Raw genomic sequence first — 60,948 nt, 5'->3', positions numbered from 1 at the left:
AATGAGAAAAAGAGTGCTACCTGCAAATGTTCCAAAAATGGAACATTGTGGAAATCAAAGACAGAATTTTTTTTTTGTTTTATAGTCTTTATGAGTGTATTCTAATGTGAATTTGATGAATTAGTTGCGTCTTTTATTCCTTGATCATAGTGCAGCAAGTAAAAGGTTAAAAATAAGCAACAAGTAGTGCAAATTCTATTAAAAAGTATGTATAAAATTAAATTTATTGAAAATATATATATACACATTTATGAATGTATTGAACATTATGTATCATCCATATTTTCTTCTTCTTCTGGGTACTGGAAAAAAAAATAAAAATAAAAAAAAATAAATAAAATAAAAAATGAAATTTTAAGAGAAAAAGGGCCTCATAATTTATAAACATTTAAATATTTATGATATACATTTTAACAAATAACATCAAAAATTAAGTTAATAACTGATGCTAATTGCCTTTACATGCACAGATAGAATGCTTGAAAAAAATGAAATATGACACACAAAGGCATATGAAATGCGTTTATAGTACATGAGAAAGTTTGAAATACGTGCCTGTAAAATTTTTGAAAAAAGTAAATACCTTGAATGCAAATGCAGACTTTTTGACATTAATAAGAAATGTGACCCCACTCTAATTTGTGCACATAATGCAATTCTATGCTTTTAATACAGTTTTGATTTTGGGCAAGGAAGTTCTACTATTCCTTGCCCAAAATCAAATCATTTTCAAAATTTCAATGCAAATTGAAGCATTGAAATCTCTTAAGTTTTGCCATGCAATAGTTCTTCCACGAATATTTCATAAGGCATCAACTGATTTCAAATCAACAGATTTTGCTGGCCATTTTATTTGCTCAATGCCTTAAGTGTCAAAAAAAAAAAAAAAAAAAAAAAAAAATCTTTAAAACTTTAGAAAGAGTTGACTTCATCTTAATATATTATATTTGGTACATTTCTGCAATGGCAAGAAACAAACAGGTATCAATCTGTGCATATGCAAGAACCAGCAAGTTAACTATTTGGCTGGGTTTTTTTTAACTTCTATTATGTCAGATTGGCTGTTTTTCATTGTAAAATAATTAATATGCTTACTGTTTTTTAACCTTCCATAAAAAAAAGCTACAACTGATGTTTGAGGCATTATTAGCAGCAAATACTAAATTATGGCCAAACAGAGTCTGTAAAAAATGAGTTTTCTGGAACATTTGTTTTTAAAAACATTTCTAAAAAATTGTATTAAATAAAAGAATAAATAGAAGGCATGCTTAAGTATATTATTTAAAATAAATTACTTATATTAAATAAAATAATTAGTGTATAATATAAAAAATTCCTTTTATATGTATATATTAAATGCTATTTATATTTCTGGACTTGGCAACAGTAAGTGTTGCTAGGTGACTGCAGACGATTCAAATTGAAAGTGTGATATTTTTAACCATAACTTCTTCAGAACATTTTGTCATTTTAGGGTGATTTGTGTTTGAGCCAGTGTGCAAGAGCTCGCAATGTCATAATGAAGAATGATTCGCTTGCCTCTTCTGCTTTTTTTTCAAATTTCTCTGATGACTTTTGGAAACAAATGGTCATGTACCATTCGGAATTGACTGTCCTGCATTGCTCTAATGCAGGGTTTCTTAAAATTTTTTCAATCGTGACCCCTTTTTATCACTGAGATTTTTTCACGACCCCCAGGACCCCGTAAGTATTGTGCAAATCTGACACGTGCGTGAGTGAAACTGTCAATTTTTTTCACTTGTACTGTATTATACTATTGCAGTTTTAGGTCATTAACTTTAATTTCTAATTTTAAGACATAGAACAATGCAAAAATTTTAAATAAGTAACAGACGAAATGACAGTGTCGCGTGCAAAGCAAGTAAAATGAATATTTATATTATAAAAAGAATGCATCGAAACGTTTTTGTATTTTTTTTCTTTCTCTGTATTGTCCTTACCTATATTCAGATACATTGTGTAAAAATATATGATAATTGTAAAATTATTATAATAAGTTAAAGAAATATCAAAACTGCTAAAATTTTTGCCGACCCACAGTTTAAGAAACCCTGCTGTAATGTCACTCTCGCCATGTGACCAGTAACAATCCTTAAATATAAGCCTCCTTACTGAAGGCTCGTAGTTTAGTGATGTCACAAACTGTTGGCCTTCTCAGTGGGGTACGAAAGATCGTCCCTAAACCAAGGCCATTTACATGGCCTTAGCAAGTTAAGGGAATTTCGTCCTTGGTCGTGAGAAGGCGCGTTAGTGAATCAAGTCTTCTTAATTTAATATTTTTTTTCGATTTCTATTATGCCTTTAAAGTGCTGTGTGCCGTTATGCCGAGGAAATTATACTGACGGTCTTAAAGTGTCAGTATATAGATTTCCTAAGCAACAAGATGCATTACATAGATGGTTAAAACCGATACCACAAGAAAATTTTACCATTTCGAAGTATTCTCGGGTAAGTTAAGCCTAACTTGAAATTAAAATTTATTAAGGTACTTGCTTCTGTTGAGATATTTGTAATCGCATTCTTACTGGTTAAAAGGAAGTATACCTTTCTGTCACGTCCGACACATTCATTAGCTTTCAGTCAGGTCCGAATTATTCTGAAACTTAATCCCATTGTTTATGTTACTTTTTATTCGTTATTTATTGTCTCTTGTTTATGATTTGTTAAACCATGATCTGTTCTAAAGTTATATATATGACCTTTATAACCGCTTATCTCTGCTTGCTTGTATTTCTTTGCATGTAACTCTGTGTGTGTCTCTGCGTATCTCAGTAATAAATATTTGTTTTGTGAACCACGGCATTTTCTACGTTTAACAACTTCTCTATTTAAAAGAATGGATTATGTTAATATTAAGGAATTTCATCTCTATAGTATACATTATGTATAATATTGTGTAATAACGTATCAGTAAGTATAATTATGTATCGAATTGTATGGTCCCTTTATCTGAATCCTTTTATTTCTGCATCAGTTGTTATCCATGATGATCTGCAAGTGAAAGCATATTTTAGAGATATTCCATTAACAAAAATTTATTTAATGTTCGTTTGTATGAAAAAATCTACAATTTGAATGTAATAAGAATAAGAACATTTTGAGAATATTACTAAAATACTTAATAAATTGACAGCAGAGGAAAATTTATTTAAAAATTGTGAATTTCATAACGGGAAGAAGGGTGGGATGGAGTGTTAATGCAAGGGACGTCCAGTATCTTATGTCATAGCACTTTTCCTGACATAATTAGGCTCTACCACGTACACTCTGGTAATGAGGATTAGAAACCTCGGCTAACACCTTACACCTTGCTATTTAAGAAAATTCTATTTATGAATAAAAATAAGAAAGAATTGTAATTCAACTTGTGTATATATGTCTATATAGAATCAGTTTCTTTAATGGAAGCTTTTGTGCTTATAAATCTGCCCTGCTAAAATTTAAAAGCTTCTAATATCCTTAAAAAATTTCCATTCGTCCTTCCTATATATTTTTAATGCAATTAAATGACTTGAATATTATTAGTATAGAGCGAGATTCCAACATTTCCTTACTGCTACTTATCAAAAGTCAACCAGTACTTTAAAGCACTATTTTAACTGTAAACATACAATATAAGACCATACAAAAATTAATAATATATAATATACTTTGTGCATATGAATATGTTTTCAATATTATATTATATCCGCAAATGAATTGAAAAATAAATATATTGTGATAATTTCTTAAACAGGAAAGAAGAAAATCAATTATCTAACTAAATCCATTACCTTAATTTTAACATCAAGCTCTTCTCCATACTGTATTGCATTATCAATTGTAAGCAAGATTTCTCCGACACTTTCGTGACTTTTGATATTTAGTGGAAGAAATCGTACCAAACTGAAGTTTTCAATCTAATCAACAGAAATATTAATTAATATTTTGATAAGAAAAAATAAAATTAAATCACTACCAGAGCAACTATAAAGATATCATGTACTTGTTTTAAAATTTTTTAACAGTGAACCATTGTTCACAAACTTAATTCAGTTCTGCCTAAATTTCGTTGCCAAAAATACTGTAAACCAGGACAATTTTCCCCATAGGAATTAATGTAAAATGAATTTCCTGATAACTAATGATTGCTTGGAAAAGAATACTTTGAATGTAAGTTCATAGTTCGTAATACAAAAATGACAGAATTCATTAAATATAAAATATAGACAACACATAACTGAAACATATAATAGCTAACATAGCGTTATGAATTTTGTATATATGTACATAATTTTACTGATATTATATGTAAAAATGTAGTTTATGTCTTGTACAACGTGAAGTGCCTCAGAAATGAGAAGCTTCACTGGAAGAATAAGATTACAGGAGCAGTTCATTTAACACTGATGCAAACGGCTATCTTGCGAAATTAGCGAGATAAGCTGGTGATGGTTTTCACGACACTTTGGTCTGATTCCTATATGTAACTGTAACTGTATATACCTTCCAGCAATTTCGGGAAATCCAAGGCACTGGAATTTTCTTGGCAGCTTGGAGAAAAATATATAACACCAGAAAGAGCATCAGTTCTCAGCTTTTAGTTCAGAGTTGACTTCGAAGTATTGAAAGATTTCCGTGGAAGCTTCACTTTTTAGATATGCTTTACATTGAGTCATGGATGAGGGTCTCAGTAGTTTAAAGTGGTAACTATTGATTGTGCTTTGTCATACTGAAAAGAGCTGTATGAGTGCTTTTATGGAAAGTTCCTCCAGTACTACAATTTTTGTTTCTTTTGAAAAATTAATTTTATCAAGCCATCATCAGTTCCGCGTGCTTTCAATACATTACAAACCCATACGCGCACAACAATTTTTGCCATCAGAAGTAGGACTGAATGCCAGTGACAAGAGTGATGGAGGAGTGACTAAGACAACTGGCAATGGCCTTTACCACATTCCAAGAAGAGATGAAAGGAGCCATCAAATTCATTAAAGAAAAGATGGAAGAGGCCATCAAATCAGTTCAGGGAAAAATTGAAACAGGTCAAAAGAGAAATTACTACCATTATAGAAAACAAATTTGAGGCAATGGAAAGCAGAATAAGACATGGTTGAAAATAAAATCAAAGTAATTTAAGAAAGAATTTCAAATATTGAACAACAAACCAGAAAAAGAGTTTGACAAGTTTTTGTTGCTGTCACCAAAGGAGTTAACAACTTACAGAAATCCATAGTGACAGCAGGAAAACGATTCTAATGGCTATAAATTTCTATACGTCTTCTTGACCCTCTTTAAAGCTTTTAACATATGATGGAAAGACCTCCTGGCAAGCATACAATTTAATTTTTACTTTTTTTTTTTTTTAATTATTTATTTATACTTTTCATGAGAAACAGAGGCTAGACTTCCAAACTCTGTCTCGTGCATTGGACCTATGCTTTGGGAAGACCTTTTTAAAAGAATATATATAGCATGCTTCAGTTAAAATCTTGTCAACAGAAACCCATGGGAACATTCCAAGAGTTTGCCATGGATGTTGAAAGGCTGTGTTATCTTGCTTTTCAGACTTCCCTCCAGGTCCCTACAGTATTGCATCGGTGCAATCTGGCATCTTAAGATACAGAAAGCAAAGCCAATGGCGAATATCAAGGATCTACAAAGTGTTATCAGGGTTCATAGCCACATTTTAGTTAAAAAAATAAGCACCTATAAGCACTTTTCAAGCACATTTTAAGAAAAAAAATAAGCACCTGTCTAATTACATTATACACAACTGCACAACCTTAAAAGAAAAATTAGACTTTTAATTTAAAATATGAGCAATGCAATATTTATTAAGAGAATGAGCATTACCTCAACAATGGAAAACAATTAACTTTTTTTTTTAATTTTAAATGACAGTTAAATTTACAGAATTAGTTTACAATGAGAGGGGAAAAAAATATGCAGAACTAAACTTTATTACAATATTTAATGATGATATTTCAGTTGAAAATATTGAAAATAAATAATAATAAGCTATATTAATTGTATTCGTTCGGCACCTAATAATAAATACAACTTATTTTTCCACTCATATTAACATTTAAATAATTTAATTTACATCAAAATTCTGAACATTTTCTAAATTTTCATTGCATAACAGTTTTCCCTTAACATATATCCCAAGCAAAGTAATTTAAGTAAAAATGAGGCACATTTCTGAAATCAGAAGACGGGAAATTGCTTCATTCAGTCATCCTTTAACAGTAAAAGCTTAACTAGCCAGCATACTCGGAAATTCCCGAATTTTCCGGATAGTAACTGGAAAAAGAGGAGTGGGGGAGATTGTAGCCGTTCTTTAGATTTAAATTTAGGCTAAATAAATGATTTTGACATTTCGATATGTGCATCATACAAAAACCAACGGAACTGAGAAATATTCTGCTTAGAAAGCACAGTAAAACTCTTTTAAGTGTTCATAAACAAATCTCAGGCTGAACATCAAAATTAATTACCAATGCAAAATACCGCAAACGTTTTTGCGCAATACGTGCGGCATAATTCTTCCATATGTGATATTACGCAATCGGAATCAACACCTTCCGGTATTCGCAGGGATAAATAGTCCTGGGTATTCGGAGAAAGAATTAAAGGAAAAGAAAGAGACCTACTAATCTGGGGTGTTTCTGATTCTAATTTTCAACAGACTGGAATAGAATCAATCTTCGCTTGGGTTGGGTAGACCGCAAAAACTTTTGGTCCTATTCAATCCAGATTGGACAGTGACAAAAAAAAAAAAAGTCCGCTGCTTCAATATTAGAAATTTTGCGGAGAAACTCCCAACCTCCGTACTGTATAATGTATTGGCAAAGAAAATGAAATTATTTCGACTATTCGATTACTTTCCTTTTATTTAAGGCATTCCGAATATTATTCCTGAGAAAGCTAATCTGTGTAAAAACACACCCATTTTTGGAAGTTTATCTATACTTCAGCAGTTACTGCAATTATATTATTATAAATATTCACACATATGCTCATAATATAAGTATAACGATCATAATAAACACGAATATGAACTGACCACGCGGAACGAGAATGCAAATTTAATAAAATCTTTATAGAAATTCAAACGTGTGTAGTATTTGGGTGGGAGGAAAAGAATACCGAATGTACCGGAATTTTCTACGTTTTCGCAATTCTTTGGCCAATAGAACGACGTGCACCTGTCTGTACTCTCGCGCGCACCATAGGTTACGTTAATGCAGAGGAAGGGGGAAAGCAATTTTCGGGAGTATGATTCACCATCTGACGTTGCATATAAGGAAGAAAATTTGTTTATTTAGTTTCGGCTTTGGTACGGGGAAAAAATGCGCGTTCATTAAAAACAAAGGATTAAAAAAAAAAAAGCACTAAAAACAAAAAAAATAAGGGCTTTAAAGAAAAAGTAAGCATCTATAAGGGCCTTTATATTTTATTTTCAAATATAAGGACTTATAAGCACTTGTAAGGACCGCTACGAAGCCTGGTTATGAAATTTAAGGCAGCCCAGCAAGCAACCTGTAGAGACAGCCACCCAATCAGAGCTGCTCATGCCCAGGAGCTAATGAAACAATTGATTGTTCGTCTGGATGATTTAACCAGGCAAATCAATTCCTTGATGTGGAACTGCAGTGGGAACAAACCGACCTTAAAGTGTTGGAACTGCGATGGTGAAGCCCAACTACTAAAAAACTCCAGAACACCATAAGGCACAGCATGTTAGACTGCTTCCAACTAATTAGTGGCCATCTCGCAAGGTGGGGGCTGCAAGGTATTGAGAAGCACTATTTTAGAACGCTTCAGCGGCAATTTCTGCAATGAGTGGCAGCAATAATGGACTCTTCATCATGGGATGCATAAATGAAGTTCCTTGAACAATGACTACTACTACTGAGCCAATGTTAGCATCATTTGAAAAGATATGGCTCAATGGATATCGACAGAAAGTCCATTAGCATCACATTTGGAAGTGCCATTTACATTCACACAGCATGTTACAAATATTACAGACCCTTACATACTTGGATTAGACTTTCTAGGAAAATACAATTTTTCCTACAACTTTAAAAATAACAAATTGAATTCTGCCTCTGACACATAACTCTATTCAGAATTAAAGATAAAGGACATAAATCCATCCATCAAATAATAGCTTAACATCACAGTACCAGCAAGAACAGATATGACTCGGATCCAAAGCTGAAAACACAAATTTCTGGTGTGGCATACTGGAATATCCTAAGAACTGTAACAGCCCAAAAGGACTACTAGTAGCCTACGCACTCATCAATCTGTTGGGGAACATCATCTCTGTAAGAGATGCTAACATAAGTGATAAGTCATTAGGAAAGGTGAAGTGGTTGCAGTATGTACTCTAGTGACCTGCATTAAACAAACCAATAGTCTGCTAATATTTGTATCTTCAGACATTGCACTTATTGCAGAATATGAAACTAAGCAATGAAGAGAGGAGTTCTGCAGAAAATGTCATTCAAGAATTTCAAGATTCTTCCTCCCTCCACTCATCTTCTAACAGCGATCGAACCAATTTGGCGCAGCATCGAATTGATACAGGGAATCATCCACCAATCAAGCAGCATCCAAGATATCTACCAATTGCTAAACAGGAAAAGGTAGGAAAACTTCTAAAGGATATGGAAAAAAGTGACGTTATTGAACCTTTAGCAAGTCCTTGAACCTTTCCCATCATCCTAGTCGGAAAGAAAGACAGTACAACTAGATTTTACATTGACTATTGGTGGTCGAACAAGGTTATGAAGAAAGCCTGCTACCCTTTTCCTACAACTGATGACACTCTTTCTGGAAGCCAGTGTTTTTGATGCTTGACTTAAAGAGTGGATATTGGCAGGGAGAGATACACCCTGATGACCAAGGAAACATGACATTTACTAATGGACAATGACATTGGCAGTTCAAGGTAATGCTGTTTGGATTATGTAATGCACAGACAATATTTGAACATTTCATAGAGATCGTGCTGAGAGGTCTTTCTTACATTGACTGTCTGATATACCTGGATAACATCTCATTGTTTGGAGAAGTTTTGAAGAACATTTAGAAACTATTAGGAAGGTGCTTCAGATATTGAAGGAAGTCAATCTAGAGTTAAGTCCTGCAAATTTAAATTGTTCAGACAGGAAATGACTTAACTCAGACAGGTCATATAGCCAATGCCTCCGAAATGTCCAGTTTCCTGAGGCTTTGCACCTACTATAGGAGATCTGTGAAGGACTTTTCTTCTGTCATAAGGCCCCTTCACAAACTGATAAAAAGCAAACAAAAGTTCTTGTAGAGAAAAGAATGTGAGGACATATTTAATAAACTGAAGGAGGCTTTAACATCTGCTACAATCCTGACATACCTTTAGCTTGACAAACATTTTATTTTTGACATTGATGCAAGCAATAAGACTTGGTGCTGTTACGTGCCAAGAAATAAACGATCAAGGAGATGTTGTGGCATACTGGAGCAGGTGTCTATCTCAACAGGAGAGGAATAAATGTGTCACTAGGAAAGAGTTCCTCACCATACTCAAAGCTGTAGAACATTTCTTGCACTACCTCTATGGCAGAAAATTCCTCCTCCACACAGAATCATCCGTCCTTGACCTGGCTCTTAAATTTCAAGAATCCTGAAGACCAAATAACCAGATGTATACAGAGACTGCAGGAATATGACATTACTATCCATCATCAGAAAGGTTCATACCACCTTTTTGAACCACGGAAATGCACACCCTCTATAGAAGATCCCGCTCAGAAAGCTGCTGATACTGTTCCAGGGTCAAAAGGAAAAGCAAGCTGGTTAATCGGATCATTCCTCAAGTAAAAAATTCAGCATCGTCTGACCCAGACATTGTCAGGAAAGACCTCTTAAAAGACAGTGACATTAAACCCATAACTGAGTTAATGCTGTCTTCAAATAAGAAACCTACCTAGCAGAACATTTTGATTTATAGTTCTATAATAAAACAATATTGTGCTCTCTGGGACTCACTCCATATTCAAAACAATATGTCGTACAAAAATTTCGAATCAGATCATGGAAAAACAATCTGATGGCAGTTGACATTTCGAAGATCATGGATCCTGGAGGCCATTAGAGAACTATATAATAGTCCAACAGGACACCACTTAATAATGAAGACTTTGCAGAGATTTCGAGAGTGCTTCAACTGGAGTAATGGAAAGGCTGAGGTGCAAAATTGGTGCTAATCTTGTCATGGCTGTGTGGGCTGTAAAGAACTGAAGAAATGCAGCTGAGGGAAGCTGCAATGTTACAAAGAAATGTTTTAAATGCACTGTCTTCAGCATCCTGTGGCCTCTGCCACAAACTACTGATGGCAATAAATACATCCTTCTTCTCCTTGATTACTTTATAGTCACCTGAAGAATATCCTATTCCTGATCAAGAGGCTGTCTAGGCAGCAGAGGTAATGATACAGCATTGGATTTCCATGTTTGGAGTGTCTCTTTAGTTACATTCTGATCAAGGGAGGAATTTTATCTCAGCTGTAATTAAAGAACTCTGTAGAGTACTCTGCATTAACAAAACTCAAACACCTTTACATACACAGTCAAGCGGCATGGTAAAAAGGTTTAATTGAATTATCTTTAATAACCTCCTGCTGATGGTTTCCAGAAACCAGCAGAACTGAGACCAGAAGTTACCTCTGTTCTTAATGGACTATTGCAGTGCTGTCCATGAGGCTACCAGCTACTCTCCACCCTAGATGCTCTTTGGTCAGAACTTTCACCTGCCTTGTGATCTCTGTTTGGTAATCCTTCAGATGGGCTTTTCATCTGAGGAGTATATTCAAGATCTCCTGGCAGGGTTTGAAGTGATGCTTTATTCTGCACAAGAGAAATCATACTGGATTGTTGTGTGGGCTGTATTGGTTCTCTCTTGTGTTGTACTGGATGTTTTGTGTCTCTACTTCATTAATTAATTCTAATAAAAAGACTGACATCCAATACAACACGACAGCTAAAGAACATCAATATGATGAAGCTGATAAGGTATGGTTATGGAATCCGATTGGATGGAAAGGACCTTTTATACGTGTTTGTTAAAATTTAAATTTGTTTAAATTTAAATTCTAATATATATATATATTCTGACAGATATATATTAGAGTGACTGTGTCCGAATTTCAAAAATACAGAAAAATGTTGTACAGTAAAAATATAATATAATTTCAAATAATTCTGAAATGTGCATTTACATATATTTTCAACCTATTTCACTAGTAAAGCAAAGAACATAATTTTGTTAAATTTATCATAAATTAATTTATGGTTTACTATATTAACTTATTCAGTTGCTATCCATTTGGGTTCTCAAGAATTTTTTTAATTAATACATTGAGCTTGCTTTATTTTTGGGGGATGTGGGGGGTTACTTTCTGGGAACTGCTGTGTTAATATTTATATTTGCTAACAACTAAACTTCCCTATGATCAGCAAAACATTTTGATGTAGACTATGGATTTTAATTAAATACTAAATCAGAACTTGTAAAATATATATCAACAGCTTTTGGAGATGAAGAACTGCTAGAAAGAACAGAATGGTTTCATGAAATGTAAAGAATTTTTGTAAGCTGTCCCGTTATGCAGTATGTTATTCTTAAAACTTTTACCAATAGTCATCAGAAGGACTTTCTGATCCAGAAGATTCATATATAGCTTTGTGTGATGAGAATAAATTTCAGTTTGTGCAGCATCTAAGTTTCTGACTTAATGCCACTTGTATAATTAAATGAATATTCAACAATGACTCACAGAAGCAAGCTAAAACAGATTTATTCAGTTTTGTCAATATTAGATAGTATTTTAGTCTGAGTACTTCAGCCCAATCTTTTATAATATCAGTTTTTTCTGTTTCTGCATAAGATAAACAGTGAAAATAATTTTTTACATTTAAGATGAACTTAGTTTGCTCAGACAAGAAGTTCGACAACTCGCTGAATTTTACATAGTCTAGTTTATGTAAAAGTTGTGGAAGTTTAAATTTATGTAAACATTCAGTGATACATTCTTCTGAAATAAAATTTGAAAAAAGATTTTGATTTTACAGATTTACTGATTATAGGTTTTACAGATTACTGTCTACAATTTTCAAATCTGGAAATTCTTTATTCCAGAAAGTAAAAATTTGGAATTCCGGACCACAATTACCTCTACATCCAGACCACAATTACCTCTGTACCTAAACTAAAGGAATAATTGCACTTTAGCTGTAAAATTATGCTGTAATTACATTAACTACTAAAAGTTTCCAAAATATTACAAAAATGAAAGGGTTAAGAACCAGTAAAAATAAAATTAGAATTTTAGCAAAAGTGAAGTAGTACATTATTAGAAATAGAAAATAGTGAAGAATTAATTAGTGAAGTAGTATTTATTAGAAAATATTAGAAAAATTAGATTGAACTACTTTTTGTCGTCATCAAGGGATGAACAAAAATAATCTAATTGCCCATTCTAATTAATTACAACAACATATCTTTAGAACTCCCCACAGAGTGTAAAGTGTAATCACGCTTTTATTTTATATTCACTATATCATCTTAAAAATAATATATGGCGATAATATTTGGTACAGGGTTGACACTCAAACATGAGAATGAAATTCCTCAGGTTTTCCAGGTGTGTTTCAAGAAAATTTCAGGCTATCTGCATAGTGCACATTGTCTGTGCTGAGGGTAAGTTATTATGGTACCACTTGAAAGCACAAAAATTGCTAATTACATAGCGTATTCGGAAACTAAGTACCGTTTCATACTAGCGCCGTCGCAGCGCTGCGGTAGGCGTCCCGCGCATGCACACTAGTCTTTCTTGTTCACTGACTTTCAATTGTCACCATTTTGGTTGCTCTATGTTGTGTTTTCAGTTTTCTGTGCACATTCAAAATGTTTAAGACAATTAGTTCTCCCGCTGACTGTGAGATTCGTGCCGTGATTAAATTTTTGAATGTGAGGAATGTTAAACCGGCCAAAATTTATCGTCAAGTGACAGAAGTTTACGGTGAATATGCGATAAGTGATGGAATGGTGAGAAAGTGGGTAAGAATGTTTAATGCAGGTCAAACAAATGCCCACGCCGGCCTTCTGTTGTCACCGATGATTTGGTAAAGAAAGTTGATGAAGCAATTCATGAGAACAAACGCTTCACAATGACAACTCTTTCAAAGGCATTTCCACAAATTTCATGTACTGTTTTGTTCAAAATTGTGTCTGACCGCTTGAATTATCGCAAACTGTGTTCCTGATGGGTTCCAAAAATGCTCACTGATATTCACAAAACAAAGCGACTTGGTAGTGCCCTGACATTTCTCACGCGGTACAGTGATGAGGGAGAAAACTTTTTAAACCAAATTGTGACAGGTGATGAAACTTGGGTGTGTCATTTCACACCAGAATCGAAACAACAATCGATAGAGTGGAGACACACTCATTCTCCGAAAAAACAAAAGTTCAAAGTGACAATGTCATCACAAAAAATCATGTGCACTGGGATAGGAAAGGCGTTTTGCTTACTGAATTTCTTTCCAGAGGTGAAACCATTAATGTGGCACGATATTGTGAGACTTTAACAAAACTAAGGCATGCCATTCAAAACAAACGAAAAGGAATGCTCAGTAAAGGAATTGTGTTGCTCCATGACAATGCTCGGCCCCATATTGCTGGTGTCACTCAATCGTTAATTCGACAGTTTCATTGGAAGCAGTTCAATCACCCGCCGTACAGCCCAGACTTGGCGCCGTCCGACTATCACTTGTTCCTGCACATGAAGCGCGAGCTTGGTGGCAAGCGCTTTGGATCTGAAGATGACACGAAAAATGCTGTGGAGTCGTGGTTATCGAAACTGGCGGGAAGTTTCTTTGACGATGGTATACAAAAACTGGTCACCCGCTATGACAAGTGTTTGATCACTGGCGGAAACTATGTTGAAAAATAGTTTAAGACATGTATTTTCATGTAAAAATAAAATTGGATTCGAAAAAATTTTTTTACTTTTTTTTCCCAAAATGGTACTTAGTTTCCGAATACGCCTTGTACTTATGACTTCATGTATATTAGAAAGAAAGAAATTTATTTAATGATAATTTAAAATAAATTCAAGTATTTTATATTTATTTAGCAGAAGACATAAGTAAAAAAATATGTGCATTAAATTTTGTAATAGTATGTCATATTACTGCTAGAATTACTTTCATAAATATGCCACAGAAAACTGCCTGAAATTTGAAAGTATTAACTAATAATAAATAAATTAGAAGGAAGAAGACACATTAAATGACATGAATAATATTAAAAGAAAATTAATTACTTTTAAGGATTAAAAACTAAATTACAAAAATTGACAGTATTTTGGAGAATTAAATGGTTAGCATAAGATTTTTTTTTATACTATAAAATTACAAATAATGCATTTAAGAGAGAAGAAAAGGTTTGATTTTGTTTTATAGGAGAATGAGGGAAATGCTGCAAACTTGCTTTGCCTTTCTAAAAGGCAATATGTTTGGCACTGCGAAAACTGGCTCTATGTTAGCTGTTCGAATGACACTCATGCGATATGTGATTCGCCAAAAAAGTGATCGCTTCCGAAGATGGTGCGAAAATTACTTTTTCACATTACAAATCGCAGTATGAAATTCCCGGATTTTTCCAAATTGTGACTAAAATATATAAATTCTGACTTTTTTGGTCAATTTTCGAATTCCTTGACTTTTCCCGGTTTTTCAGGTAGCGTGGCAACTTTGTTGGTAGTAACATATCTTATAAGGAAGAAAGAAATCTATTTAATGATATATTTAAATTAGGATTGATATTAAATAGCAGATCTGGTGCTAAAAAGTTGTTTGACTGGTATTATTATTTTTTTGATTGACATATCATAAATATTCCCTAATGTCCTGCAATATTACAAATGTATTATTTAGATATGTTTTTAGATCATAATTAGTTTACTTGGATACATAAGAACAATGAGGACAAAAATATATGTTGCATTCTATTTGTATACAAATGACATTTAATGTGTTAAATTATCCCTAACAAGTGACAACAGGGTTATGCCATGTTGCCCTAGGAAATTTCCAGATATTCCAACAATCCAGCTACCTCTTGCTTCTTGAGCTTTCCCATAATCAACTAAACTAGTGATTTCAAATTCAAATTGCATGTGGGCCCAATACTTTATTTGAATATAGCTGATGGACAAGATTTTCTTAAATAAATATGGAAATTTTTATTAAGGAAACATAAATAATAATATCCCAAAGAAAAAAATTCAAATTTATATTTATTTTCTACCTGAAATCTAAAGTTTGGTACCTGCAAGACATTTTTGTAAGTTTCACTTAGTAATTCAACTATATTGACAGGTATAAATTCTTAAACTGAAATTTCTTTCAAATAATTCTATCATCTATCTAATTAATCATTAGATATCTTATTTTAATTTAAACTAAAAATAAACAAATTATGAAAACACTGTACCTTTTCAGTGAAAATTTACAAAGTGGGGCAAATTTACAAAGTAAAACTTGAGAATAATCTCTTCTTTTATTTATTAAATTTTTCTTCCAACACATGAACAAAAATACATATATTTCTATGTAAATAATCATAAACATCTTTATTTCTTACTTGAACTTGATAACCGATTCCATTTCAATTCTGATTAAATTAGTAGCCTTGGAGAAAAATGACTAGAAATTATTTCATCACAGATTGTAGATGCTCATCTGCCAATCAGGCTCTTTTCTCATTAATTCTCAATTATGAGAAAAAGTTGTTCACATGAAAAGTACTCCCAAATAAAGTGATTATTCTCATAAAGTGCAAAATTCAGAACTTAGGGTATTTATCTTCTGACAAGCACGAATAAAAGTTAATAAAATCTGTATTTAGAAAAATGCTTGAATAAGATTTAAATCACACTCTATTATTTAGACCCATTTACAGATTTTCTGGTGTGTTACTCATCTTTGTTTTTTAATGGAAATAAATATTATGCAAATTTGTATCTCAAATAACTAAAATCTTGAAATCTTTGCAACAAATACATAATTGAAATGTCTTCATGGACTGCATGTGGCCCACAAGCTGTTTTCAAGACAACTGAACTAAACAACCCATGTGATCTAACATTAAAATATTATGCTTTATAATGACCTCATTTGCTATCATAAACACTCCAAAGAATTTAAATAACAATGATTACTACTAAACAAAAATCAGCACAATAGAACAAGAAAAGTAAAAGAAGACAAACAAAATGAAATTTGAAAATAAATGTTAGTAATGGAAATAAAGCATGACTGTACTCACTAAACTACAAATTGATTTATTTAACTTTGAAAACTTTTTGCCCCATTTACAAGTGCTTTGTTCATCTTGTAGCAATGAATGAAGATCGGGATCAAGATACCTTAAAATAATAATAATAAATAAATAAATTTTGGAATAAATTATTTTTATGCTTTCCTATCATATTTATATGAGGCGTCAAATACCTTTCTAGTTGCTTCCTGGAATGTTTACTCAGCAAGTCAATTTTTGATAAGACATTCAAATGAGGTATTTCTAATGTCACCATAGCAGACAAAGCACTCATGATTCCAGATATGAATTTGGAAGGCTCTACCATAAATTGCGAATCCACCAAGAAGACACCACATACAGTAAAATCCATTTGATGCAGGTGTGTGATCAACTTAGGCATAACATCTAGGTGGGTGTAAAGTTCAATTTGCCCTGAGAATAAATAAATACACATACATATATAGACATAGTTAGAAAACAGAAAAATGAAACAACAGTATTTTAAAAAGACATATACAGTCAAAAGTCGTTAATCCGGACTCGTCGGGACTTCGGAGATTCCGGATTATAGATCATCAGTTTAAATCTGGTAAGATGGCATGCAGAAATTATAAAATTAAAAATATGAAACCGTAATTTATGAAATAAAGAACAATTATGATCTAAGGGGTATCAAAATTTACAAAAAAAAAAAAAAAAAAAAGAGCTTAATATTTATTTGTTTACTTTATTAAACATTTCTTTCAATGTAAGTTGTTTAAGTTGCTTTGTTTTATGTGATAATACTTTCTCTTTAATTCTACAAACAGACATAATTTCTTGTTCAGTTACAAAGTTCCGCTGTTCAAGTTGTATAATTGCTGTGTCGAGAATACCGACTAATTTGTCAATCGAAATTTGTTCGTTTTCAATAACCTCTGAGTCACTTTCTTCACTATATCATACTTCAGCAAACTAATTTCTATAATCTAAAAGACTGATAATATATACATATATCATACATCAACAAACTATTATCTATAATGTAACAGAATAGGTACACTCTGTCATCCATCATCAGTAAAGCTTTGTGTTGCCACTCTGAAAAGTACAAGATATTTTATATTTCAAATTTAATCAGAAAACTTGATGATGTAAAAGTGCATAAGCATTTATCAAAATAAAATAGTCTTTTGAATTTAATAAATAAATCTGCGATTTAAAAGAAATGTATTGCTACTGCCTAAATTAAAATATTTTTACATTCCATGCAGCAGTATGTTGCCGTTCAGCAAAAAGTAAGATGTTTAATTTTTCTTTCAAATTCACCCTCTTCTTATTAGTTAACAAAACTAAGCAATTAAAAAGCAATAAATACAGATTCAAGGCCATCATTAATAATTACTAACTAAAGCCACAAAATTATAGAAGCTTTATCTGCTATAGGTGAATGAAATTGCAATAGCTGGAATCATCATTTATATAGATAAAGAAGAATGTCTGTGTGTGCATGTAATTCATACAAATATAGCTTTATTCTTATCTTGATGAAATGTTGCACACTTGAACTTCAAGAGGAAGGCCAGTGTCTGCGTAACATAAAAAACACACAGTGTCCACATCCAGGGCACTTATATTGGGCTGCTTTGCTCCTATTATCAGTGAAAATCATACATGCTAAGCAAGAAATTTATAACTTCTTTTACACAACATAAATATTAATATTTCTACACAGTTTCAATTTTGAAATCATGTCATCCATCCAAGGTCCAAGGCAGCAATTTTGCATAGTTCTTACTAAAACTGTAGGTGGTGTCTTGTTCGTTTACTCTTTAGAATACTATAAACTTTAACGCGGAATTTAAAAGTGCTCTCTATCAGATTTTTTAGAATATTTCAAAATGATGAAGAAATCAGCCAAAGTGGATGGTTCTTTTCTAAAAAAAAAAAAAAAAAAAAAAAAAAAAAGGATAAATCCAATAACAAAGCAAGTACCAGTTCCTAACCAAACTATCACAAGGCACTGTGTTAATTTCACACTGTTCTGTAGTTTTATTTGAGCTTGGCAAAATTTGGCACAATTCAACTTAAACCAAAATAAGATGAAAATAACGACATACTTAAGATTTCGAAAAAACTATCCCAATCCCCATAAATTATGCTTCTTCACCCTGCATAACGCCTGGGCAATACTGGTACTTCAGTTAGCACTCTATATTATAAAAGTATACTGGATTCAAATTGGTTTACAAAAATTAGTAAACTTGGATTACTAAACTTGACAACTGGGATTTAACCGAGACAACAACAAGTACAGGTATTAGAAAAGTAAGAATAATTAGGTTTCTTTGGTCTCAAATATGTACTTAGTATAATGCAAAAAAGCAAACTTTAAAGATGCATTTATTATAATTTAAAAGGGGTTTTTATGTTTTGCTTATTGTATTTTATTTTAACAAAGATTATTGTCCAGGAACTTAATATTTTTATATAGATAAAACATATAGCAATATTGTTTTTAGAAATTAACAAATAAACTCAAAAGTTTCTTTTCTTTTTTCTTTTTTTCTTTTTTTTTTTTTTTTTTATGAATGATGGATCCTTGCGATCTGGAACCAAGACTACACTAAGTATGCTGTTACATATCTAATACTGCACAGAATGTCTTCAGCTTCAAAAGCAATTTCAGAACACCAAAAATATAATGCTAGGGAAGGGGAGGAAACCTGATAGATTTCAGATTTTAATAGTTACCCAAAAGGGCTCTTTTAAAGTTTAATATGGTTTATCAATAAAGATGGCTCAGGTGGAACAACTAAGTATTTTACAGGATCTGTTTAGTCCTAGAAAATGTTTTGATAAGCATTTTATAGATGACTATTTAGGGTAACATGGGAATGTACTTTGTCTTCTGTGTATTCGAAAAGTGAACAATTTTACATCATTTAATAAAAAAATATTGAATGTTCTGAATTAAATATATCATAAATTTCATTATCACTAACAATTTTATTTCAATCCATTGGATTTTAAAGTATATATATTCTTAAGTACATTTTTACTGCTTAATTTGTTCATCCATAACAGACAGACTCAACTGAAAGATAAATATCTTACATTTTGCCGAACAGACTTTATTCGAAAATGAAATGCTGTATTTACAGTAGACAATATTTAGAGTTAATCAATGCAGAATTGTGTTTAGAGACTAACAGCCGCTTAGGGTTAATAATATTTTCATAATTTTTTATACTTATTACAATTTATTACATAATGTACTATTACAAACTCATACATCTTATTCTTAAGTTACCTTTCTACAGCAAATTTGAAATGCATTAATTTAGTTAGAATTTGAACACATTATAGATTAAAATATGTTTAATTTGTAAATACATTCAGCTGATCATTTTTGTAAATAATTGGCTTGAATTTCGTGGAAATATTTGGGTTGTACCCTTTTTTGCAATCAACTTTTATTTTTTTAATAATGTATCTAGTTGATATAAATTAAGATACATTTATAACATAACGAACATCTGCAGTTTTCTGAATTTAATAAAAAATATTTCTGATACCATATCTTACATACGAGCTACAGAATTATTTACATTTAAAATTTTCACAGTGCTTTGCATTTAATTTTTTTAAAATTAAAACTGTAAATCTATACTATTAAAATTTGTGCGCATCCGAGAGGTACCCCTGGATTCCAAAAATTCGTGGGAGCCATTTCAGCCATTCTAATCTTTGTACGATCAGCTGAGATTTCAATTAAAAACTCTGAAAACGCTAATTTTAACACACATTTTCCCGAGAGGTAATAGGCTCGTACACTAGAGATAAAAATTCTTTATTTTGAGCATTATTATACTATATTTCATACAATAATGTGCACTGCTCACTTTCGAATTAGTTCAGTTTGTTAGTTAAGAAATTTTACGTTTTGCATAAATATGAAATAAAAAAATAAAATATTGCTAAACATTAAACATATTATTACTGTATCAGTCATATTCTGACACTGAAGAAAACACGCAGTTGCATGTGATGCCATTGTACGTCTAACATTTTTTGTTAATTTTAACATTTTAAATAAATAGCTGCTTTTTTTCCCCTTCTTCTTCCCCCCTTACAGGTTAGGATAACTGACATGATATGTTACTGCCACAATATTTCTTTTATTGATATTCAGAAAAAGTTGTTATATTACATTAAATTTAAATTCTGATGTCATACTCATACCTGATGTGTCAAAAGTTTTTGTTTCTTGTTTGACAACAAAAATTATTTACGAATTGTCTGTTGCAGGGAAAGAATGAACTGATTTCATTCATTTTGATATGTTTTGATAAATTTTCTTTTCAGGTGTACAAAGAACTTATAAATTTTGCTTTGGCTGTTTTCTTTCAAAACTGTACTGAAGTTTACATATTGCACTTGTTTTTTCAATTTTGTTTTTAATACAATATAAAAAATACATTTTAGTATCTTTATTAAAAATTCTTAATACCTAAACTACATAAATCATTTTATATCATACCTGGGCAATCAAACAAAATATAATCATCAACTTCTTCACCTAACTGTTCAGTTAGCCATTCTAAATTGTCAACAAGATATCTGAAATGAAGAAAATTATTATGTAAAGCAATTTATAACACAGTTCAAAGATGTTCTGAAATGCAAAATTAATAGCATTCTCTTTTAGTTGGCTTTTAACCCTTTCAAGATGGGTGCCTCAGTCTCCGAAGAACTGCCTGAAGATGATGTGCTAACTTTAGAAAAAAATGTACATAGATTAAATTTGTGATTTAATTGTTCCAATTTTTGGCCTATTATGAGATGAACACACATGTAGTTGTCCGAATTAATTTAAAAATTTTACATTTTCTTTGCCATCTGAAGTGTAAAGAAGTACCACATGAAATAGCAAAGACGTTGCAAACTGGTCCCAGAGGATGTAAAGTGGTCATGGTAACTTTTATGACGTCTTCACAACACTGCGAAACATCTTTACAATACAGCGAAGACACAAAATATTTGCCACTGCATCTTGGCAATTTGTCAAAGTCGCTGAAACGTCATGGTATGACCGCTTTTAGGCGTGGCCATTTTAGCATTTTTTTCATCATTTAGTTCATTAGCGTTAGAATGAAAAGAGACTAAATCTGCCCTTTCAAGAATCTGAAGTTCGTATAAGATATATTTTGCAATGCTTCACTACTTTATTTCATCTAAATAAATTAAACTAAGGTAGGTTCATCTAAAGAAATACAGTCAAAAGTCGTTAATCTGGACTCGTTGGGACTTCGGCGATTCCGGATTATCGATTTTTTTGGATTATAGATCATCACTTTCAATCTGGTAAGATGGCATGAAGAAATTATAAAATTAAAAATATGAAACCGTAATTTATGAAATAAAGAACAATTATGATCTAAAGGGTATCAAAATTCACCAAAAAAAAAAAAAAAAGAGCTTAATATTTATTTCAATGTAAGTTGTTCAAGTTGCTTCATTTTATGTGATAATACTTTCTCTTTAATTCTAAAAACAGACATAATTTCTTCAGTTACAAAGTTCCGCTGTTGAAGTCCTATAATTGCTGTGTCGAGAATACCGACTAATTTGTCAATCGAAATTTTTTCGTTTTCAATAACCTCTGTGTCACTTTCTTCACTATTGGAAGCGAATTATAATGACGAGGAATTTGATTTAAATCATATCAAAGACGGTGTGCATCGAGATAAAATACTACATTTAGTAAGGAATTATAAGCCAAATAAAATAAAAACATCTGCCCTGAAGATAAGGATAGTGCTGACAGATCAACTTCCAATTCATTGCGCACCGCGGTCAATTATCGAGCTTTGGGCTAAGCCAGCACTGGTGGATTTGCAGGAAGAGAGATGGTTTTTAATTTTACTTGAAAGGTGCGCTGAAGCAGGAAGTTAGAGATGAGGATTATTAAACCGGGGTTTAAGTTGTAATTTATAAGTTTAATAAGCAAGCCATCAAACCATACACAGTCGAAGGCCTTTTTCTATGTCTAGAAAAATGACTGCTACTGTCTCTTTTTTTATTGAAGCTTTTTCTTATGAATTCAATTACTCTGGTGACTTGGTGGGTGGTAGAATAGCCAGTTCTAAAACCGAATTGATTACTATTGAGAATATTATTGTTGTAGAGATGAGCTTTGATTCTGTTTACAATGATACGTTCGTATAATTTTCCAAGGGCGGGGAGCAAAGAGATGGGTCTGTAATTTATTGTAGACGAAGGATTTTTTTCCTGGTTTTTTGAGTACAAAAATGATCGCGTGCTTCCAGGTTTTTGGAAAATATATCTTATGGGAAAATATATGGGAAGATGGATACTGTTGTATGTATTTACAGTATTAATTTATTAGCTGTAAAAATCTGGCAACATGAAAATAATATAAAAGTTTAGTATTTGAGAACTGGCATAATTCTAGTCATAAGAGGAATGCCCAAACTGTATTTGCTGTAATGGTTGTTTCCCCTTTTAAAGGAGAAAATATATTATGCTTCATTTTGGAATGAAGATGAGTAATTCATAAATGAAAATAAAGTTGGAAACAAAATCAACATATATTTAGAATTTTTAACTTCTGCATTTTCATTTATCAACAATTTAAAATTTTTTATTAAAAATTTTTTAATAGGCATTCACTGAACATTTAAGCCAAATACTTTCTGGTGTCTTAACTCTTGACAGATTTCTTTTGAAGTTTTTAAAATATGTTTGTTTGTATAGAATACAGTAAACCATATAAGAATTACCAAGCTAAAAGAGAGATGCCTTCATGGAGCACTTCTTAAGGGAGAAACAGCTCATATTTACATTACATATGGGGAAACCAAGGAAAATATCAATGCAGTCTGCCATTTTGCTAAAATTTTAATCCTAGTCAAACTACCAGTGCTTAGAAGTCTTTATCATTTGGCTAATGATGGTATTCAGTGTTATTTCTAGGTTTTTTTTGGAAGAGTAAAAATACTCCTTGACTTTTTAAGGAGGAGTGAAATACGGAAATAGCATAAACTAAATATGCAGAGACAAATTTTCTCTCTCTCTCTATATATATATATATATAAAAAAAACTTTTTTAATGGACAAAATGAAATAGAAAAAAATGAGGATGCTATTTTGGTTTTTGACAATTATAGCATATGTTAAGTATTAGTAGAAATAAGAAAAAAATATTATAAATAAGAAATATTAAGCATTATAAATAAAAGAATTTATTTTACATTAAATGTTCTAAATGAAATAGTTATTTAATATTACAAATTTAATATCCTTTTCCTCTGATTTTTCCTCTATGTTACAGCTGATTTCCTTACAATATCAAAACTCTTACAAAATTAAAGTTACAAAAAATATTTATTCTTGGTTACATTACAGCTTTAAGCTCTTTTTCCCCTGATTTCCTTACAATATCACAGCTCTTTCAAAATTAAAGTCACAAAAAACATTTTTCCTTGGTTACATTACAATTCTAATCTCCTTTACCTCTGATTTTTCCACAAAGTTACTGCTCTTTCAAAATTAAAATTACAAAAAACATTTTCCATTTGTTCTTTGAAATCTGGGCCTTGCTCAGATATTCTCGTTAGAATTTCCAGTTGTTTTCCCCCAATCTATTTATTCATTTGATTTGATCTTATTTTGAGTAAAAAATCCTCTTTCACAAACAGCCGTTGGTCATAGCTATTTGTGCCGGGTATAGTCATAGCTATTTGAGCTGTAAATCCTGGATATAAGAGTTCACCATCTAAACTTGATGAGGACAACAAATTGGCAAACTGTTTAAATTGGAATTCTCTGTAGCGTGCATAAAAACACTGTACTTCAAGGTGCTCTTACTTTAACTCTTCTGCTGAAACACACAAAACTGAGGTCGAATCTGGTCTATAATAATGTTTAATAGCATTATCTAGGGACTCCAATCTTGATGATTCTGTTGTTGTAACACAAGAGGGATTCAACAAAACATCAAAATCCTGCAAAAGATGCATCTGCTGCAAATTAAATCTTTCTTGCAGATTCTCTATCAGTGCACTCAAAAAAGCATTTTTAGCACTCATGAAACCATTTAAAGATTTAGTAGAAACAGATAATTTAATATCTTGAATTCGATTACCCATTATTACGAGCAGACTCTAAAAATTCCTTTAGATGAGTGCCATGACCTTCCTCCTTTTTCATTTCCTGCATGCGATTAATAGTTGATTCTAGACTGTTAACCAACACTGAGAAGTCCACATCAATGCTCTGAAACATTTTACTGAATTTGTTCATAATCAGTAACACATCTTTCAAAAATGACAAGGTGACTGCAAATGAAAATTGTGAGCATTGTTTAAGTAATCCTAAGCCCTTGTCCATAGGATTGCTTGTTTTAGTTTGCAATTATGAGGGTAAGTTGAAAAATAAGTTTCCCTGTCGACTGTGGTCAGAGTTGTGTATGAAAGTCAAAAAATAGAATGAGACATTAAAGATATGACATACCTTTATTTTTCCACATAGGTACCAAGTACATTGAGACATTTGCCATATAGCTTGATAAGTTTCAAAAAGCCCTCCAGGAAAAAATCAGGGCTTTGCATATGGAAGAACCGTTGAACAGCTTGTTTCACTTCAGTATTGCTTCCAAAGCACCTTCCCCCGAGATTTTTCTTCAAAGCCGGAAACAGATGGAAGTCGCTTGGTGCGAGATCAGGACTGTATGGTGGATGGTGTAGGCGCTCCCAACCAAGAGTTGCAATATGGTTTTGCGTTGCCATCGCTGAATGTGGTCTGGCATTGTCATCCAACAGCAGAAAGCCAGATGTGAGAAGGCCAGGCCGCTTTTTCCAAATCGCTTCTTTCAATTTCGACAAGGTGTCACAGTAGCGCGTAGCATTGATGGTTCCAACCTCCAAAAAGTCCAGCAACAAAACTCCTTGGGCGTCCCAGAAAACTGTGAGGAGCACTTTACCTGCAGATGGAGTTGTCTTGAACTTCTTTCGGACAGGTGAGGACGGATGTTTCCACTCCATAGATGCGGCCTTCGATTCTGGTGTGAAATGGTGGACCCACGTTTCATCCCCCGTCACAATCCGAAACAGAAAGTCATTGCCATCTTCATGGTAACACATGAGATGTTCCAGGCTGACCCCCATGCGTTGTTCCTTGTGTGTCGAAGTCAATTGTTGGGGCACCCATCGTGCTGACACTTTTCTGTATCGAAGAATGTCATGGATAATGTTTTGAGCTCGCTCATGTGAGATTCCAAGATCTTCCGCTACTTCATCGATGGTGATACGCTGGTTCACTCTAATCATGTCATCCACCTTCCTGACATTTGCATCTGTAGTGGCCGTGCGCGTCTGTCCAGCTCTCGGTATGTCCTCCTCTTGCTGACCTCCATCACTGAATGTGCGACACCATCTCCGCACCATTTGCTTCGACATCACACCTGGCCCATAGACTTCCACGAGGCGGTTATGAATTTCTGTTCCTAATACTCCACGTGCCCATTCATGGCGGATAACCGCTCTCACTTCCTTCTTTGACCACGAATTCAAAACGCACCTTCTCTCCATACCTACCGGGGCTCAAATGAGAGGCTGGTCTCCGCTTTGCACAGGCACTGCAACAGTGCCATCTGCTTGATTTGCAGCGACCATTACCCAATGGTGTATCGGTGACTTGTACGTTTTCCTGCTGTGTCGCCTTTCGCCCATAGCTGTTCAACGCTTCTTCCATATGCAAAGCGTGAATTTTTCTTGGAGGACTTTTTGAAGCTTATCAAGCGATATGACAAATGTCTCAACGTACTCGTACGAGAATAATAAAATAAAGGTACGTCATATCTTTAATATCTCATTCTATTTTTTGACTTTCATACACAACTCTGACCACAGTTGACAGGGGAAACTTATTTTTCAACCTACCCTCGTATGTCTGTCATGGTAAGGATCACAGCATCATAACTGATATGACATGCATCAACTGCATTCCCAAGTGACAACCACTGAACAGCATTTATGTCTTTGAGAGTTATGTTTGGCTCATTTAACACATCTTGCATCAATTTCAGCTTTTCAATCCTAATATTGGACGTGTGAAAATAAGCATACAATGAACCTAAAATTCTCTGGCAGCTTTGAAACAGGAATATGCCATCAGCAGCTTGGGAAACAGCTAAAGCTAAATGGTGAGCTATGCAGTGATAGTGTGACAAACCAGGTATCGTATCCTGAAATTTTTTGCCAAGTCCGTTGTTTTTTCCCATCATAACAGCAGCACCATCTGCTGAAAGGCCAACAACTTTTGATAGCCGTACTTTTTTTTCGTTGAGAAACTTTATTATTATTTCTTTCAGTGCATCTGCATAGCATTCACCTGATAGTTTCAAATTTGCCCAAAGACTATTCTGACTTTCATTGTTTTTCAAATATTTCACATATATAATTAATTTATGGTCAACTGAAATATCTGTTGACTCATCTATCATTAAAGAAATGTAGGGGCTTTGTGAAACATCCTCATCCAAATTTGATTCTAATACTTCCGAAATAGCTTTAATTATGTCTGTAACTGAATTTTGAGATAAATTTAAGTGAGTCTCTTTCACAGTCTCATTTCCACAGGATTTCATAAGCATCATTAAAGGCTTAAATTTCGTTAAAGGAAGTTCTTCTTTTCCAATAGTGTAAACAGTCTTGAACAAAGAGAGCCTGAGTTCTGTAATTTTTTCGTGGCAAGACAGAGTACTTCTTTGAAAACATGATGAACCCGTCACACCCATGCCGTTCTTCATATTCGCAGATTGACATGTTTTACAAAACACTTTATTTTGTACTTTATTGCAGAGGACCCAAGGAAATTCTTTAAGCCACTTACTTTAGTTTCTTCTGGTTGTTCATCAATCTTTGGTTTCTTAGTTGACGGCTCTGAGCCGGCTTGACAGCTTTTTTATAAAAAAACTCGATGGATTTAGAATTCATATTTAAATATTTTAATTAATTTTTCTCCTGGAATAATTGCTTCAGTCTCAAGGGGACCACCCTATTGAATTAAATAGTTTTTAAAAATTAGTTAGTTTTAAAAAATATTTCTGATGTGCTTCTCCTAAAAGCTGATCACTTGTAGAATCTTTCGTTTCGTTTTGCAGACTGTATGGAATTTCTTAAATTTAAAATTTTCTCCATATGTGATCTTAATTTCGCTTAAAATATTAATTTTTATATGAAAGGAATTTATTTTATAAGTGCGAATACAAATTACAATCGTTTTAAGAACGATATTTAGTTAAAATCAGTAATGAGTTAGGCGATCTTGTGCCATCAAATTAAAACAATAATAATAATAAAAATTATACTACTCTCCTACAGAATATTTCAAGAAAACAAGAGTATTTACAGCAGGGTTTGTACAATCCAAAAAAGTACTTATTTTTGCCCCAAAATTGGTAAAAATTTCAAAATTTATGCAAAATATTAATTTTGAATAGATAGATGTCAGCTAAATATTGATTTTCAGATGGAGTGACTCTTAGACGAATTAATTTCATATAAGCAGAACGTTAAGTCCTGATTTGCCCACTAGAAAATCGCAAGGAGATGTCTTTTTATGACAGCTGACAATTATCAATGCTATTCCAATTTTTGTACCGAAAAACGTGATAAAATTGATATTTTTTTAACGAAATAGCAATAGAACACTCAAGATTTGCGTTGTAAGACTAGTGAAGATTATGATTTTTTAAAAAGAAGATTGGAACTAAAATTTTATTTTTGTACTGGTAGTCTGGTAGTTCTCAATAAAATTTCGACTTTTTTCCTGACTAGCGCAGAATAATGAAAGAATTAAAAATGCAAACACTATACGCATAAAAATAATTTAAAGGCATATTAGAAATCATGCTAGAAAATTTTGAAAAAAAAACTTAATTAGCTTCATATATGCTTTTACTTCACCTTAAATTTTCTGAAAAGAGTGCAAAAGATTTTTCCAGCTCGTAATGTGAAATTTCACCGAACTCGCAAACCACTTGTGTCGATAACCAATTCTACTATTCGAATGACCATTGAGTAACATGGAATGTGTGACGAAATCAGTGCTTGTAAATATACAATGAAACTTCAATTTCATTAGTCAGCTTCTTTCTTTTACAATTTGGCTATGATCGCTGAGTCAGCATGGCGCCACACAGTGCCATGCCTATATTCTTTGTCACGGAGAAGTCGGACGAAAATGTCTCAGTGGTGTTTTGAGTAGAAAAAAATATTATTTGTTGATTTCGATGGGGCGCTATGCATATTTTAAGCTAAAGCTTTGTTAAAAATTCAATACGTGAAAAAAAGCCTGGCTAGTTTTTTTAAGCGTATTTCCGATTTTCAATGCATGAAATACGCTCTCAGAGGCAATAAAAATATCTCTGATGGTCTCATTCACAATAAAAATTGTAACTAAATCAAAGAATAGCTGTAAAAATGCATAATTCAAATTCTGTCGCTTAAATGTTGCTATTCGTTAAATAATATTTTTGTTGCTTGTGTCACAGAGTATGCAATACAATACAATACAAAGTTCTCAAATCCTAACCTCCATTAAAAAATAAATAAAATTATGAAGAATACTAAAAAAAGGCAGATGTGAGGCAAAAGTGACTTTTCTCCCAACTAACTCATATTCCTTTTATGTCACTTTAAACACCTGCTGGCTAGGGCTACCAATGGCTTTCAGCTACTGATGAGTCTAAAAGTTATCAGAACATATACAAATGTACACTGCACAAAAAAAAGGGGGCATTTCTATATCTCCCATTCTACTGGGCCGATTTAGTAAGTTCAACTTGCATTTTTCATGTCTCAAAAGCACGACTTAGGATATGTATTAGATTTATATATAGCATTGTTCTAATATAGGTATTTTGACACAAAAATCAGACTTTTTTTCTGAAATAACATACTGATTTTTTTCCACATTTCGATTCTACGACTCAAATTACACCACACTACCAAGTTTTGTAAAAATCGCACGAGTAGTTTAAAAATTAGCTCTCAAAATTTTGGCTCTTCAATGTTAATTGAGTTTGGTAAATATTTATTAATCTCTCTTTTTTTATTAAACTTATTTGATTCTTCCTTTCACATTTCGAAACTTAGGTTCATTCCCAATAAAATTCTCCCATTTTTATGATTTATTTTTAAAATTTGTATTTTTAAATAATTTTTCAAAAAACATTTTGAATTATAATCTATAAATTTTTTACCACCATCTTAAAGTACACATATTTCTAAGCATACCTGCAAAAAATTAAAGTTTTTCATTCAAAAATTTCCAATGATATAGGTAAAATTATATATTGGCACATTTTGAAATTAGGCATATTTGTTGAAAGTGATAAAACACCAATTGTGGTTGAGACACTATGCTAAAATTACTTGGAAGTAGAAACGATGTGACCTTTATCCCCGCTCATGCACAACATAGAAAGGTAGGAACGAGGTGCCTTTTTCCCCACTCCAGCATAATGGAAGGGAAAGGAAAATTGGTTGCCACATGTTAAGAAGTTCACCCCACATGTTCATGTGCCACATGTTCCAACCCATATGCCACATGTTCATGTAGCATATCTTTAGCATTCAGGATTGAGTGCTAGAAGTGAATTATTCTTGACGCAAACTGAAAACATTGTGCCAAGATAAATTTGCACACCAAATTTTATAAAATTTAATATTTAGGCATAATTTGAGTCGTAGAATCAAAATATGGAAAAAAAATGAGTATGTTGTTTCAGAGAAATTTCGATTTTGTGTCAAATTACCTATGTTAGAACAGTGTTATATATAAATCTAATATATATCTTAAATTGCACTTTCGAGACATGAAAAACACAATTTGAATTTTGTCAATCTGCCCAGTAGAATGGGAGATATAAAACTGTCCCTTTAATTTTATTTTTTTCCGCACAGTGTACATATATACATGCACATACACATTTCTTAATCCGATCCCTCAAATAACAAAAAAGTTTATACTATTAAAATCTGTGCACGTCTGTGTGTTTGTAACATCATCTTCTCATACTCATTATAAAAATCAACAAATATCTACAGTAGATTCAGACAACATGGATCAAATGAAATTTAACAACACAAATATAAATAAAATATAATAAGAAAAAATACAATTCCTACTAAACAAAATTAATTTAGTTAAATTTAATTTAATTAGAAAAATAATTCTGAAAATCATTATATGTAGGGGAATGGAATTTATCTAATTTAGGTTTTATTAATTCAATATATTTCATTTATTGCTGAGAATCTTCTTTAGTAAAGACTAAAAAAAAAAACCAGGATATGCGATAAAAAACTGGGAGTTATGCATAGTATTTAGGAATTAAACTTGCCCATGATTATGTATGTTACAGGAATATCCTATTTTATAGAGAATTCTCTATTATCAGCAGTCTCACAGTCTGTAGTCAGTCTATGGATATATTACCTACAGACTATAGTAACACTAGATACATAGCTATAGTAATAATATATTACAATTACATAATATGGTATTGTTGGAACACCCACTTACTCGAGACAAAAAACCAAGCCACCATTTGGGCCATAATGCAAATCTTCATCTTCCATAGCATCATCTAGATGTATTAAGTCACGGATATCTAAAAAAGAAATGAATGGAGAAACAAGACATCTTTTAAACACATATCATTTAATGAAAACAGCTATCATAAAACAGGTTATCAATTTATTAAATTTTAAATCACATAACGGGGGGGAAAAAAAGAAGGAAGAAAATCTGAAAGGATTCAGTTTTAATGTCCCTCCAGAGAGTTTGTTAAGGTTTTTTTATGCTTACACTGAGTTTTGCAGGTTACCAATCTGCTCATGGACTCACTCCTCCTAATGTTACATTTTTGGTGTGCTTTCAACTAGATTATTAAGCAATGCTTTCTCTGCAATTTCATTACATACAGTTCAATGGCAAAATCACAAAATATTTAAAAACAGCATATCTTTAGCATTCAGGATTGAGTGCTAGAGGTTAACACATACTTTTTTAATATTTGCTATATTATTTCTTAAAAACTAGCCTCTCACCTGGTTAGCTGCCTAAAATCGCTATTGCAAAAAAAGGAAAAGTATGTAATGATTTTAAAGATTATAGTTACTTATTTAATATTCCTGATTAGCTATTTCACGATTTCAATGCATTTTTATTTAAATAATTAATCATATAGTAAAGTACTAAAAGTATTCTTAGGATCTTTTTTATTGCTCTTAAATCACTTAGTTTATTAATCAGTAATCTTTCAGATTAAATCTGAAAGTTAAATATCTTATGCTTTACAGAATTGTTGCAACAAGGCATGGGAGAAAAATATTTTATTTTGGGCATTAGCAATACATTGCTTTCTGAGATTAAGGAATTCTTTCTTCACAAATACATGCAATATCTTTCAGTCACAGTGAGAACAAATGGCATCTTTCCCCCAGATGCTCTAATAAATTTCACTATCTCTGAGTAAGAATGAAGACTTTTTGAAAGGGAAAATATGCATACATCTTTAAGAAAATATTAAAAATATTATATATATATAAAGTATAATAAATTTAATAATACTTTTACATTTGCCAATACAATACAAATCTGTCAATATAACAATGTTTTAGTACAGTCAAAAGTTGTTAATCCGGACTCGTCGGGACTTCGGCGATTCCGGATTATCGATCATCAGTTTAAATCTGGTAAGATGGCATGCAGAAATTATAAAATTAAAAATATGAAACCGTAATTTATGAAATAAAGAACAATTATGATCTAAAGGGTATCAAAATCAAAATTTAAAAAAAAAAAAAAAAAAAAAAAAAGAGCTTAATATTTATTTGTTTACTTTATTAAACATTTCTTTCAACGTAAGTTGTTTAAGTTGCTTTGTTTTATGTGATAATACTTTCTCTTTAATTCTATAAACAGACATAATTTCTTGTTCAGTTACAAAGTTCCGCTGTTGAAGTCCTATAATTGCTGTGTCGAGAACACCGACTAATTTGTCAAACCCAAATTTTTTCGTTTTCAATAACCTCTGTGTCATTTTCTTCACTATCGGGAGCGAATTATAATGACGAGGAATTTGATTTAAATCATATCAAAGACGGAGTACATCAAGATGAAATACTACATTTAGTATGTAATTATAAGCCAAATAAAATAAGAACATCTGCCCTGAAGATAAGGATAGTAGTGACAGATCAACTTCCAATTCATTGTGCGCTGTGGCGTTCCCCCCCTTTTCGCCACAGAGCAGCGTGAAATTGATAAACAGATTTCGGAATGGTTAGAGAAACAAAGGCTATGCCTTTATCCATTTTTTGCAGCAATTCCACTTTTTGTTTAATGCACTTCGAAACATACTTTCACTTTGTAGATCCTTTACATATTAGTAAATATATATCAGAAATTCTATTTGACATAATCGAAAGTTCGAGCTTACTTTTATAAAATTGCTCTGACAGTCTGCAAAAAATAATAAGCCAGATCCAATTCAATGATTAAAAAACAATGCAATCTGCAACATTAACTGAAATAGATAATTTTAGCTTATACCGCCCATTATATTAAACATGCATGCGTAAACGTATTATGCACTTGCGCACACGCATATGCGCAGCCGTAAAGGTCTTACGCGCATGCTTCAACGCGACACATGCGCAGAAAGTTTATAGCTTTGAGGTCTAGATTATAGATCATTCCGGATTATGGGTGTCCGAATTAACGACTTTTAACTGTAATGAATTTTTAATAAAATGTAACAACATTTAATTATTGTTTGAATTAATTTACAAATCAATAAGACATATAATAATATAACAATAAAAAGTTTAATGAATGAATAGATATTTACTGTGAGTAGAACTATGTCTGCCATTTGACCCCCCCCAAAAAAAAGTGCCTCCAGTAAGTTATATTAAAAATTGTTTAATGTTAAACATCATATCAGAAGGTTGGACACCTGCTAACAACATGACCTTGAAATATTAGCGATTTTGTATCAGCATCATGACGTTTTCTTTCTTGTGCCAAAATATCGAGTTTTGAGGTGAGCGAGGTGTCATTTGCAGGAACTTTTGATTCACTTCCTTAATTTGAAAAAAATCAGCAGCTGAGACATATTGTAGAAGCATATGGTGAGACTGCTTGTGAAAGATAATATGTGTTGAAAGTGAGAAAGTGTAGCAAGTGGTTTCAAAAGTCTAAGACTAATGAACTTGACATCAAAGACAATAAAACGTAGCAAAAGGATGAAAGTGTATGAGGCCATGGAATTCAAAGCATTAGTGGATGAAGATCTGTACCAAATGCAAGAAGAACTTGCACTTATAATTAGGAGTGATTCAACAAGCAATTTCATATTATTTGAAATCATTGGAAATTATTCAGTGAAATTGGGTTCCATATGAACTGAAGGCGAGAAGTCTTGAATGCTCATTTTTTACATGTGAAATATTGCTCGCCAGGTATAAATGAAAGAGGTTTCTTGCATTACATAGTCACTGGTGATGAAAAATGGATGCACTACAATAACCAAAAGAAGAAGAAGTCATGGGGCCCGCCTGGCCTTGCTTTGACAGCCAAGCCGAATAATCATAGAAAAATCCTATTGAGTAGACGGTGGGATCAACTTGGTGCCATGTACTATGAGTTGCCTAAACCGAACAAAACCATTAGTGGGGCTCTCTACCGAACACAGCTGATGAGACAGAGCCAAACACTCAAAGAAAAATGCGTCTAGTACTACTTCAGACAAAATTATTCTCCTGCATGATAATGCTTATCCACATTTGGGGCCCAGTCTAAACCTACTCGGAAACACTCAAATGAGAAATTTTCCCCTCCCACTATGTTCACCAGACATTGCTCATCCTAATTATTACTTTCTTCGACTGATGATGCATGGCCTGTCTGAGCAGCGGTGTGCATCATATGAAGATATCAAAAATTGGGTTCATTTAGTGATAGCCTCCGAAGATGAAGCATTCTTCCTACATGGTATCCACATACTGCCAGAAATATGGGAAAAGTACAGCTGGCAATCCACAATACTTAGAATAAAACATAATGCAGCAATGTTTGATCAGAAATGGCAGAAACGTATTTGTATTCTCAATACCTAAAATGCTTTTTGTAGGTGGTAGACCCTGAAATATGGAATGGTACATAATGCCGCATTTGGCATAGCTAAAATTTTCTTCTGCTTTTGAATCATCTTTCGAACTTGCAAAACAAATATTTGTATCCAAATAATTTTCCTTATCTGATAAGAGATTTTCCTTTTCAGAATCAAATTCCTCGTTTAAAAAAAGTTCTTCTGCTTTCTCTTTGATGCCATTTCAAAATAAAGATATAAAAATTCCTGCCAAAAATACCAAATTCATCCTTGTTTTGAAGGAGATTATTGAGTACTCCTAGCACCATTTATACCATGTAAAATGAAATAATCTGTGAATTGAACACATCCATAACGCTGAAAAACCATTGGATTATTACAAAGAACGAGACCACATCATCTGCACATGTAGGTGCAAAAATCTAACTCATGAACAGAATTCCTTCATTAAGCAGAAATCTGCAATTCGAATCCCCCCACTGCGGTGTGTAAATGGAATGCGAGCTGAGCTCATTAATGATCATCAAAAGGTTAAAATGTAAGATCAATATCTTACATTTTACTGAATAGCAAGAGTGGCATGCCTGAGATAAAAATGTTTTATTTCAAACGCTACTACCAATTCTTGCTTTCAAACTGCTGAGTTTGTCAAACAGATCTTCCCCAAACTACTAAAGAAAATATGTGTTTTTTTAAACTTGCACATTTAAAAATTAATTATAAAGTAATTATGACATCACTTAAAATTTATTAAAAAAAACTGAAGGTATTTTCACCCTCCTCACCATGCAACTTTGGAGTGTAATTGGAAGTATGTCTGACTAGCAATGGGGAGTTCTGGGAGTTCAAAATTCAGTGAGGGCATAGCTAATTCTCTTCTCTGAAATAAACCTAATGACTCGATTAAAAAGATTAAACTAAAATGTTAGTAAATCTTGCACAATTATTGCCAATTGAGGAAGTTGCTGTTTTAATTGTGATTGAAAGCTTTCCAATCTAAAATACTGAGAAAAATAAATAAGTAGATCAAACAATGTAAATGCAAAGGGGGTATAGCATGATTCAAGTGCTGCTGCAAGATTAAAAGTCAGACCTTAACACCTGTAACTCAGTATTCTTTCCTTATTAAGTACACACAAATACAATCATCAGTAAACATAGTGTATGCAATCTACTTTTTTAGTTAGTTATTTCTTAGATGCCAGAACTAAAACTGGGGTTAGAGTAAATTTAAGGCTGGCCCTTGGATTATCACTAAGTTGTTGTTTCATTTATGGTAACCCGAGTCGTTAATGCTACGGAAACCCTATTATTACATAATTAGTTGTGTTATTGAGGTGAATTTGAATGATGGGAAAAAGAGTTAGGAAATTCTGTGTCGGCATTTGCATAAGAAGTACGTTGTTATTTTGTGGTTATTTATTAAAATGGCTGAATGTGGTAAGATTAATTTGAAGTTTCTATAGGATTTGGAACGAAAGAGAAAAAAAGCATTAATTGACTGGTGTCTAAATGAAGATTTAATTAGTAGCCATTATTAAGTGTTCTGTTTGTAGGAAGGAAAATGCATAGCGTCGAACATCGGATGATACTTGGACTACGGAGGACACTTTTTACTCTTAATTTTGTGATTTTATGTGGCGATGCCAGTATACAGTTTCTAGTTCAGATAATTTTAGGAAGTTTTTGCATGCTGTTAAGGAAATTTGTTTGACTGAAGATACGCACATTCATAAATCTGGTAAGTGGATATTTCCTTTGTGTAGTGCTAAGATGAATTTCTTTTTTATGTTGTTTCATTGTTTGATTTACATATAATTTATTGAGTTCATATATTTTTTGTTGACTGCTTGTTTGACCTTTTAAGTGAATATAGATCAATGTGTACATGGGCAAAGCAAAGGGAGTGCGCAATGCCTAATTGTGAAATTCTCTGATTTTTTTTTTTTTTTTTTTTCCCTTTCTTTAAGTGAAAACAGGTCAATGTGTACATGGATACCAAGTTTGTGCAATTCTTTGACTTGTTATTTTAGCTATGTGCAGCAGCAATTTTTGGCACAAAATTCGCTGTTACACAAAGCCACAAGTCAAGGTGGTACATGGAGACCTAGTTTTTGCAGTCAAAGAACTGCAAAAACTAGGTCTCCATGTACCACCAAGGGGCAACCATAAATCTATGTTTACCCAAACTGGTTGTTTTAATCTTTTCTTCCCCTGCCATCTTATTGCACATTTAAATTTACATATAATGTTTTAAAGGCAACATCTAAGGAATAACTAAATAGCTAAAATGGTAGCTCGCATCCTACAGGGTTATCCAATTACCTAAAATAAAATGGAATTTTACCACAAACTGGCTGATAATCAAAAGCTTCTGCGGCTGGATCAAGATTAACAACTTTTACTACTCGGCGAGCATCTTCACAGTATTTTGCAATTGTTGAACAGTAAGTAGACTGAAAATAAGGATTTAATAAATCATTAAATTAGAATAAAATAGCATAATAATTCATGCCATAGGATCACTTATAATTACAACTGCTTAGCTTTAACATAAAATAAGTTAGAAATTATTTACTTAAACATACTACATTAAACAAATGTACAAAACTTTTATCCACTTCCAATATTTGAATCCTCCTTATGAAAATATGAATGCAATTCAGAATTTCAAATCTAACAAATATACTTTCACTAAAATAAGCTCTTATATTAAATGCTGTCAGTAGTGAATAAATGTTAAATGATGCATTTGTCATAGTTTTTTCATTAAAGGGGGAAAAATAAATTATAGTGATGTCTCACATAATGAATATAACCTATTAAATAAAATAATCTCCATAACAAACACAATGGCATTCATTTTGTGAGATGCTGTTTCTATTATGTTACAAAATGGGAATGGTTTGAATTCAGTGTCACCAGATCTTGTGATTTTTTGCAAATTTGCTGCTTTTGACAAACCTATGCTACTAAATTTTATGTCTATGAGACTTCGTAAAATTTTTGCGACTTCACCATTTCCTTATGCTACTTTTTGTTACCTCAAAAAAAAAATTAATGCATTATAAAATAAATATTTGTTAACATAGTCAAAAGTCGTTAATCTGGACTCGTCAGGACTTCGGCGATTCCGGATTATCGATCATCAGTTTAAATCTGGTAAGCTGGCATGCAGAAATTATAAAATTAAAAATATGAAACCGTTATTTATGAAATAAAGAACAATTATGATCTAAAGGGCATCAAAATTTACAAAAAAAAAAAAAAAAAAGTTTAATATTTATTTGTTTACTTGATTAAACATTTCCTTCAATGTAAGTTGTTTAAGTTGCTTCGTTTTATGTGATAATACTTTCTCTTTAATTCTATAAACAGACATAATTTCTTGTTCAGTTACAAAGTTCCGCTGTCCTATAATATCTCCTATAATAAAGATAAGAATAATAAAGAATAAATAATAAATAATAATAAAGAATATAATAAATATCACTTTCTTCACTATCGGAAGTGAATTATAATGACGAAGAATTTGATTTAAATCATATCAAAGATGGAGTATATCAAGATGAAATACATTTAGTAAGGAATTATAAGCCAAATAAAATAAAAACGTCTGCCCTGAAGATAAGGATAGTGCTGACAGATCAAGTTCCAATTCATTGCGCACTGCGGCATCCCCCCCCCCCTGCAGAGCAGTGTGAAATCAATAAATGGATTTCAGAATGGTTAGAGAAACAAAGGATATGCCTTTATCCATTTTTTGCAGCAATTCCACTCTTTGTTTGATGGACATCGAAACATACTTTTGCTTTGTAGATCCTTTGGGAGCTCCAGCATTGGATATTCTATTTGACATAATCGAAAGTTAAAGCTTACTTTTATAAAATTGCTCTAACAGTCTGCAAAAAATAATAAGCCGGATCCAATTCGAAGATTAAGAAACAACGCAATCTGCAATTAACTGAAATAAATAATTAGATAATTGTAGCTTATACCGTCCGTTATACATTAAATGCGCATGTGTAAACGTATTATGCGCATGCGCACAAGCATATGCGCAACCGTAAAGGTCTTACGCGCATCTGTAAACGCCTATGTGCATGGTCAATGCGACGCATGCGCAGAAAGTTTGTAGCTTTGAGGTCCGGATTATGGGTGTCCGAATTAACAACTTTTGACTGTAGATGCTACAGAAAAAAAATTAATGGCATAGCAAATTATTTATATTAATTAGCATTTATTATGAAATGAAAAACTGGCATTAGTTATTTCTAAGAAACAGTATAGCTTAGCAAGATCTTCTTTGTTGGAGGACTATAGATCCGATTTGATAAACTTTGAGCTGGGAAGAGTCTTTCCACACTAACTTGAGTAGGAGGAAGAGCTGTTACTGTTAGGGCTACTTCTTTTATCTTTTCAGGATAGGTTTTATAAGTTCTAAAAGAGATGTCTTGCAAGCGCAATCATATTTCTTCAAAGGCCATGTTTGTATTTTTTCATTTTTATATCTTAAGGCTCTTGGTTCTTTATTTTCATTCGCTTTGCCTCAGTCTTTTCAACATGATCCAAAAATATTTCTCAAAATCTAATTCATCACTGGAAGAGGATGATAGAGACTCAAATGCAATGTCTGCAATTTGACTGTCCTGATTCAAATTCTCTAAGCGTTCTGAGAATAATTTCATTCTTAATGAAAGTTCATAGATGGTTTCCTTTGCCTTTTTAATTTGTTTGTCATCCAAGAAAATTCAATGTTTCGGATCTACATATATTGAATCCAGCAAGATCTCATTGTCTAGCAAACTAGTTTCTCTTTTCTTCATTGAAGAAATGATTCTTTCTGCAATAAACCCTCCATTAAAAAAAAAAAAAAAAAAAAAAATCACATTCTTCCATTCTTACCTCCAGTCAATTCTTCAAATTGCAGCTTTTTTGTGGTTATATATGGTGTAGAAAGAAAAGTTTCCAGTTCTGGAAGATCATTCCACAGTCTTTCTGTTAGTGAAACATTAGGGTTATCTACATCTTCTAAACAAGTTCTTAATTCTATCATCAAATATGTACTTCCTTATCACATTGCTCGATCAATAACTGCTCCTTTTCCTGCTCGCTTCCTAAGAATGCCATCAGTTTTGGGAGTTCTTGCTGCTATTGCTTACCTAGTGAAATTTGTAACTAAATGAATCAGTTTAATCACTAATGACAAATATCACATCCATCCTTCTCCCTTATATTTATTTATTAATATGTCAATAAAACAGAAAATAACTATTTATTAATGTATATAGTCGATAAATAAAATATTAACTCAGCTTGTCATTAATTTTTTTAAAAATTCATTTGCATTTCATTTCAGATTCAAACTATCCAACAAAAACTGGAGTCGAAGTCGACCTGTTTTTAGTGACTCTAGCTCCGACTTCTTTTACCTCAAAATATGCCCAACCTCGACTCCACAGCCCTGCTTTCCACAATTTTTTGAAAAGCATAACCCACTCTTTTTCGATACAGCTGTGCTTTCTACTAGGTGTACGATAAACTTTTCACACCAGATGACTGCAAATAAAAGAGTGATATTTAAAGAAATGAGTGACTGAATATAAAACTGATTTTTCCCAAAATACATGCCCGCTGACAATGCTTGGAGAAACGCATCTCTAACAGGAAAAAAGAATAATATGTTCTGTGCACTGATGCAATTTTCTTAAAGAAAGCAATTTTACAACGTGAGTACCAAGCCTTATTTTTAACAAGATTTTCTTTTCTTCATAAAGATTTTTGCATTGTCAGTATGTCTTCCGCTCTACTAAAATACTTTTTAAAGGTATACAGCATGAAGTCATGAGATAGCAAAAATCTACCTCCATTGTGAAACTGATAGTTCAGAATACCATCGCATTTGCTAAAGTTTTTTAGACAAATTTCTCTAACTTGAAAGCTGCACACGTATTGAAATTCGTAATATTCTTTAATGGTGCATCTGCCAATTATGGCCTTTTCTCTTTGATTACTGCTGATCAACATCCGAGTTGATCGTTGGAAGTAGACAAAAATATACAACACCTTAGCAATTTCACTACCTTGATAGCATAATTTTTTTCTGATGCAATTTAGCTTATAATATGACTTGTACTGATTCATTGAGTTAAACCATGATTTTTTTTAAAATTTATTATAGATGATCCCTTTCTCATTACCAGTGATAATAGGTTTAAAAAATAAACCAGTGATAATAGGTCGACTGCATTAGGTTTGAAATGCGTATCGCAAACATAGATTCGTTGTGTTAAGTGAATTTCTTTGAATTCACATGGAAACTAAATATCATGCTCCTTCTTATGGGAATTTCATTAATTGTGTTTGGCACACTTAACCCTTTTGCAATCTTTCGCAGAGTTATGTGCCAATTACGGCTTTAAATTTGCCATCATCAACTTCAGAAGGTTGACTAGAATGCATGCTTTCTTTAAGCGAAAAATCTCCAGAATGAAATTGTTTAAACTAATTCTGACACATGTATTCTGTTATACAACCAACATCATAAACTTTACATATATCTTTGTAAGCCTCAGCTTCTTTCTTGAAAATAAAAAGTAAAATATGTCAAAAATGTTTATTTTTGCAGCCTATGTTAAAACTGATTGTAACCTAATAGTTGTCTACAAAAAGACAGAGAATTTGTCTGTATAGCAAGCTAAATGTGTCTGCTGTCAAATTAAAAAGAAAAAAAAAAAAAAAAAACTATATGATGGACAGAAGAATAGCAATATGAACATAAAGCTATCTATTTGTGCAAACCGAAATTTCTTTCTTGCCAACTCAATAGTTTGTAACTTGATTTGCACGTGGAAACTAACTTTGTCATGACATCAGAAGTTATCTGAGTTTGTGCACCTATGATGTCACAAAAATACCATGCAATCTCTGATTTCACTTGCAACTTTTTTATTCTTCTTTTGCAACTTTCTTTCAAAACACTGTTTGATTCTGTTCTTAATCCTGATCCAAAACAAGGGATAGTAATTTTTTTTAACATTAAAACACATCATAAATATTAGGAAATGCAAAGAATTAATTAATTTGTTAGTTACAAAAATATTGGGTACTTTCTGATTATCTGTAGCACTTCCACAGAAAGTCAGCAGATTTTGGGGGATTCTGTGAACTAGCAGAAATGTTTAACTAGTGCTTTTTGATATTCTGGCTAACCCTCCTGAAAAGTCAATAATCGTTTTGTAACTAATTTCTTGCTAACCCAACATGTGAAAAACGACATCATTTAAAAAAAATGGCTGACTAAAATTTATATAAAACAGCAACTAATAAACAAAATTAAAAATGCGATGCTTCTGATTATCAGTCCAAGTGCTTGGTAATATATTTTAACCTTTAAAAAAAAAAAAAAAAAAAAAAAAAAAAAAAAAAACAGGGAATTGCAGAATTCTTGGAGAAACAGTGCCATTGTCATATTAAATTTCAAAATGCCAACAAATATATGATTGTTTCATGTGTTGAATCTTTGTTTACCATGGATTTTGCAAAAGCCAGGCATATTTTCCTTGCTGTCAAAAAATCTCCTTCTAGGTTTGATCCATATTCGCTAATGACTCTTTTTACAGTTTCACGATTAACTTTGATTTCACACTGATCTTCTAAATACACTGTAAGTTTTACAGCCCTAATTTTTGGATCCTGTTTGAATTTTAATACAATAAATCTTCAGTTCCTTTTTCCTAGCTCGAAATGTGGTCCACACTTCAGTGCATTTTGAACAGCTCCATGCAGTTTCCATTGTTTTAATACTAATAATAATGCAGATGGATGAGCACTTTACGTCAAGGACTTTTTGAATATTTTGAACAATTTTACCATTTTTAAAATAATGAATGATTAAATTTATAACAGAACTTGTTAATTACTAGCATCTTGTCATAATCACTTCAGATATGAAAATGTAAATATAAATTTTTCTACACAAGTAATAACTTCTAAATGCACATAATGCTTTTAAATTATTTTCATTTAAAACTAAAAATTTTAACAAGAAACATCATATGGCAAAACATTTCAACAAAACTTTCAAGTATCAAAACAATTATGAGTTACTGATTGGACATTGGATAAATTATTTTATTTCTAGGAATAATTTGAAGATATTTATTTTGCACCAAGTAAGGCTTAAAACGGACAAAAAGTAACACACACAAAAAAAAAAATTGAAATCTATATTTCAATATTTAGTACAAGATCTAAGCAAATAAATTTCAATGATACAAATATCCGAAAACAAAACCACTGTAAGTTGAATAGAACTTGCCGGTTGAAAACTCTGTTGAGTTCCAAACAGAGCTCGATCACCACCTAGACCAAAAAAGGGGGCCGTTTTTGCATTTCGGCCACATCATTATCATATAACTATTAGTGCTCACACACTTATTCCGAGGTTTACCAACCGAAACCTAGCCTGAAGATACACCCTCATACTCCTTTAAATTATGCAGTGTATACCTGATTATCAGAAGAAACAATGATCGCTATTCAGAAACCTACGCGATAATAAGAATGTGTACAACACGTGTGCCCGTCAGATACGTACGAAATTCACAGAAAATATGAAATCCTATTTATATAAATATATCTTTTTTTAAGAAGAGAACATACATAATTAATATAAAAACTTTCTTTAATTATTCAAGAAAAAGTAAGTAATTCTGAGTGACGAAGAAAAATAGACAGAGAAAAAAGAATACACAAAAGATTTAAACTCACTTTACCACAGCCTGCTGGGCCAATCACAAGCTGACCGTATCTCATAATTAAGTTTAAAAAAAAATACCGATATTACTCTGTACCATGCAAATTAAAGAAAAGAAACTGAAAAACAAACTTTACAAAACGTTAATTGTGCAGCCAGGAAATACAACAAAGATTTATTGATGTCTTCTTGTGCACTTACCAAGTCTTTTTGCCTGCAGAGTGAATTGTGAAGGAAAGAAAAGGATTTGGATTTGGATTATTCAGTTATGGCAAAGCACACGAGGGCTATCTGCCTAAAGGGAGGGATGCCTTTCGTGGAGGACTTTCTAAGGGAAACTGGCTCGTATACACGTTACACATGGGAAAAACCACGAAAACGCCCATGCAGCCAGCCCGTTCGCGGGATTCAAACCTCAGACCGAACTACCAGTGTTTAGCGTCTTTACCGCTCGGCCGCTGGTGGGCTGAAGGAAAGAAAAGGAACTTCGTATATTTTTTATACGAGTTCGAAAGGCCAGGAAGAAAAGATGGGACAAAATAAAGTAAAAAATAAATGGCCCAAAAGTAATGGAGAGGGAAAAAAAAATTTATAATTTAAAAAAAAAAGGGCCTATAGAAAGAAATAGAAAAGAAGTAAGAGAATTTTGTTTATAAAAAAAAACCGCGATTGTGTCCATGAGTGTAGTCAAAGGACGTTGTTATCATTTACATTAAACAGAGTCTTCCAGGTGCGTGTAATGAGTGTGTTTTGTAAAGCTGAATAGATGTGTAGATGGGGGAAAATTAATAATAAAATATAAATATTGGGGGGTCCAGTCACATAACAGTACGTCTAGTTTAGAAGCTAACTTTTGCTATAACAGGGAAACTAAAATTTAAAAATTTTTAAATTAATTATTTTTTTTAACATGGGAAACAATATGTTATCCTCCTCTACCTCGAGACACAGTAACAGAAGACACATAAGATCAAGATACATATTGTTACGAAATTGGTATTTAAAAAGCTAATATTAGTTCAATTATAAATTAATTGGTTTTATTTCTCGCGCAGTGCAGCGCGTGACGAATATTAAAAGAAAGCTAAGCCGGAAAATTGAAAATACAAGAGCGCGTGCATTAAATAAATAAATATCTCTTTTTGATTTCGAGAAAGTACTGGAAAATTCTAGCGCGTGATTTTAAAATCTTATAAAAGGAGGAAAACATCTCAGTTTGGAGTTGTTGCTTAGTTTGTTGTTGTTTAGAAAACTGCTCTTGTTGATTGTAGCGAATTCGCGGATTAGCGTTCTTTAGCTGTTTTGAATTACGTTCTATTGGACATTTGAGTAGTTAAAAGATAACTACTGTGAGATATTGTAATACTGCATGATAATTTGAGAAAATTTAAGCATTTTTGTTGTGATAATAATAAATTTTTGTTCATTTTTTTATCGGACTTGTGCATTCATTTCATAACGAACCCGTACGCACGCAACAATTTTTGGTGTCAGAAGTGGGATTTGAATGCCAATAACAAGAGCGATGAAGAGCAATTAAGGCAGTTAATATCAGCCTTTGCCTCATTTAAAGAAGAAATGAAATTGGGCCAGGAATCCGTTAAGGACGAAATGAAAGCCGTTCAAGCTGGTCAAGAAAAGATTGAAGCATGTCAAGAAGAAATGAAAAGAGAAATTACCTGCATAATAGAAAATAAATTTGAAGCTATGGAAGGCAGAATTGACACAGTTGAAAATAAAGTTGGACAAATTGAAGAAAAAGTTTCTTTCGTAAAAGATCAAATTGAAGAAAGAATTTCTTCGGTGAAAGAAGAAATAGAAAAAAAGTTTCTTCTGTAAAAGAACATATAGAAGGGAGAGTTTCGGCTGTGAAGGTACGAATTGAAGGAAGAGTTTGTGCCGTCCAACACCAAGTCGAACAACAAATTGATGAGAGAGTTTCTGCAGTTGCCAAAGAAATGGAAACGTTAAAGAAATTCGTAGCGACAGCAGGGAGCAAGAATGATGATTTTAAATTCTTACCGATGCCTGCTCGTCCATTTCTGAAGCTATCCACATATGATGGGAAGACATCCTGGCAAGTGTACAAGACCCAGTTTCCTATCGTTGCGGATGCGAATGGATGGGATTCCCAAGCTAAGGCCTGTCATCTCGCCGCTTCTTTAAGAGCCGACGCAGCGGATATCCTTCAGACTCTTCCCGAAAACAAAAGGTTAGATTTCGAAGCTCTGTCCGGCGCTTTGGAGCTGCGCTTTGGCGAGAAATGTTTAAAAGACTACAGCAGGCTTCAATTAAAATCCCGTCAACAGAAGCCCAATGAATCACTTCAGGAGCTCGCCACGGATGTTGAAAGGCTGTCACATCACGTTTTTTCGGAGTGCCCGACAGAAACAAGGGAAATCCTGTCCCTGCAATATTTCATCGATGGCATCCGGGATACTGAAATACAAAAAGCTCTACGAATGGCGGATGTAAAAGATTTAAAAAGCGCTCTAGTGTACGCCATGAAATTCGAGGCAGCCCAGCAAGCCACTCGTCGAGACCGCTACCCAGTCAGAGCTGCTCAAGTCCAGGAGCCAGAGGATCAAGTCACTGCTCGTCTAGACGATTTAACTAGACAACTGAACGCCTTGAGACGGAATATTGGTGAGAAGAAACCGACCGTTAAGTGCTGGAACTGCGGTGCTGAAGGACACATACGACGAAACTGCAGAATACCCCAGGGTACGGATGCTAAGACCGCTTCTAACAAGCAGCAGGGAAACTAATTAGTGGCCATCTCGCGGGGCGGAGGTTGCCAGATAATGAAAAGCCCCAGTTTAAAGCGCTTCAGATTTCTGCAGTGAGAGGCGGCAGTAATGGACTTTTCATAATAGGACATATTAACGGAGTCCCCTGCAATATGACGATAGACACATGAGCCAACGTTACCATCATCCGAAAAGATTTGGCTCAACAACTGGAAAGCAAACTTTTCTGGACGCCGCCCTGCGTTACCCTACAGACTGTGTCCGGTGAGAAGATCGACATCAATGGGAAAGTAAATGTTAACATCACGTTTGGAAGTGCCGCTTACCATCACACGGCATATGTAGCAGAGATCACTGATTCTTGCATACTCGGATTGGACTTTCTAAGGAAATACAATTTTTCCTTGGACTTTAAAAATAACGAATTGCATTCTGCGTCTGAGGACATAACGTTATTTGGAATTAATAATGAAGAAGTTAAATCTGTCCACAGAATCATAGCACAAGACAATATCACAATACCGGCAAGAACAGAAATTTTACTCCCTGGATCTATAGCCGAAAACAGAGATATCCGCTACGGCATCATAGAATATCCCAGTAACTGTAATAGCCCGAAAGGAGTACTAGTAGCCTCAACACTCGTCGACCTATCGAGAATGGTTATCCCGGTGAGAGTTGCCAATGTAACTGAGAAGGCGAGAGTTATTAAGAAAGGCGACGTGGTTGCAGCATGTACTCCAGTAACCAGCGTTGAAAGAAAGAGCAATATCGAAGAATCCGTGTCCTCATCAGAGAGCATTACATCGGAGTTATTGCAGAATGCGCAATTGAACGATGAAGAGAAGAATGCTGCCGATCGCGTCATCAAAGATCTTCAAGTTGTTTTCTCCCGCTCGTCTTCTGACGTGGGTCGAACTAGTTTGACACAACATAGAATAGATACCGGCGATCATCCCCCGATCAAGCAACATCCAAGACGTCTACCGTTTTCTAAACAGGAAGAGGTGCGAACACTGTTAAAAGATATGGAAGAAGGCGATGTCATCGAGCCTTCAGCGAGTCCATGGGCATCTCCCATCGTTCTCGTCAGAAAGAAAGACGGCTCAACAAGATTTTGCGTTGACTATCGCCGGTTGAATGAGGTTACGAAGAAAGACAGTTACCCTCTTCCTAGAATTGACGACATTCTAGACACTCTTTCTGGAAGCAAGTGGTTCTCAACACTTGATTTAAAGAGTGGGTATTGGCAGTTAGAAATACAGCCTGAAGACCGAGAAAAGACGGCATTTACTACGGGACAAGGGCTTTGGCAGTTCAAGGTGATGCCGTTTGGACTGTGTAATGCGCCGGCAACATTCGAACGTCTTATGGAGACTGTTTTGAAAGGTCTTTCCTACGAAGCCTGCCTGATATACCTGGACGACATCATCATCGTCGGAAAGAGTTTTGAAGAACATTTAGAAAATCTTAGGAAGGTGCTTCAGAAACTGAAAGAAGCCAATCTGAAGCTGAGTCCCGCTAAATGCAAATTGTTCCGAAAGGAAGTGACTTACCTGGGACATGTCATCTCTGCAGAAGGTGTGCGCACGGATCCTGAAAAGGTATCAGCGGTTAAATCCTGGAAACGTCCTGAAAATGTCCATCAGCTGAGAAGCTTCCTAGGGCTTTGCACCTACTATAGGAGATTCGTGAAGGACTTTTCTTCCATCGCAAGACCCCTTCACAAGCTGACAGAGAGCAAGCAAAGATTCTTGTGGACAAAAGAATGCGAGGATGCATTTAACAACTTAAAGGAGGCTTTAACATCTGCTCCAATCCTGACGTATCCTCAGCTCGACCGACCATTTATTCTTGACACCGACGCGAGCAATGAAAGTGTCGGTGCTGTTTTGTCCCAAGAAATAGACGGCCAAGAACGTGTAGTGGCGTACTGGAGCAAGTGCCTGTCTAAACCGGAGAGGAATTATTGTGTCACCAGGAAAGAGTTGCTCGCCATAGTGAAAGCCGTAGAACAGTTCCATCACTATCTATATGGCAGAAAATTCCTGCTCCGCACCGATCATGCATCATTGACCTGGCTTTTAAATTTCAAGAATCCTGAGGGTCAAATAGCCAGGTGGATACAGAGACTCCAAGAATATGACATCACTATCCGTCATCGTAAGGGATCATCACACGGAAACGCCGACGCCCTGTCTAGAAGACCTTGCCAAGAAAGCTGCCGATATTGTTCCAGGGTGGAAGCGAAATACGAGCTGCTGACTCCGGTCGCAAGACAAATTACAACATCAACATCGGCTGATCCAGAACCGTGGAGTGATGATGAAGTCAGGAAAGACCAGCTGGAAGACCGCGACATTAAACCGATAATTGATTTAATGGAGTCATCAACCAGAAAACCTACCTGGCAGGACATTTCTATCTGTAGTCCTACAACCAAACAGTATTGGGCACTCTGGGATTCACTTCACATTCGAAACGGCGTCTTATACCGGAAATTTGAATCGGATGATGGGAAGACGTTCCGATGGCAGCTGATACTTCCAAGATCCCGCATTCCTGATGTCCTTAAAGAACTACATAACAGCCCTACGGGAGGTCACTTTGGAATAATGAAGACCTTACAGAGAGTTCGTGAGCGCTTTTACTGGAATAATGCAAAGGATGACGTGCAAAAGTGGTGCCGATCCTGCGATGCCTGTGCAGGTCGGAAAGGACCGAAGAGACGCAGCCGAGGCAAGCTGCAACGTTACAACGTAGGGGCGCCTTTTGAACGTATCGCCTTTGACATCTTAGGACCTCTGCCACGAACTGCTGATGGCAACAAATACATACTCGTTGTCATTGATTACTTCACCAAGTGGCCTGAAGCGTACCCTGTTCCTGATCAAGAGGCTGTCACAGTAGCTGAGGTAATGATACAGCACTGGATTTCCAGGTTCGGAGTGCCTCTTCAGTTACATTCCGATCAGGGAAGGAATTTTGCCTCGGCAGTAATCAAAGAACTATGCAAACTACTCGGCATTGACAAAACTCAAACGACGCCATTGCATCCCCAGTCGGACGGCATGGTAGAGAGGTTCAATCGAACCATCCTTAATAACCTCTCATTAGTGGTTTCCAGAAACCAACAGGACTGGGACAAGAAATTACCACTCTTTTTACTGGCTTACCGCAGTGCTGTCCACGAGACTACCGGCTATTTTCCATCACAAATGCTCTTCGGTCGTGATCTTCGTCTGCTTTGTGATCTATTGTTTGGCCGCCCTCCGGATGCTCCTTCATCGTCTGAGGAATATATTCAAGATCTCCAGGCCCGGTTTGAAGTGATGCACAACTTTGCACGAGAGCGAGTCAACTTGGCGACGGAGAAGATGAAGACCCGATACGACACAAGAGCTACTGAACATCAATTCCACGAAGGACACAAGGTGTGGTTGTGGAATCCGACTCGACGGAAAGGACTTTGTCCGAAATTACAGTCACCTTGGGATGGCCCGTACACAGTCCTAAACAGGCTAAATGACGTCGTGGTTCGGATTCGTAAGTCTTCGAACTCTAAACCTAAAGTCGTTCATTACGACAGGTTAGCACATTACTATGGCCATAGTACATAATGTAAATAATTGTAAATAGTATAAGACCATGGTCCATTTTGTTTTTAAATGTGTCTTTGATTTGATTTGTATTTAATATTTGATTTGCATTTAGTATTTGATTTGAATTTGATAGCATTTGATTTGTTTTATGTATTGCATTTATTGTTCATGTTGTTTATTATTGTAATGTAATGCTTATTAATGCATTTATGCCACAGTTGTAAATTTAGCTTCCTGTCCAGGGATTGTACTGCCCGGGACGTGCAGTCCTTGGGAAGGGGGAAGTGTTACGAATTTGGTATTTAAAAAGCTAATATTAGTTCAATTATAAATTAATTGGTTTTATTTCTCGCGCAGTGCAGCGCGTGACGAATATTAAAAGAAAGCTAAGCCGGAAAATTGAAAATACAAGAGCGCGTGCATTAAATAAATAAATATCTCTTTTTGATTTCGAGAAAGTACTGGAAAATTCTAGCGCGTGATTTTAAAATCTTATAAAAGGAGGAAAACATCTCAGTTTGGAGTTGTTGCTTAGTTTGTTGTTGTTTAGAAAACTGCTCTTGTTGATTGTAGCGAATTCGCGGATTAGCGTTCTTTAGCTGTTTTGAATTACGTTCTATTGGACATTTGAGTAGTTAAAAGATAACTACTGTGAGATATTGTAATACTGCATGATAATTTGAGAAAATTTAAGCATTTTTGTTGTGATAATAATAAATTTTTGTTCATTTTTTTATCGGACTTGTGCATTCATTTCATAACGAACCCGTACGCACGCAACAATATAATATCGTGCAAAATTATACATTAACTAAAGTAACATCATCTATTGCGGTTTACAACATATTCATATACTCAGAAAACACCATCAGATAAAATCATAAATCTAAAACAAGGCGAGAACACATCAGCAAAAATAAATAAGTAAATAAATTACAGAGATTTTTATTTTAATATTAATTATTTTTTCAAAAATAAGCATTTTATTTATTTATTAAGTTAAAGGTCATAATTTATTATATGTGTACTATTTTATCAAGTTGAGGCACACTGTATTAATATATGCTTTTAATTTGAATAGATAGGAAATATAGATCAAAGGAGCAAAAACTACAAATCTATACATTGATTGAGGCCCGAAATCGTATTTTTTCCCTCTCGAGAAATTCCTCAAAGAGGCCCCAATGAGTAGTGCTAACAGACTACACTACTGATAAGGGCTACTAATAAGGATAACGTCCCTACGAGATGGTAACCAAAACACACACACACACACACAAAGAGCCACATGATTTAAAGCAATTACTAAGTATTTAATGCCAGAGCATAATAAAATTAGCATAATAATAATGATCATAATAAATAAATGAATTTAAAGGTACTTTATTGACAGATATTTGATTTAGCTTAGAGAAAAGAAGTTCTACTTATCTGAATGTTCTGTCTTGGTGTTGTAAACGATTTTGCAAGGAAGATAAGGCCTTTAAATACCGGAGAACTGTCGGTTTTGAGAACGAGACAATGTAGAGGATATTCGCGAAAATTTTTCTTAAATAAATGACCTTTTTCTGAAAAAAAAAAAAAAAAAAAAAAAAAAAAAAAAAAACTGAAAATTTAGAAGCTCTTTTAAGATCCTGCCTCCATTGTACGTGATCAAATCACCCTCCGGCGCGAGAAAATAAAGACGCTAATATTCAAGTTCCCTTCGCTTATCGAACAACGTGAGTTTGTTTACAGGGATACACAATTTCTTTGGATAACAGCTTCTTGTTCATCGGTTATGCTTTCCTAGCTGGAGAGACAGCTGGTTTTCAACTGCTTTTTTTAACGTCATCGGTTGCGAGAGGGCAAAAGCGTCGCAGCTGAATTCGCTTCGCTAGGCTTTGCACGACTTTCCAGCCAGGAAATACAACAAAGATTTATTGATGTCTTCTTGTGCACTTAACAAGTCTTTTTGCCTGCAGTGTGAATTGTGAAGGAAAGAAAAGCAATAATTAGCAAACACCTTAAATAGCGCACCGACGGTGCGAATAGCTATGATAGATTGTTTACACTAATCACAGTGGAATGACAAGTCTCCTCTGTTTGTTTACAAAATGGATACTGACGTGGCAGCTGCAGTGATTGAAGTCTGCGAAGCAGTTTCAAATGAATTAATTTCTGTTCTTGACAAAAAAAAAAAAAAAAAAAAAGAAGAAGAAAAGGAAATGGGTACGTGACTGGGTAGCTTGCCGCGAGGAATTAGGAGCATCAAATCAACTATTAAATGAACTTCGGGACGAGGATGTCCAAAGCTACAAAAACTTCATAAGAATGAGTGAAGGACAGTTTGAAACGTTACTGGAAATGGTATATCCCCTTATTCAGAAAAAAAGTACGTATTTTAGTGATGCTCTTCCAACGAAATTAAAACTGAAGATAGCGCTTCGGTTTCTGGCGACTGGTGACTCATACAGTTGTCTACAATATCTATTTCGAGTACCAAAATGCACAGTTAGCATATTTATTCCAGAAGTGTGTGAGGCTATTTTCTCATCATTGCAAGATTTTATAAAGGTAAGTGACGTTAATTAAGACACAATAACAAGCCGAATAAATACTAATTCAGAAGTCAAACAACAAAAATCAGCGTTATATTTACAAAATTTTCACAGGACTAGTTTCGATGGTTTTACCGAACCACCATCTTCAGCTGCAAAACCGCAAATGAACAAGATAGGAAATAATGATTTGATAAGATAAGAAAGCCTGGACAAGAATAAGCAAGTGGCGCCATCTGTTGGTGAAACCAGAACTAAAGCATAATTTCTTTAAAGGCCGAAGACAAATTTGGATTGGAATTAGGATCGTTAACTAGAACAGAAAGATTTTTATGAATGTGAAATACCTCTAGAAAATCCAGTTCTCCAATGGAAGATGTTTTTTGAATAATTTTGGCAGCAGAAAAACTGAAAGTGTGGTTTTCGGACCAACAATGTTGAGCAACAGAAGACTTCTGTGTTTCCTTTTTTCTAACATATGCCTCATGTTCCTTGACGCGAAATTTTAAGGCTCTCTTAGTTTGGCCAATGTAAATTAAACCACACTGACAAGGAATCCTATAAATACCCCAAGAATTCATATCCGGAATGGGGTCCTTGAGTATGGAACTCGGAATTTTATTCATGGGAGAATAAACAACCCGAAAGTTAAATTTCTGCAAAATATGTGCAACTTTATAGCTAATTGATGGAAAGAAGGGAATGACAACAGAATTTTTATAATCTCCTAAAACAAGAGTGTGCCTTTTAGTGTGTTGAGATGAGAATTTTTTAACTGCTTGAATAATAATGTTGGGTGGAAAGCCCCTGTCAATAGCTATTGCTTTTAAATAATTTAGTTCTTCATCAAGGGCTAGTTTGGAGGAGCAAACTTGAAGAGCACGGAAAACATAGGAATAAAATGAAGCTAACTTTTGTTTAGTCGGATGACATGATTTAAAGTGTGGTGGAAGGCAAACCGATGAAGGTTTACGGTAAACTGTAGTACTGAAGTTGGATATGTTACGTGTGACCAGAATGTCGAGAAACGGAAGAGAATTGCAAGTCTCAAGTTCAAAAGTGAACTGAATAGCAGGATCAATAGAATTCATTGTTGAAAGAACTTTATTCAAATCATCTTTATTACCTTCAAACAGGGTAAAAGTATCGTCTACGTAGCGGAACCACGCCGGGAATTTTAAAGTTTCAAACAATTTTGATTCATAATAATGCATGTAGATATCAGCCAGGATGGGACTGAGGGGGCTTCCCATGGCTAATCCCTCAGTTTGCTTGTAATATTTATTTTGGAAAACAAAATGTGTTTGTTTCAAACAGAGTTGAGTGAGAGAAATTAGCTCATCAATTTCAATGCAAGAGAAATGAAATTCGCGAAGTCTGGTTTCTAGACATCTTAATGCACCCTCTACTGTGACATTGGTGAATAATGATTTTACATCAAGAGAAACCATGAGTAAATTACTAGGAGAAATGTTTTTAACTTTTTTTACAAACTCTATTGAATTTTTTATGGTGTAAATGTTATTGTCTAATAGAGTTGAAAATCTAGAAACTAAATATTTAGCTAATGGATACGAGGCAGTACCTAAATTTGATACAATAGGGCGGAAAGGAACACCACTTTTATGAATTTTGGGAAGAGCATATAATCTGGCACAATTCGCAACAGATGGGATAAGTGAATGTTTTAAGTTGCCTGAAATGATTTCCGAAGATTTGATGGCAGTTTTTATTTTTAACAAGTCCGAAGGTGAAGGATCTTTAGGGATCGGATTATATGGTCCTTCGTTTAAGAGTTTAGTGACACCATCGATGTAAGTTTTCCTATCCATGACGACTATCTGGCCACCTTTGTCGGCCTTTGAAATAATAATATCCGGGTTATAGAATGAATTTCACGCAATGTAGCTCTTTCTCTCGCAGTTAGATTTGGTTTCAAAGGTTTATTATTGAATTTCACATTATGAGCGATAAGATGCCTAATCATTTCTTTCTGTGAATCTGAAACTTTACTGAACTTAAAAGCTTTTTCGATAGGAGCCAAAATCTTGTTTTAGGAGATTAAAAAAATTCTGTTGTCATTCCCTTCTCTCCATCAATTAGCTATAAAGTTGCACATATTTTGCAGAAATTTAACTTTCGGGTTGTTTATTCTCCCATCAATAAAATTCCGAGTTCCATACTCAAGGACCCCATTCCGGATATGAATTCCTGGGGTATTTATAGGATTCCTTGCCAGTGTGGTTTAATTTACATTGGCCAAACTAAGGCTGCTATCACACGTCGTTTTGTTTCGGAAGAACAACTGTTTGGAACAATTTTTCTGCTTTGTCACAAGAGCCAATCACCATAGATCGCTTTGAGATTAACACAGGAGGAAACTGGTTCGTCATTACAACCAAGCTGATAGCGTTCGAAGCTGATAACTGATTGGTTGAAAACGAACAACTTGCAATTTTTTTGGAAAGGCAGGGAAAAGTCGCACGTCTTTCTTTCAATAGTAAACCAGGCAGAAAAATTGTCCGAAACGGTTGTTCGTGTGAAACAAACGCTGTGTGATATGGGCCTAAGAGAGCCTTAAAATTTCGCGTCAAGGAACATGAGGCATATGTTAGAAAAAAGGAAACACAGAAGTCTTCTGTTGCTCAACATTGTTGGTCCGAAAACCACACTTTCAGTTTTTCTGCTGCCAAAATTATTCAAAAAACATCTTCCATTGGAGAACTGGATTTTCTAGAGGTATTTCACATTCATAAAAATCTTTCTGTTCTAGTTAACGATCCTAATTCCAATCCAAATTTGTCTTCGGCCTTTAAAGAAATTATGCTTTAGTTCTGGTTTCACCAACAGATGGCGCCACTTGCTTATTCTTGTCCAGGCTTTCTTATCTTATCTAATCATTATTTCCTATCTTGTTCATTTGCGGTTTTGCAGCTGAAGATGGTGGTTCGGTAAAACCATCGAAACTAGTCCTGTGAAAATTTTGTAAATATAACGCTGATTTTTGTTGTTTGACTTCTGAATTAGTAAGTGACGTTATTTTACATGTAACTATTATTTATGATTTTCAATACATAGAGCCAATGATATTAGGTACTGTTCTGTTATCCGGACCGGATTCAGAAATGTATTTATGCATGTGCATATATTAAGTATGTATACACACAGACGCATACATATCTGGAACTGTCCCTGATAACAGAACTGTATAGATAATTATTTTAATTGCAAAATGCTGAGTTAATTAATATAAATAGAGCACATTTTTATAAATGCATATGCATTTGTAACTAATAATTGCTTTTTATACCTGTAAAATTGTTAATCACTCTTCACTTTAAAAGCAGCGACTGCAAAATAATGAATAACACACTGTTGGTAGCTTGAGTAAAAGTTGTTTTATTTTAAATAACTTTTACACAGTTAACAACTTTTAACTTTGAAAGTGAAATCAGTAAGCTCATATTATGCAACAAATTATAATAATAATTTATTCTAATAGTTCTAAAAGTATCTGATTTTATTGTAAATATAAATATTATTTTATACTTCTAACATATGAGTTGAGTCTTACGTACTCGCCAATATAAAATTAACCTCGAGAAAATTCAGAAATACACTGTCAAACGAACAGCTGACTTATATACTAAATATCATGATATACTAGAATGCTATTCATACTAGCTGTATTTCCAAAATATTTATAATTTAAATGTATTATATAAATTATTATATGATTTAGTCACTTATTTAATCATTTCACGGCCCACCAGCGGCCGAGCGGTAAAGTCGCTGAACACTGGTAGTTCGGTCCGAGGTTCAAATCCCGCGAACGGGCTGGCTGCATGGGTGTTTTCGTGGTTTTCCCCATGTGTAACGTGTATACGAGCCAGTTTCCCTTAGAAAGTCCTCCACGAAGGCATCCCTCCCTTTAGGCAGATAGCCCTAGCGAGCTTTGCCATAATTAAATACACACCTATTTAATCATTTCAGTATGGAGTCACTATGACAGGTAGTTTTCTGAAGGGCTTCCTAAGCATGCTCAGAAAACTTAAGAAATCAACTTGAAATAAATATTTTAATTTTGAATATATATGAACTAAATCACATTTCCTAGTACCACTGCACTTCTAATCATGGGGCCAAATTTTTTGGCTAGGTGGATTAAGGTTGCACTACCAGTACATTTTTGTGCAGTTTTCTGCTGCAACAATATTTTCCTCAGATACTGAAATTGATAATCTCACATTGTCTAGCAAGTTTTACATTAATTAATTACATTGGTTCCCAAAAATTAAGGAAAAATCACAAAAATAGATAGAACGACATAGCTGGTTCAAAAATAAGCCAATCCATATGAAATATGAATGTTATCAAATTATTAAGTAGCTTCCGATTCCTTCATGGTTTAACTGGAAGCAAATATGATGTGTATTCAGGAGGTCTAGAGTTCGAATCCCCATGCCGGCATTGCATATTTTTCACATTCTTGCATCAAAATAACCTAATAACTTTACAGTGGCACGCGAACTAAAAGTTAGTGGATGATACGTAATTCGTTACCACCAGGATTTGGTGAATGGATCTCCTAATCTCCTTTTTCTTTTCTGTACCAAAATTTGATTTTATTTGCTAATTTTTATACACCATAATTATCCGGTAATTTCTTTTCATGTTATTTTATACTTTACTGTGTGTTGTATACTGTTGGCCAGATTGGTAAAAGCGCAGAATAGGCTGCATCAACAAAGTTCAGTAGGAGGAGCTGTGTGACGTCCATAAATGGGTGGGACTAAGCTTATGACGTCACAATGTAGTCTCGCATTTACACTATGTGTACTTTCTATTTTCTCTTAAAAATAACAATAATAAATTGTTTATTATTGTAAATTAATATCAAATTCTTCACTTTTAATTCACATTTATAACATTTAAGTTTAGGCGTTACTGATAATAAGTATAATAAATTGTTTATATTTAAAATTACCATGATACAGTGAGCGAATTCTACCAATTATTAAAACGATAAACAACGTCGCAGTCTCTAATACTTGTAGAGCTTCAATATTTTCAAAGATTTTATTAAATTATTATTATTATTTTTATTAATTTTTATTTATTTATACAAATAAAATAATTTTTTTTTAAATTTCAATTCATATTGTGGAACATTTCAATTTTATCATTTTTACAAATTACCTTCTTGCTACGTAACGACATAATTCCTTACATACCAATAATTAAACAATTTTCATTATTTCTAAAAATTTTAAACTTTACATTAATAAAAAAAGGAGAATATTTTTTATTGCATATGAACATCATTACACAGCTTTCATATCAGTTTCTAAAATTCCTAAATCACGCAATATTCTGTGTAGGCTTGCTAGAATTCTACGCATTAATAAATAAAAAATCTACTTTCTCAGAATGAAAGAAAATAATATAATAAAATAAATACTACAAACTTCGAACACTAAGCAATGCTTAACATACGCACACACACACATATTATCAATGAACTCATATTATCAAGTGCAATTACGATACCAAACACTACGTATTAAAATATGAGGTAAACGTTACTTCAAGAGTTAAAGTTAACAATTTTGCTACTGTTGAGTAGATTGGCGGACTATCGATATATGTCGTAAGTCGGAAAGCGTTATAAACATATCAAAACCAAAAAATTAAAAATACAATTTAAATGAAAAATGACGTCTTAAATATAATTCACAAATAAAACAACAATACAAATTTAAAATACACTAACGATATGTTAAACATTGCACATAAATAAAGTTACATTACTTCTCGGCATCACACACAACCTCGTTTTCTCTTCTACACAACAATCAGTATTCGCTTGAAAAACATCAAAGAATTCCACAAACTCGCTGTCCGTGTGCTCATCCATCTATTTTCACTTAAAGAAAAATCAGAGAATTGCTCAAACTCGGCATTGCGCACCACATTGACTTTGACCATGTGCACATAGATCTATTCTTACTTAAAAAAACGTCCCAGAGTTGCACAAACTCAGCATCACGCACAACCTCGGGATTGCGCACCACATTGGCTTTGCCCATGAACACATCTATCTATTTTCACTTAAAAAATCCCAGAATTGCACAAACTCGGCATTGCGCACCACACTGGCTTTGCCCATGTGCACATCGACCTATTTTCACTTAAAAAATCATCCCAGAATTGCACAAACCCGGCATCGCGCACAGCATTGGCTTTGCCCATGTGCACATCGATCAATTTTCACTTAAAAAACATCCCAAAATTGCACAAACTCGGCATCGCGTACAACCTCGGCATTGCGCACCACATTGGCTTGCCCATGTGCACATCGATCTATTTTGACTTCAAAAAACATCCCACAATTGCACAAACTCGGCATCGCGCACAACCTCGGCATTGCGCATCACATTGGCTTTGCGCACCACATTGGCTTTGCCCATGTGCACATCGATCTATTTTCACCTAAAAATTCCCAGAATTGCACAAACTCGGCATTGCGCATCACACTGGCTTTGCCCATGTGCACATCGATCTATTTTCACTTAAAAAATCCCAGAATTGCACAAACTCGGCATTGCGCACCACACTGGCTTTGCCCATGTGCACATCGACCTATTTTCACTTAAAAAATCATCCCAGAATTGCACAAACCCGGCATCGCGCACAGCATTGGCTTTGCCCATGTGCACATCGATCAATTTTCACTTAAAAAACATCCCAAAATTGCACAAACTCGGCATCGCGTACAACCTCGGCATTGCGCACCACATTGGCTTGCCCATGTGCACATCGATCTATTTTGACTTCAAAAAACATCCCACAATTGCACAAACTCGGCATCGCGCACAACCTCGGCATTGCGCATCACATTGGCTTTGCGCACCACATTGGCTTTGCCCATGTGCACATCGATCTATTTTCACCTAAAAATTCCCAGAATTGCACAAACTCGGCATTGCGCATCACACTGGCTTTGCCCATGTGCACATCGATCTATTTTCACTTAAAAAAATCCCAGAATTGCACAAACTCGGCATTGCGCACCACATTGGCTTTGCCCATGTGGACATCGATCTATTTTCACTTAAAAAAATCCCAGAGTTGCACGAACTCGGCATTGCGCACCACATTGGCTTTGCCCATGTACACATCGATCTATTTTCACTTAAAAAATCCCAGAATTGCACATACTCGGCATTACACACCACGCTGGCTTTGCCCATGTGCACATCGGTCTATTTTCACTTAAAAAAACATTCCAGAATTGCACAAACTAGGCATCCCGCACAACCTCGGCATTGCGCACCACATTGGCTTTGCCCATGTGCACATCGATCTATTTTCACTTAAAAAATCCCAGAATTGCACAAACTCGGAATTGCGCATTACACTGGCTTTGCCCATGTGCACATCGATCTATTTTCACTTAAAAAAACATCCCAGATTTGCACAAACTCGGCATTGCGCACCACATTGGCTTTTCCCATGTACACATCGATCTATTTTCACTTAAAAAATCCCAGAATTGCAACAACTCGGCATTGCGCACCACACTGGCTTTGTCCATGTATACATCGATCTATTTTCACTTCAAAACATCCCAGAATTGCACAAACTTGGCATCGCGCACAACCTCGGCTTTGCGCACCACATTGGCTTTGCCCATGTACACATCGATCTATTTTCACTTAAAAAATCCCAGAATTGCACAAACTCGGCATTGCGCACAGCATTGGCTTTGCCCATGTGCACATCGATCAATTTTCACTGAAAAAAACATCTCAGAGTTGCACAAACTCGGCATTGCGCACCACTCAAAATCGTCTATACGTCTCAAAACCATCTCTCTACTAGTTTCATATTTGTTCCACAAATTGGGCACTTATACGATATTGCAATCCAACTTTTCTCCATACACCACTCAATAACGTTCTTTTTGCCTCCAACGCTGCAACTGATTAAAAAAATCCAGATTCAGATACTCATCCGTTCTGCAGTAAGCACCAATTTTGACACACTCATCAATAATCAAAACATTCTTTAAGCAAAAGAATTCTTTTCTGTATTTTCAGAAGTTACGGTTATAATTTTTAACTCATGCATTCAATATTTTCAATCGTTTGGTAATGATCGTTTTCAATCGTTCTTAATAATACATTTGTCAGAGATAATTCGTTGCGTTAAATGCTAACACTACCACACACCACACAAAAGTAGATTTATAATTTAAAAATATCTCGCGCAGAACATTATAAACCTACCATTTCAACTCAGTTAAAACTTCATTTAAGTTTTCTTTAAATACGAAGCTATAGCATACTTATAACTTGTTTTTAATGAGAGGCGTAACCAATATTACGTCATAAAAAGGCGTGTCCAAGCATAAGAAGTAAACACAGCATCGACTGATGCTGCCTATTCTGCGATTTAGCCGCCAAATTTATTAGATTCTGCATGTAACTTCTTCAGTAATAATCATTTTTGTGACTTTTCCTTGGTTAATGATAAATAACCTTTTTGGAGAATATTTGATTTTAAGTGTATACACACACAATTATAAAATGAAAAAATATGCGAGGTAAAATTCTAGCTTTTATTTATAGTAGTCCCTTAGATCTCTGCACATAAATTTTTCAATATATTGAGAAATTTTTTATATATTTACAGCAATTAGAAAAAGTCAGCTGGAAATCTTATA

The 60,948-nt window shown here is 33.9% G+C and overlaps 1 protein-coding gene across 2 annotated transcripts; it reads right to left on the bottom strand.

Moving 5' to 3' along the window:
* Window positions 1–206: 206 nt before the first annotated feature.
* Window positions 207–43,533, bottom strand: LOC118205715 (GPN-loop GTPase 3). Of its 2 annotated transcripts, XM_085818494.1 has the most exons (9): window positions 43,343–43,495; window positions 37,866–37,996; window positions 36,918–37,026; window positions 30,976–31,063; window positions 20,903–20,982; window positions 16,572–16,812; window positions 16,387–16,486; window positions 3,795–3,920; window positions 207–302 (listed from the first exon to the last, which is right to left on the bottom strand). In XM_085818494.1, the coding sequence occupies exons 2-9, from the start codon at window positions 37,950–37,952 to the stop codon at window positions 267–269; spliced, it is 867 nt and encodes a 288-aa protein (XP_085674620.1). In that variant the 5' UTR covers window positions 37,953–37,996; window positions 43,343–43,495; the 3' UTR covers window positions 207–266. The 2 variants fall into 2 exon arrangements, with proteins under 2 accessions (XP_085674620.1, XP_085674629.1); XM_085818503.1 differs by lacking the exon at window positions 37,866–37,996 and having other exon boundaries at window positions 43,343–43,533.
* Window positions 43,534–60,948: the final 17,415 nt, after the last annotated feature.

This window comes from Stegodyphus dumicola, chromosome 1 (genome assembly GCF_044657685.1).
Source record: "Stegodyphus dumicola isolate Sdum_Otavi_A_Nest chromosome 1, ASM4465768v1".
In the NCBI taxonomy this organism is placed as follows: domain Eukaryota; kingdom Metazoa; phylum Arthropoda; class Arachnida; order Araneae; family Eresidae; genus Stegodyphus; species Stegodyphus dumicola.
Note: the sequence above shows the minus strand (reverse complement) of the source record. Positions and strands in the feature narration are given on the sequence as shown.

Bases quoted from the DNA above. Each gene is read 5' to 3' on its own strand.
- LOC118205715 (XM_085818494.1), bottom strand. From the start codon at position 37,952: ATGTCTGTTTATAGAATTAAAGAGAAAGTATTATCACATAAAACGAAG. The intron at 31,064-36,917 runs GTAAAATTCCAT...TTTCTTTTTTAG, and splicing joins TGATTATCAGCCAGTTTGTG to ATATCCGTGACTTAATACAT. The intron at 16,813-20,902 runs GTATGATATAAA...ATTTATTCTCAG, and splicing joins TATTTTGTTTGATTGCCCAG to GGCAAATTGAACTTTACACC.